Source organism: Primulina tabacum, chromosome 2 (assembly GCF_025594145.1).
Source record: "Primulina tabacum isolate GXHZ01 chromosome 2, ASM2559414v2, whole genome shotgun sequence".
Classification (NCBI taxonomy): Eukaryota; Viridiplantae; Streptophyta; class Magnoliopsida; order Lamiales; family Gesneriaceae; genus Primulina; species Primulina tabacum.
In genome coordinates, this window is record NC_134551.1 from 35360374 (window position 1) to 35432462 (window position 72089).

General features: G+C 35.7%; 4 protein-coding genes across 4 annotated transcripts; 3 read left to right on the top strand and 1 right to left on the bottom strand.

Moving 5' to 3' along the window:
• Positions 1-4700: 4700 nt before the first annotated feature.
• On the bottom strand, positions 4701-5697 carry LOC142537910 (uncharacterized). Its single transcript, XM_075643378.1, has 3 exons — positions 5362-5697; positions 5144-5287; positions 4701-5042 (listed from the first exon to the last, which is right to left on the bottom strand). Exons 1-3 carry the CDS (start codon positions 5362-5364, stop codon positions 4701-4703), a joined length of 489 nt encoding a protein of 162 aa, XP_075499493.1. The 5' UTR covers positions 5365-5697.
• A 1775-nt stretch (positions 5698-7472) lies between these two features.
• Positions 7473-8849, top strand: LOC142531714 (serine acetyltransferase 1, chloroplastic-like). Its single transcript, XM_075637941.1, has one exon. It carries the CDS (start codon positions 7519-7521, stop codon positions 8617-8619), a length of 1101 nt encoding a protein of 366 aa, XP_075494056.1. The 5' UTR covers positions 7473-7518; the 3' UTR covers positions 8620-8849.
• Positions 8850-27404: 18555 nt separating this feature from the next.
• On the top strand, positions 27405-33517 carry LOC142531723 (ABC transporter C family member 3-like). The gene is made up of 10 exons (XM_075637949.1): positions 27405-29980; positions 30057-30143; positions 30222-30848; positions 30951-31115; positions 31230-31524; positions 31612-31826; positions 31917-32222; positions 32301-32364; positions 32786-33025; positions 33095-33517. The coding sequence occupies exons 1-10, from the start codon at positions 27572-27574 to the stop codon at positions 33223-33225; spliced, it is 4539 nt and encodes a 1512-aa protein (XP_075494064.1). The 5' UTR covers positions 27405-27571; the 3' UTR covers positions 33226-33517.
• A 16656-nt stretch (positions 33518-50173) lies between these two features.
• LOC142537652 (uncharacterized) lies at positions 50174-50698 on the top strand. Its single transcript, XM_075643149.1, has 2 exons — positions 50174-50351; positions 50454-50698. The coding sequence occupies exons 1-2, from the start codon at positions 50174-50176 to the stop codon at positions 50696-50698; spliced, it is 423 nt and encodes a 140-aa protein (XP_075499264.1).
• The last annotated feature ends 21391 nt before the right edge of the window (positions 50699-72089 follow it).

Below are 72089 nucleotides of genomic sequence, written 5' to 3' on the forward strand. Positions count from 1 at the left end.
ATTCTGGTACAAATATTTCATGAAGTTGGAATTTGGATGCTCCTATAATATGTGTATATTATTGTATTCTGGACACCTACTGGTACATGTGGTTGATTGTTTGTTGTCCATTTTCTGGTTTGTATTCATTGCCACCGATTATATGACATGGGAAAAAAATGTAGCACTAAATAGGCTGAATCTAGTATCATATATATATCGATATGGCACACAGTTGGCAAAATTCTGGTACAAATATTTCATGAAGTTGGAATTTGGATGCTCCTATAATATGTGTATATTATTGTGTTCTGGACACCTACTGGTACATATGGTTGATTGTTTGTTGTCCATTTTCTGGTTTGTATTCATTGCCACCGATTATATGACATGGGAAAAAAAATGTAGCACAAAATAGGCTGAATCTAGTATCATATGTATATCGATATGGCACACAGTTGGCAAAATTCTGGTACAAATATTTCATGAAGTTGGAATTTGGATGCTCCTATAATATGTGTATATTATTGTGTTCTGGACACCTACTTGTACATGTGGTTGATTGTTGTCCATTTTCTGGTTTGTATTCATTGCCACCGATTATATGACATGGGAAAAAAAATGTAGCACTAAATAGGTTGAATCTAGTATCATATATATAGCGATATGGCACACAGTTGGCAAAATTTGGTACAAATATTTCGCAATTCACCTAGACATTAATACAAACATTATTGAAGCATGCAAAGCATAATAACACATTGTCCGTGATGACCATTTCACTTGGACATTAAAACAAACACAAGAGCTACCATGAGAAAACTTGCAATTAAAAAACATGCAACAACAAATTCCTTCCATATTGTTGGCCATGTTTTCGTTCTTATCAGAGAGAACGTTATCATCATGTGGTGGCAAACCATGTGTCGCTGAAGAGGCAGATTTCGAGTAGCTGAACGTTGTTTTCATAGGTGTACTGATGTTGGATTTTGATGTATTTTCTTCAAGTACTTGGCTGTGGTATTCATCACACCAGTAAAACCGATTAGGGTGTCGTAGCTCTCGAGGGCAAATGTAGTAATACTTTCCCGGACGGGTAGCTCGTGGCCCAGCTTCTCGTAAATTCATTTTTCCATAGCCACATTGGCATTCGGGTGCATCCTTGAACTCCATTCAGCAACAATGGAGGTCGTGTCTTCTTACAGAAGGAAGAGAAGTGAAGTGAAGATAGTTGAGAAGGGAATCGAACCGAAAATTGATGTTGTGGTCTATGTTCAAAACTTTTCAGAGTCAAATTTGTGTACAGTTGTTGTTACGGGCAAAATAGTAGAATGAAGGTGATGTTTTTGTTTTTTTCTCTAGCGTGTGTGTGTAATTAGGTCATTGTGAATGGTGCTCCATTTTTAAACTTTATTACTAGATAATAGTCACTTTAGTGCTTCATAAAGGAATTATTATCCCGTAATTCGGATATTATGTACCTTTGTTTTACAAATATAGATAAATATGGTGTACACTTAGGCATAGTTTGGTAAACATGATATGATAAACATGTGATATATATTATAAGGATAAGTCAAGGATAAATATGGATAGATATGGTGTACACTTAGCCGACAATGCTTGCATGATTTATTTATATTTAACTAATTTTTTATATTATATAATATGATAATTGAGCCTTTGATTTTTTGAGGTTAATCGAGTGATACTAATAATTTTATTGAGATTTATTATTAAAATTATTTATATAATTATCTCGAGCCCTTTATATAATTATCATATTATATAATATGATATAATAAAAGAAATATTTATTTGATTTTAATTTCTACCTACTAGCAAAGATTTATAAAAATCATTATATAATTAGCATCTAGTCATACTAACATATCGAATCATGTTATATAAATGTTTATTCATGTTATCTAACATTCATGGACAATAAACATATCGACTAACATTGATTCATGTTACTTAACATTGATTCATGTTACCTAACATTGATTAGTTATAAACATATGGAATCATGGTTCATAATAGGGATTCATGTTACACAATATTGATTCATATTAAACAAATGTATTCAATTTACATAAATGTTGATTCATGTTATCTAACATTCATTCATGTTACATACTAGTACATGCACCCATGGTCGTCGACGTGGTGCTCAATTTTAGGACAATGGTACCACGAATTGGTTAATGAGGTGCTCCTTAATAAACAAAATGTACTGTATTTCTGTTTCTTTGCGCCAATATTTTAGAAAAGGAGGACATGGGTGCACAACTAGTACATGCACCCATGGTCGTCGACGTGGTGCTCAATTTTAGGACATGGTACCACGAATTGGTTAATGAGGTGCTCCTTAATAAACAAAGTGTACTGTATTTCTGTTTCTTTGCGCCAATATTTTAGAAAAAGAGGACATGGGCGCACAACTAGTACATGCACCCATGGTCGTCGACGTGGTGCTCAATTTTAGGACAATGGTACCACGAATTGGTTAATGAGGTGCTCCTTAATAAACAAAGTGTACTGTATTTCTGTTTCTTTGCGCCAATATTTTAGAAAAGGAGGACATGGGCGCACAACTAGTACATGCACCCATGGTCGTCGACGTGGTGCTCAATTTTAGGGCAATGATACCACGAATTGGTTAATGAGGTGCTCCTTAATAAACAAAGTGTACTGTATTTCTGTTTCTTTGCGCCAATATTTTAGAAAAGGAGGACATGGGCACACAACTAGTACATGCACCCATGGTCGTCGACGTGGTGCTCAATTTTAGGACAATGGTACCACGAATTGGTTAATGAGGTGCTCCTTAATAAACAAAGTGTACTGTATTTCTATTTCTTTGCGCCAATATTTTAGAAAAGGATGACATGGTCTTTAGATTACTAATTTTTCACCATCATATGTTTGTCAACAGTACAAAAGAGGCAACAACACAAAACCTCACATTAACACAAAAGGGAGCCCAAGTTTAAACATCTTCTGTACTAAACAAATGTATTTTTCAATAGTCCATTACCATCAGAAATTATAGTGGCGGCAACACGGGCTCGATAAGTGTCCATCTTCACATCTTGTTCATATGCCCAAATTTCTTCAGTATCACAACAGAGACACTCTATCCACATGCATGTGTAAACGCCACAATCCAGAGATGTACCTTGTTGACGGCATCGTTGTCTCAAAACCTCATCACTGCCTATGGTGAATCCGGATATATGTGACACACAAGCACTCAAAAAACGTGCCTGCAATAAATAAAATTGATCGACACTGGAATCATTACTATTGTTGGAATATAATATTGTCAGACTTACCATTACTTTAGCAGTCCCAACTGAAAATGGATCGTGAAGTGAATTGAAAAGTAGGAATTTCCCTTCAGATGCTTTGAAAACTAGCAAATACCAATGAAATCTGTCATTAATTGGAAAATGATATACTTGCATCTTCTAAAAAGATCTTTGTTTAGTTCATTCAACTTCTCTCGCGTCGCGGATGTCAGCCTACCAATGAAATTTTCATACTCTGTCTTGCTTATACGTCTCCTTTTACCGTATCGTACCAAAGCTTCCAGCACTTTCTTCTACAAATTCAAAAAAAAATGTACTCATTCTCTATAATTCAATAAGTTGAACAAGAATTCAATTTCAATCGCACCTGTACCAACGTGTTCATACAGTAAGTCTCAAATCCATAATCCATACTTTTCTTTTGCATTATTCTCATGTACACATTTACCATAATGCCACTGACGAGCTCACCAAACAAGAAGTCACAAAACACTGGTCCAGTCAAACAAATATGCTCATCCATCCAAATTGTAACACTACAGGAATAGAATACAAAATTCATTACAAACATTGACAAAAAAATATTATGAACAAAAAAAAATATCAAAGATACACATACTCCAATTCTTCACTATTCAGGAATTCTGTCAACAACTTCCTCTGTTCTACAGAAATGTCTTCACTCCCAGAAAAATCGCTTCTACCTTTGAATTTCAACATGCAAGTCTTAAGAGGACTACTTCCCTCGTCAACATCTTGGACATAATTTTCCTATGTTGCAATATATTTTTAATATAAGATGCAAAAAAGATTAGCCGTGGTATAAATAAGAAAATTGACATATAATTGAGATAAAAGTAACTATTCGGGGATTAAATTGGGCAACATTGATCGGCAAACCTGTTTTTTGGAACGCCTCTTCCGTTTTGGTGTAGAGCTGGGTGGAGTCACAAAACTCGTGGGTTTTCTCTTTTTCACACGATCATCCCTAGTCCTCACGGTATCTACAATTGAAGATTGAAAAAGGGTGATCTTCGGCACTTCTGAAGTACCAATGCCACTGCCAGCATCATTCTCATCATCGTCATCTGTTCCACTCCCGCTATTTCGACCAAACATATAATTGTTTTCATCAAATGAAGCGGTTGCAAATTCAGGGCCTAATACTTTGTTGTTTTCTATCTCCAAATCAACATCAACATTATGCATCATCAAATTTGCGTTAGGTCCAATTGCAATATTATCAGCTGAAGGATTTCCAGAATCAGTTCTTTTCACTTCGTTATGCTCTTTATTACCTGAATAATTCATAGAATCAGCTGCCCTCGGTTCATGGTTTTGTTTATGCAAATCAGCAACAACATTCTTCACCATTACGTCAACAGCAACATCAAAATTATGAGCTACCTATTTTGCAGAATCAGCAACCCGTTCTTTATCAAGCTGCCTAGCCTCCTCCCACTGTTCCTCAATAATCTCATCCAATGCTTTATCACTCTGCTCAACATCCTCCAACTTTAAATCAATAATCTCATCGTTCTTCTTAGAAACCAATGATCTTGTGACTACATGTAAAATACTTTCTCGCTCTAGTTCAACACATTTCATTTTCAACATTTTCAGTTCATCCTTTTGTTTTTTTAAAATTTTTACAAATTTTCTCACTTGAGATCTACCATTTTCCAGCTCAGTTGCATGTTTTATGTCCAACAACTCCCTCTCCTCAGAAAATGGTGCAATTGGTAGAACCTGTTCAACAGTACAAAAAAAAATATTTCTGTCAGTTCATCCATCCATTATATTTACAAAGCGAGATTACTTAAAATGAACTCGGATGAAATAAGACCAACTTGGGTTGAATCTATGGAATTCAATAGTGATTCAGCTCCAACAAACTTCAATGGAATCTTGCTTTCCACCCATCGAAACAACCGAGGGAAAACATGTAAACCGGTGCACACTCCTAAGACTGGAACACTCTCATATACCCACGCCTAAAACAAATAAGAAAATCGAAAAATTATTAAGAACAAAATTGTGTTTCATAAAAATAAAACACAATACTAACCATTAAACCAACAGTGCTTCCGTCTAAATAGGTTTTACTTCCGACGTCACGTAAACCTCGGCACAAAAATCGGAAGGCAGCATCTCCCCAAGCATACTCGGAAAAAGTCGAAAGGTCATCGAGATAAGGGAAAATAAAACCAGGAGTTGAATAATTACAAGTTGGGAATATTATGCAGTTGAAAACAAACAAGATAAAAAAACGAACAAAATCATCGACTTCACTGCTATCATCACTGGCAGCAAGCGAACTTAGTTTTTTAAAAATATCTGCACGTCTGGCATTCGTCACTTTTCCTTCAAAATGACGAGACAAAAATTTGGAATCCACTTTCAGGTCCAAATCAACAGGTTATCCAACATGACGCAGCCCGAGAATAAGAGAGAAATCCGCTGAAGTAAAAGGTATTGAGATATCTTCACCAACAACTAACGAGCACGAATCAAACTGAAATCTATTGAGAACATAATCAATTCTTGAACTACTTATCGCAAGGACAGGAATATCGATCCACTTCGCAAAAGGCGTATCTTTTATCCTCCCAATTTGTTGCTCACCTAAGACAGGCTTCAGTTTTTTCATCACGAATTTAAAGAAATGGGGAGAACAACGTGAAAGTAGCTTTGAACATAATGCATTTTCATCCTTCTGCTCATCACCAGATTCAACAAGGTTCTTCTCAACAACAAACTCTACATTAAAAAATGAGAACAAGATAAGGCATCTATCTCTGATGTATATCTATATTTATATATCAGAACCTGAATTTTTTTTTTACAAAGAATCTAGGCTAAATATATACACAAATACAGAGAGTCGATGAACTATCAATCATATCACTATTACCATAAAAATAACGTGGTCATTGGGGATAATTGGTTCATAAAGCCATCACTTTTTAACATGATTTATAAACTTCATCTGTAATCTTCAGAAATAATGCAATATAATTAAATAACCAATTTCAGAACAATATGAAAAAGAGAACCCTAGAAATTAGGGATAAATGTGCCTAATCAATGGGAAAACAATTCGAGCGCTCACTGTCCTAACAAGAACCAAAATTACGAAACAAAATAAAAAAGAAATATACAGACCTGATTTCCGCGTTCTCTGCTTTCTCTCTTTCACAACTTTCTTCACTATCTTCTTTTGTGGTGATTTACTTGTCCTTCTCTCCTTTGCTTCTATACTCTTCTTCGGATTCTTGTACTCAAGTGTTTTACCCATTTTGTCTCTCTGTTGTTCGCTTTCTTTGCCAATGTTTTCCTTCGATTCACAGTGGTTTGAAGTAGATAGAGTTTGGGAGACGTTGGGATTTCTGAGGAGATGTCGGGAAGATACAAGAGGGAAGGGAAAAAAAGAAATACAAAGGCTGTTTAAGGGTTTTCAAAAAATATCAAGGGCAAAAATGTAACTTCATGCGATTTAGGTACCTGAAACATATATTAAAATGGGTCAGGGAGTTTAAAACGATTTTTTCTGACACGGGGACTGAAAAAACATTTTTGTTTGCTTTTGGGGATTTTTGAGGAGTTTGCCCATTTATTATTAAAAAAAATTATTGATTTAAGTTTCTTTGTGTGTGTTCAAAATATTGAACCATTTTTAACATCGAATAATATAATATAATATAAATTTGGATTTAGGAATAAAATATAGGGTAGTCTAGTTCGATGATAAAATGTTACAAATATTGAAATGTATTAAATTAATAAATAATAACTTATAAATTATACAATTTAATAAACAAATTTTTTTAGATGACACTCTACTTGAATATATAACATAACATAAAATGTGACAAATACCATCCCCCAATATTTTCAAAAGTTAGTGTTGAATCATTCTGATACTTTTGAAAGTCGTGATTCAAAAAATGGTTATTTATTTTATCAAACTTTTTTTGAAGTATTAACATTTGATTATATATTTTTTTACCTCAATATTCAAATTTATTTTGTGAGATTTGTTCCTCAATATAAAATTTTAAAATAAAATTGCTAAGATATGATAAAATTGGTGTCATTAAGCACTTCCACTGCGAAACAAAAATCTGCATTAATCTGCAATTGCAAGAAAGATGTCTTCTTTTTATACACTTCTCCGCCTATATAAGTCCGATTCCCATTCTATCTTCTTCAGCCTGTCGTTTCTATGTCCACGAATCCTATTCGATACCCATCTTTGCTGCATCAGCCCTTATTCAAGCCTACGAAGCTCTCCTCTCAAACCATGGCCACTTGTCTACGCTCTTCCAGAACGGAAACTCCCCAGACTAATCCCAAGATTGATGACCGTGATTTCAATAATTATGTAAAATACTGCAGACCCAATTTCCCTGATCTTGTTTCTTGCGTGCCCATTCCGGGAAAAACGTCGAATATCCTCCGCACGAGCACACACACTGTTTTGGAAGAAGCTAACGTCGACCCTGATGCAAAGATTGGTGATTTATGGCTACGGATGAAGGACGAAGCTAAGTCAGATGTTGAGCAGGAGCCCATTTTGTCAAATTGGTATTTCTGTTCAATTTTGTACCATGAATCCATGGAGAGTGCCCTAGCGAATCATCTTTCTATGAAATTGAGCGATTCTAGTTTGCCTAGCGGTACCCTTTATGATCTTTTCCTTGGGGTTCTCTTGGGGGATCAAGAAATTGTGAGAGCAGCTCATGATGATTTGAAGGCAGTTAAGCAAAGGGACCCGGCTTGTATCAGCTACGTTCATTGCTTCTTAAATTTCAAAGGATTCTTGGCATGCCAGGCTCACAGGATAGCGCATCATTTATGGTCTGAGGGGAGAAAAATCTTGGCTCTGTTGATACAAAATAGAGTGTCCGAAGTTTTTGCAGTGGATATTCATCCAGGAGCCAAGATTGGTAGAGGAATTTTACTCGATCATGCGACAGGTGTTGTGATTGGAGAAACCGCAGTAATTGGGGATAATGTATCAATCTTGCATAATGTGACATTAGGTGGCACTGGGAAGGCCTCTGGTGATCGGCACCCGAAGATTGGCGATGGTGTCTTAATTGGTGCAGGGACTTGTGTTTTGGGAAATGTTAAAATTGAAGACGGGGCTAAGATTGGTGCAGGATCAGTGGTGTTGAAGCAAGTGCCTGCTAGAACTACTGCTGTAGGAAATCCTGCTAGATTGATTGGTGGGAAGAAGAATCCGATTAAGCTAGATAAAATACCTAGCTTGACAATGGACCACACATCACATATATCTGAGTGGTCTGACTATGTTATTTAGAGCGACTACATTTGTATCTGTCTTATTTAGACTGTAGAACCGTGAGATGATTTCTTTATGCTTTAATGAGAGAACTTGAGTGCTCCTATTAACATAGATTTATCCGGGTATCTAAGCTGTTAAATTGCTCAAAATGAGCCTAAATCGGGCTTGTTAGTTCTGTATTGTGGTAACTGGAGCAATGTGTAATCATATTTTGAAGAAATAGAAACTCCGGCTATTTACAGGCTTTATGCACTTGTTATTGTCTTATCAAATATTTCTTACCATGGTTTGCTGTCGCTGAACTGTTTAGATACAACTAGAAATTAATGCTTCAGTTTTCTTTTGAGCCTGCTTCGTGAGCGAATATGTTTCGGAGAATACTAAACAAAGTACTACTGACATGACTGCGTTTGTTCAAAACCTGTTAAGATCAAATGCAAACTTGGTTTCGGATAATTTATGAATCCGTCATTTCTAAAATTGACAAGATGGGGAACAGGATTGATGAGTTGGAACAGAGCATCAATGATCTTAGAACCGAGATGGGTCAAGAAGGTTCCCCGTCTCCTTCAGCTTCACTAAAGGTTAAAGAATAACCCAAGTCGATTGATGATATTTAATAAAATTAGCCACTAGATTTCACAAGTTTTGTTGGATGTTACTTTTGCTTTGTTATGGTTTTAACCATAGGAGCTGTTGTATTTCCGTTCTCTGTATCCGTTTTCAAATCTCATAGACATATGCTATGGATGGCCTTGAGCCACTTTCTGAGCACAGATTTCTGGAGCATGTAAAATTTTGTGCTAAGTGTGTGTATCCTGCGAAACTATTTCCGGATGATACATTATTCTTATTTATGTTAGTTAAAAAAAAAAGCTTGTTTCTTGATTCTTGTTTATATTTGTTTGATAGTTTCTCCGGGTAAGGTATTGTTGATTATACATGAACAATTATTTACCCTTGATATATCTACCATCGAACCAAATTATTTATTTTTGGATCTTGGTGAAAATACAGAACAGAATTGTCAGCATTAAAAAATATCTCCACCGCCTCGGAGGTTATCACTTCATTGCGTCCTCTTCTTTGACGTTTTCAACGGCCGGGCTTGTGATTGTTTATGGGCGAACGGGACTTGGGAGCAGGGTCTGGTGTTTTGGTTGGTTTTGTGTTAGTTATTGGTTCTGTTGTGCTTGGATTATGCTTTAGGTGGATGGTCGTGATGAAGATCGATGGGTAACTTTGGTTTGTTCGGGTTGAGATGTTTTTGGCCACATATGTTTTGTTGGTCTGGTTTCATTTTTTTTTCACATACTACCTTAGTGCTGTGTAATCAATAGTTTTCCTTCACATAGATGTTTCTTAATGTCTTCTTCACATGTTGCCTGAATCTACTAAGCTAGGAATTAGTAGAATTTTTGCATCCTCTGTTCTCTGTACGTCCACTTATCGCTTCCTTTTTGCAGGGACCAGAAAATTGGATATAGCCGTAAAAAGATTGCTTGGTATAAACAACTCACTTCTTGGTCTTCAACCCCCCTCAGTTACTACAACCCAGACAATCCTCATATGGTGTATGAAAAAAAGGTCAGATTGTATGAGAAGCTTATTTGCAAAATCCAAGGGCGATAACTTAACAAGCTTGCTAAAAAAAGACTGAATTGCTTTTGAGTTATTGGCTTGTCCAACCCATCAGTGTTCATGAGTCGTTCGTTCAGCTGTCCAAAAAGTGAATAGAATGAGTAAGGCTAACTCAACTGCGGCACCTTCTCTGAGAACAGTGAAGCTCTCTTCTAGGCGTGTTTCATTAATATCTTTTGCTGATGGTTGCAGTAGTAATAATTACGAGCATCTCTCCTTTTCGACATTGGAGTTAGTGAAACTCGCAAAAAAAGCGTGCATTTCGTAGTTAGTTGTCTCATACTCTAAAATTTTTAATTCAAATCACATGTACGCGCCTATGTTACATGTGATTTGCATTAAAAAATTTAACATTTTATTATTAAAACAGATTATGATACAAAAAGTTAGTTATTTTAAAGGTCATATACTTAATAATATATTACAGAAATATAGATACTTTAAAAAAAAAACGCAACAGCGTTCTCTTTCTTTCTTTAAGAGTAACTCCAACCTTAACATCATACCGTGGTTAATTTTTTCTCCAATCCAGCAATACAATCGACCTGGATTTGATCAACTCCATATCCCACTCTACATGTGATGCAGCACTGTTGCTGCGCCACATGCATTATTTTTTTCTAATTTTTTTAAAGTTTTTATATAAATTAGTTTAATTGTTTAGTATTTCAATTAAATAATAAATTTTATAGATCTTATTTTTTATTTTTTAAATAAATATTAAATTAATTTTAAAAAAAATTTGAAATATTAATTACAAAAAATTTAATACTTTGATTTGAAATTAATTAAGTATAAAAATATAAATTTTAAAAACAAACAAATTAAATTACTAGTGCGTTAAAATTGTAGAAATTATGAACAACAAACATTACGGAACAACAAATAACAAATACAACAATTAACAAACAATAAAATTACAAAACATAAAAAAAATTACGTAAACTTATTTTTTTAGTAATAAGGTAAACCAAACATTGATAATCCAGTATCTCCAAAATAAGATCTAAAGTTGTCATTATCTCGAAGTTCAGTTTCATCAAGTATTCTTGCAAAAAAATTTGTTGTTGAGTTCTAGTGTACAATGCAGAGTTGGATCAATAATTTTGTTCATATCTTTGTATAAAATTCTTTCATCTATTTTTCTTTCCTTTTATTCAAGTCTAATTTTTTGAAGGTCGTAGTTTTGTTATCTGTCGGCAGTTTCTTGTTTCAAAACATTCAAAAGCTCGCGTTGTTGTTCTTCTATACAATGTTGACTCTGAGAAATATATTCATCTATTTTCTTCGTTAATTTGGATTTCTTCACTTCAATTGGTCTTCAAAAAGTTTGGTTTTGTTTTGTTTTATTTTTTTTATAGTTCCTTTTATTACCAATGATTTATTTATTTATTAGAAGAATATTTTTATTAAAAAAATTCTATAGATCAATTAATTTTTTTATACGAAATAATTAATTCAAATTTTAATATATAAATTATAAGATTTAATTATCATTGTATTGTCAAAGTATAAATAGTTATTAGAAAACAAAAATAGTAATGTTGAAATAAAAATAATATTATGATAATATTCTATTGTAGTGTAATGAGTTGAAGATGATTTTAGTGTAGCACTAATGTAACGCAAAATATAACGTAGAATATGGTGCAATATATTGGAAATAGTCTAAAGACATTGAACAAAACTTTTTCAAACCGTTCTCTACACTCATCCAGTCATCCTCCATTTTGGAGAGGATTTTTTTGTGGTCAATTTCATATATGTTTTTGTTCTTTTCAATCCTTTTATTTTATTTTTAGGGTGTTTTTGTCCCATTTGAGTTGGTTAGTGTTTTCTAATAATTTGATGACAAAATAAACGTAGAGTGAAATACATGTTTGATTGAGTTCTGTTTATTATTAAATTACGTAATTATTTAATTTTTTATATTTAACATGAGAAAAAAATAGAAAAATAGAGAAATTGATAACATTTAAATAATATAAATTGTAAAAAAAAAAATTGAAATAGAGAATACAAATCTGTACTTTGGAGTGTGGAGAATAGAAAAATGAAGATTTGGGTTGAGATACCTTAATGTTTCTTTTTCCCATTTTTCTGTCGAGTTAGCTTACGCATGCGGGAGGAAATCCATCCCCAACAGGCTGTTCCTAACAGATTATGTATGAATTTGGATGACAAAAATCATAATAATTGAATATATTAGCGAATATACATAGAATCTTAGAAGTTCCTCATAATTTTTGAATCATTACTTTTTGTTTTCTAGCACATTTCCTTAATTTAAAATATTATATTTCTTAAAAAAAAACAAACTAGTCAAAAATAAAATATTTTATCATTTTCTAAAAATTATAGTATCTTATACAATTAAAACAACACAAAAACTTACATGAGATCATATCACAGTTTAATTTTGTGAGGCAAATCTATTATCCAACTCGATCTATGAAAAATATTATTTTTATGTTAAAAATATGGTTTTTTATTCTTAGTATTAATCTATTCGACTCATCTTACGATTATAAATCCATGAAACTTTCTCGTAAGAAATTTCTTCAGTTGAGACTGTCAGATATAACTACAATATTTTCGACTATTTCAATTTTATTTTATTTTTGAAATTGGAATTGGGGTTTTAGGTCTTGAACTCATTTCCTTTATTGTTTACTCATAAATTCGTTGTCCCCTCCATAAGATACATCCCCAGCCCACAAGGTTATTGGATCCGATCTCTTATTATTAGTCTTACTTGTGCTCAGCACTCTTAAAAGCACCAACAACATGTCGATGTCATTCAATGACCATTCACAGGAGCCCTTTTTGACTTTTGAAGTGAACAATTTAAATTTCAGAGATTTTTTTTAAAAAAAAAAGAGGAAAAAAAAAGCTTTATTTATATAAAAAAAAAACCCAATTTTCTCCGATAATAATTTACATGATGTTTTTTTTTGTGTCTTCTCGTATGCTCGTACTATTTGTTTCATCATAGCAAATCAACTCAAGTCGTCAAATATTTACAAACTCAAATTAGATATATACTTCTCAAGTAAAATTAAATATTTTAAAATTTCAATACTTAATTGAGAATTTGTTTTTTTTTTACAAAAAAAATATATTAAATGGGGTGAATATGTCATCCAAATGCTTCTTTCATGGAGATAAACACTTGGTGAGCTTACGTTGCATATTCGATTATCCAGTATTCTATTACATATTATGAGTATCTCATGTACCAAATCTGTTAGGTGCAATAATTGTCTCTGCTTGATAGAATAATCGAACAGTGGTGCTTGAGCTGTTGTACGGTTTTAAAGATTTGAGTTGCACCATTACAACTAGCTATAGCTTTTGATAAAGCGGCAAGCGCTCGGTCTTACAATTGGCATCAGAGCTAAGGTCCCCTGTTCGATTCTCATTGATTGCAAGGAGTGTAATTATTGGGAGGGAGATTGTTGGGTGTAATAATTGTCCCTGCTTGGTAGAGCAATCGAACCGTGGTGCTTGAGCTGTTGTGCGGTTTAAAAGATTTGAGTTGCACGATTACCACTAGCTATAGCTTTTGGTAAAGCGGCAAGCGCTTGGTCTTACAAAGTCAAATATTTACAATTTCAAATTAGGTACTTCTCAAATAAAAATAAATAATTTAATATTTATATGCTTAGTTGGGAATTTGATTTTTGTGTTTTACAAAAAAATACTAAATGAGATGAATATGTCATTCAAATGCTTATTCTATGGAAATACCAATACTTGGTGAACTTACATTGTCTATTTAAATATCCAGTATTTTAATACATAATGTGAGTATCTCATTTAAAAAATCAAGTATTTTCAAACTCAAATTAGGTATTTCTCAAGGAAAACTAAGTACTTTAAAACTTTCATGTTTAGTTGAGAATTTGTTTTTTTAAAAAAAATTAAATGAGATGAATATTTCATCCAAATATATCTTACATAAAATATCAGCACTTGGTGAACTTACGTTGCTTATTCGAATATCCAATATTTTATTATATATTGTGAGTATCTCATTTACGAAATCAAATATTTGCAAATTCAAATTAAGTACTTCTCATTTAGGGAGTAAAGTTAAGTATTAGTGTAACGTCCCGAGAATTTGAAGGGTCACGTAAACCACATGCATGCAAGTTATTAAATTTTTTGGTATTTTATTAAATTGTTTTAAAGTTTTAAATGCATTTTATTTCATTTTATTGTAACGTCCCATTACAGGCCCACTGTCCCGATCGACCCTAGGCTATCTCGATCTTGGGCTCCCTCAAAGGGGTCCTTTTCCCTCACGGGCTTTCCATAGACGTCGTACGGGTTACTCATAGGATCTCTCCCTCCCTACCAAGGGGTTTCTTTCGCCTCCCCAGGACTCGATCCCAAGACCTATAGGATAAGTACATTGATATCAAGAGTCCTGGTACCAAGCTCAACTGGTACCAGGACTCTTGATATCAATGTACTTATCCTATAGGTCATGGGATCGAGTTCTGGGGAGGCGAAAGAAACCCCTTGGTAGGGAGGGGGAGATCCTATGAGTAACCCGTACGACGTCTATTGTAATGCCCAAGATTTTATACCGTGTTAAATTACGATTATCGATTTTTAATCGAGATAATTAGGAAAGGGCTAACCGAGACACGAAATGAGATCGCGTGTGAAAATTGATGTGCGAGGACAGTAGCATCGGCGCACATGCGTGACCGGATGCGCGCACATGCGCCAAACAGGCAGAATACCTCGCGCATATGCGCGGAAGATGTCGCGCATATGCGTGAAGCCTATGCGAGTAACTCCAGAGACTCTCGCGCATATGCGCGGAGATGAGTCGCGCATATGCGCGAGGCGATGTACCGAGTATGCGCGGAGACCGAGTGTCTCGTGCATATGCGCCGATTGGGGTCGCGCATATGCGCGAGACGTGTGCTACAAAGATTAAGCCACTTGCCTCCTACCTAAGGAACGTGTATATATATATATATATATACCTACATGCAAATCCATCAGAATGAAGGAAAGAAAGAGCCGAGGGAAGCACAAGAAAGAATTGAAATATTCTTACGCCTTTTGTGAGAAATCCGTCCGTCTATTTTTGAATCCGACTTCAGTACTGTGTTCCTATCGACGCAGGCTACAACTGGACGTAAGTTTTGTTACGTTTAGACATGATTTGAATTTATGATATTGTCAGAATTGAATACGAATCAGATATGATGTTTCTGCTACAGTAGACATTGTATAATTGAAGTCAGATTAAAGAATAGACTGGTTATACAATTATTATGAATTTCAGAGTTGATTTAGTTGAGATTCTATATCAGAGTGGTGTTATTATTCAGATTATGAATTGTATTGATACTGATTATGAATTCTGATATTATATCTGTGATGTTGAGATTGACGGGGTTATCAAGACTGTATTATTATGCCGTCGAAACATCAGTTGATTGATATTGATCAGATTCAGTATTGATTGAGATTGTATTGTTATGTCATTGACATTAATCAGATTGTGTTTGATTTGAGTATTGACCAGAGCATGTTTTGAACTGAGTTATATACTGATATTGTATTTATGCGATCGTCATTGTTAGATTCGGTATGGACAGATTGGAATACGAGACTTCGTCTTCATCAGATCGTGAAGAGAAAGGTATAAATGAATGTTGATTCGGGATTGCACAACTCAAGTTAGGTTTGACTTGAGTTTCCCAAAATCACATACTTTATTTTATTTCATTGATATTTGCAGATTATCAGATTGATATGTTTAGTCTATTGAATTATAGCAGAGCCAGAATTTGAGTCTAGGGCAGATCAGCCTAGCTAGGGCAAAACCGCCGAGTCTTTGTCAGAACCGCGTAGACTCTAGACTTACGGTGTATCGATGAGCTTAGATGTAGATCGACGTCTATTGTAGACATTCAATACAGCATACCTAAGTCTAAATTAGATTAGGATCCCTAGATTAGAATGAGAGATGAGTCTAGTCTTAGATATTGAGACTAGAATTCGACTTACAGATCCGTATTGATTTATGTTTCGTAGATTACGATTCATGTTTTATTTACAGACTGGTATTGATACATGTTGTTTGATTATGCGACATGTGATAAGATATAATTCATGCTTTTATGTTAATTCAGTTAACTGCATGTATACATTATTTATACTGGGATTTATTCTCACCGGAGTTATCCGGCTGTTGTCTTGTTTGTATGTGTGCATGACAACAGGTGGGGCAGGATCAGGGTCAAGAGGATGATGAGATATCGAGATTAGAGTGGTGATTCCGGACTTGGATATAGACTTGATTTAATACTAAAAATTAGTAGTTGAACCTTAGACTAGTTTGAATAATTGTTGTACATTATTATACTTTTATACGGAGATGTATATTAGTTAAATTCCATTATGTTCCGCACTTATATTTTAAAAAGAAAAATTTTTAGACCCTGTTTATCTTAATTGATAATTAAATCCCAAAGATGATTAAGAAGATGATTAGCGTCCGGGTCCTCACACCTATGGAAAGCCCGTGAGGGAAAAGACCCCTTTGAGGGAGCCCAAGATCGGGATAGCCTTGGGTTGATCGGGACAGTGGGCCGTATGGGCGATCCACTGGGCCTGTAATGGGTCGTTACAATAAAAGGCGCCTTTTATTGTAACGACCATGGGCTATCACGACCTTGGGCTCCCTCGGGGGCCTTCTCCAAGAACAACTACCCGAGCTCGATCTCTTCAACTAAACCCCCTTCGATCTGCTCCTGGACCTAGACCAGCTGTTCCAGCCCTTAACCCACCTCTCCTAGACCTTGACTGGACCCTCATGGACAGCACCTAGTTCTGGTTCAGCCCCCTTTCAGCCGAGTCTACTCTACCTTGCACCATACCTCTCGAAACCCTTACCACCCAAGAACACCATCTCTCAAAACCTTACTCTCGGCCCTTCCTTTGCAGCGTCCAACAACTGATCTAACTCACAAGGCAACTCCTTGACATCAAATACAGCCCTTAAACAACTAAAAACAGCAGCCCCTTGCACCACAGAAAACAAAATGTGAGATGTATGCAACAACATACGGTTTTCGTGTCAAACCAAGAGCATGAAAGCTTTGTCATGCCAATACCGAAAAATGCATAAACATAACACATATTACAGCACATATATGACGTGAATGATGCAGAAATAATGATACAATGCCTGCCTTAGATGAAATGGCGCGAGAAGATCGAAGACGAGTGCCGAAAATGATTTCTTTTTCAAGATCAAGGAATGACCGAGGAAACCTTCAGCTTTATGAAGTTGGAAATGGATGGAACCGATGGCTATACTGCTATAGAAGATAATGCAGAGGGGATAATCAGAAATAAAAGGGTTGTCGGTTGGTGGGAAGGGTAGTTGGTGTAGGGTAATCTTAAATAAATTTTTTAATCAACTAGATAATGGTCTTTAATTGGTTAATTAAAAGTTTAAAAGAGTTTTAAGCCCAACGAGCTTAAAAGTTGGCTTATTAAATCCAAACACACTCTCGAAAAATATTTCGTGTTGGAAATATTTTGAAAATATTAACCGAACCCTCAAAAAGTCCTCGATTCGATAAAATTTGCGTACCGGATAAAATTAAAATCATGCGGTAAAAATACACAATAAAATCTCATTTTTGAAAAATACACTTAAAAACATCTTATATTAATATTTAAAAACAAATCATGTAATTAAAATAATTTTCCTGAAAATTCTCCGGTCTCCGTTCCTCGTTCGAGCATCGAAATGAAACTTAAAAATCTTTAATGAATGAACCTTCAAAATTTCATGAATTAAATTTTACTATGCATGAATTATGCATAAAATGCATAAAAATATTTAAACACAAATTAATGAAATAAAATGCATTTAAAACTTTAAAACAATTTAATAAAATACCAAAGAAATTTAATAACTTGCATGCATGTGGTTTACGTGATCCTTCAAATTCTCGGGACGTTACAATTAGTAGACTCGAATTAGATACTTTTTGTACTAATTTAGGTATCACATTTTAACTTCACAAATTACACATCAAAAGTATTTTTTAAAATCCCAAAATAATCAAAATCGAGTCTTAAAAGGGTAAAATTAAGTACATGTGAAATCAAATTAGGTACTATTTGTACCAATTTAGGTAACACGTTTTTTATTCACAAATCTCATCATCAAAAAACACTCGATATTATCTTCAAACTATATATTTTGACATACTCAATCAAATTTGAGTATTTGAAATTTAGAATCAAGTATTTGTGAATTCGAATTATGTATTATTTTTATTAATTTAGGTATCACAATTTTTACTTCACGGATATCATCATCGGTGTCACTTAATATTGACTTCAAATTAAATTTTGGCATACTCAAATAATTGGATATGAGTATTTAAAGGGTAAATGTATTTATAGACTCTAATTAGATACTCTTTGTACTAATTTAAGTATCAAATTTTAACTTCACAAATGACACCATCAAAAGTCACTTAATATTACTTGAAACCCAAGTATTTTCTTATACATTTGAAGTGTTCAAATAGACAAATCAAATATTTGGAACCCAAGTAGGTATGTTATCGATCAAAATAAGTACTTTTTCTAATTCAACAATAAGTGACAAACTGTGTTTTTTCAAAAATTAGATGACATGAATAAGTCATCTTAATGTATTTTCCATGAAAGTACCAATAATTATTGAATTTATTGTGATAGCTCGAAGATCCAATATTTTCTTACACATTTGGGGTATTCAAAGAGTCAAATCCATTTGGAACTCCAAAATAGTTATTTTGTAAGTCAAAATAAATACTAAATCTTATTTCATGATAAGTGATGAACTTTGTTTTTTTAAAAAAAATAAAATAAAATGACATGAATAAGTCATTCTAATGCATTTTTCATGAAAGGACTAACAATGACTGAATTTATGGTGAATGCTCGAAATATAGTATTTTCTTATATATTTGTAGTATTCAAAGAGCGAAATCAAGCATTTGAAATCCCATAATATGTACTTTGTATGTCAAAATAAGTATTTACTTTTATTACATAATAATTGAGAAACAATATTTTTTTAAACTATATTTTAAATGGAGAAGACACATGTAATTTTTATGGATAAAATAATATATTTATTTAAATAATAAAGGGTAAAAATGTAATTTTGGTTTGCAAGGAGTTAAAACTAAAAGTATATAATTGTCAGGTACTGATTCCTAAAAAGTTGTGGCTATGTACTGAATCTTAATTGAAACATTGACAAAGATATTTTTCTGAAATTTACCCTTAAAACAACAAAAAGTTTTATGAAATCATATCACAGTTTAATTTTGTGAAACAAATCTATTGTCCAACCTGAAAAAATATTATTTTTATGTTACAAATATAGTTTTTTATTCAGAATATGAATCGATTCAACTATCTTATATTGTTTACTTATAAATTCGTTGTACCCTCCATAAGATACATCCCCAGCCCACAAGGTTATTGGATCCGATGACTCTTATTTCTAGTCTTACTTGCTCAGCACTCTTAAAAAGCACCAACAAAATGTTGATGTCATTCTTCTTTCCACAATGACCATTCACAGGAGCCATTTTTGACTTTTGAACAATTTAAATTTTAGAGAATTTTTTTTTTCAAAAAAAAAGAGGAAAAAAGAAGCTTTATTTATTAAAAAAAAAAACCCAATTTTCTCCGATAATAATTTACATGATGTTTTTTTTTTGTGTCTTCTCATTATGCTCATACTATTTTATTTCATCGTAGTAAATCAATTCAAGTCGTCAAAATTAAAAGTTGCTTTCTTTCATCTATTAACCATCGCAATTTAAATTATTTTGATATCGTTATTATGATTGATTCGAAATGTATGAAAGATCAGTCAAATCAATTTCAAAATTTGGAGTCCTGCTAGCAGTGTTCTAAAAAGCCCGCTTAAGCTCTCGCTTAAGCTTAAAGCTCGACAAAAACGCCTCGCTTCAGAGAAAAACGGAAAAAAACGGTTAAACTGTAGTTTGATCGAATTAAACGTAATTAAGATGTTTATTTAAGTGTGCTTAAGCACAATTAATCGCATCTATTTATTTTTTAAATTCTTTTATTTTGAAGGTATGTTTTTATTTTAAATAATAAATTAGATTTATAATTTAGATGCTTATTTTTTAATTTTAATTATGATTAAGCATATCTGATAATGATTTGATAAATATTTAGCATTTTTTAACGTGGTATAGTTGGAAAAATAAATAAAAATTGCAATTTTGTGATTTTTATGCTTTTATAAATAAGATAATTAATGCATCAGACTTAAATTTATCATATTTATGTATTATTTTATCTATTTATTGGTTTGAGATAATTACAATTACACTAAAAATAAAAAAAGCTTTTTCACGCTTAAATATGTGCTAATCTCACTTAAGTTTGAAAAACTTAGAGCCCGACGTCCGTGCTCGGGACGCTTCAACCTTTTTAAAAACTTGTCTGCGAGTGGTTTCGATTTAAATTTGGCTGAATCACCTTCCACTGTGATTTCAAATTAATTTAATTTTGAGCGACAAAATAATACTCGGAATTTGTGTAGCAGTCAATATCAACGGCAAATAAATATAAATATAAATATGCAAGGGCAATAATTTCTCGATAATGATGCATGGAATATATAAAAAATAATGGACGACTATTACAAAAGTTGCTTTGACAATGACCACTCCTCTTTCTATCAACTTTCTTTTTATTGGATTTTAGTTCATACTACACGATTATTCAATTTTAGTAATTTCGGAACAATTGATAACGGCACTAATCTTTATTTAAACGATATTCAAATAATATAAATACTTTTATATAATACTTTTGTATAATAATATTTAAAATTTAAATATATTTATTATAATATATCAATACTTCTAATAAATTTTCAAATATTTATACTTGTTAATTTTAATAATTAATTAAATAAAATAACATTTTGTGCCTCGTCCGTGTAAAATAGTAATTAATATAAAACATAGAGTTTATACCAACCTATTTAAAAACACATCAACTTTTGCCTGTTTTTTCCTTGTACGTTTTATTTGCTGTTTAAAGTAATTAAATGAGATATTTTTTAAAATTATAAATATGTGAAAGATATATAATTGAGTTATATTCCAAATTCTAAGCTATCTCAGGAAATTTTTTTTTTAAAGCTGATCGTCGAGTGCTATCCTTATTTTTTATTTATTTTTTTGAAATTTTCGAGCCACAAAAAATAAAAGGCAAAATACCAAAATTAGTGTTATGTGAAGATGGAGTTGATATCCAATTTTTAAAAAAAATTGGTTTGAGTATATTTGAGAATTTTGTTTAATGAATTAGATAAATAATATGCATACATTATATCAATTTAATTAAATTTTTTAAATCTGTTATTTAGTCGTGAAATAGAAGTTTAAAATCGAACTATTAAGTCATTATTATTGTTGGTTTGAGTGACATAATTATCTTTCCATTTTAGGAAAGGTCGTACGTCAAATTCTATTGACAACAAACTATTTTCCACCCCTAATATATATTTTTTTTAAATCGAGCTTTGTACCAGTCGCAATATTTATCTTCTCTTTCTGGATATAATTTTTCATCCCCAAAATAAATATCATAGATTTGGTCATAGATAAAAAATTATAGATGAATATCGAGATAAAATTATTTTTTCATATTATTAACTATTCAAACTCTGTAAATGTGTTATATAAATAGAGATCTCAAATGATAAATAAACCATTTCAATTCATTATCTCATCTTTATATTTTCACTATTCATAACACGTTATCAGCACGAGTGCTGTTCAAGGTAAAATTCATAAATAATTTTTCTTAGTATTGTATTGATGTTCTCGAAGTAGCACAAATTATATATTTATATTGATGCTCCTGAAGAAGCACAACTTTTAATTTTATGTTGAAGCTCCTGAAGTAGCACAACACGACTTTATGTTGATAATATTGACAGGTCTATAAATAAAATATAAAAAAGTTTTCATTTTTCTCGAAGAATATTGATCTAAGATCATAAAGATCAACTATCAATATCTATGAATAATATTGATATAAAATATAACATTATCACATTTCTGACGAATTTTGATAAATGTTATATGTTTCAAAAATATTCTTGAAGAATATTAATTCAATATAAATATATTCTTGTTTTGATTTAAGTTTTTTTTTCATATCATGGCTTGCTTGTTTAGTATTATTTTAATTTTGATGACTTAACTAGTCGCTAAAATATTTCGTACCAATACAAGTATTTGATAGATTTATGACGAGTTTTGAGTCGATCACAATGCTATAATTGATATTAATTGGAAAAAATGTTCTTTTTTTATTACTATTTTCTGATATGTCTTTTCTTCACCTTGAAATTGATTGGTTCCCATGTTAGTAGCTTACTTGGAGAACAAGGTAAATTATTTGTCGATTTTCGAAATTTGATTTAGTCGTAAATGGATACATAAATTATTTATTGAACATATCTCCAAGTACACCAAATTCGATAGCCTACATGATACCATGTTTATTTATATTTTCTATGCATAAATGAAGATTAGATAATAGTTAGATAAAACAATTCATCATTTACGTTCATTGATGCTAGTTTAACAAATAGAATAACGAAATTTCAAAATTGCATACTAAAAGTGATAACATGTGTTATCTTTGCATAATTTGTTATACTATTTATTTTCAAGAATAGTAATACAATATTACTCAATAAATGTTATCATTCTAATATGTTTTTGTTATAATTCTAATTATATATATTTTTTCAAGTTGCAATAACGAACATCACCAAATTTGAACTTGAAGCACTTGTCTTGACTGGAAAAAATTATTTATAATGGGTTTTGGATATCGAGGTCCACCTTATCTCTATGAATTTAGTCGACAATCAAAGAAGGAAATGAAATGTCTCAGAAGGACCATGCAAAGACACTCATTTTCTTTCGTCATCACTTCAATGATGGGTTCAAAGTCGGGGCTGATAGCGATGCCGCGCCGACGCCGGGCGCCTAGGCGCTCACCAAGCGCCGCAGAACCAAAGTGTCAGCGCTTAGGCGCAGTGGTTTTAGCGCTTATGACTCGTTTGGACTCGAGTTTATGTCTAGGAAATAATTATAATTATGTTTTGAGGTGTTATAATTAGTTGGTTGACTTCGGGTCGAAATTTTGATGTCCAGGGGTAAATTGGTCAATTAGGTTTCCAAGGGCAAAATGGTCATTTTGCACGCGGGTCAAGTTAGCAGTCTTGACAGCGCCCTGATCACAAATTTACATGTTTTAAATGTATATGTAATCACGAAAATGACTTTTTATGGAAATACAAAAAATACATTGCATGCTTGATTTTAAGGAAATTTACGTACATGTATGATTTTTATAAATGATGAATACGATGATATGTTTTGAAGGATTAGAGTTGGTTGTGACTAATACGAACACGACCATGAACACCGTGGGGACCCGGACGCTAATTCATCTTCTTAATCAGTATTAGGATCAAATGTAACAATTAAGTAAACTGGGTCATATATTTTTTTTTAAATACAAGAGTGCGCAACATATGAATTAAATCTTATTTCATTTACAAGATCAAAATCTAGATCAAAAGTACGAGTCTTGTACAAAGTACAAATCATAACAAACTAGGGTTTATCCACTACATATCAAGTAATGAAACAGATCTACTTTTGGGTCCGAATCTCCACGCTAATCTCAATCTCTCATCCTCTTCTCGACTCTGATCCTGTCCCACCTGTTGTCATGCACACATACAAACACAACAACAGCCGGATAACTCCGGTGAGAAATATATTTCCAGTATAAACAACGTATACATGCAATCATATAAACAGATATAAAAGCATGGAACAGTTATCAATAACATGTATCATAATCTGAAAGACATGAATCGATATAAAACTGTAAATCAAACTCTTGACTCATAATCTCTGACTCGACAAGATATGTTTATGGATGTTCGGAGACTTCAACTGCTCCTACATCACCCCTTCAACCTCCTCGGGTAGGATACACTCGAAGACTTTGATTTATACAACACCTTGTACAAACCCACTCAGATTAGGACTTACGCTACTGCCTAACTGAAATCCTAGCCTAGACTGAATGCAACACATTCCAGCCAATACTTGTTTAACGTCGTGTGTCAAAGACTATTCATCACACACTCTTGTTGTTCTGGTACTTGTTATATTCTTCACTGATATTCATCTTCTATTTATAGGCGCGAAAATTTATCGTACAATGAGACTCAATTATTGTATCTGTTGCATTTTGAATATGTCCTCGAAATATGTATGTACTTTCCGACAGCTATTCTGGAATGTTTTGGCTTTAAACATTGATGCAACGTCTATTATTTTCATTTGACTGAACAATAGTTTTTCCTCAGTGCGCACAGCTGGAATCCATTTAGATAAGCTTGTCGTGTTCTTCAAACTAGTTTGCTCCTAACTGATGTTCTGAATTGGTCAGTCCAGAACTAGTCTTGTTCTGATGAGGTGAAATCAGTTGGCTCATCAGCTGAACTGATTTCATTGATTCAGTTGAACTGGTCAGCTGGGCTCTTCATCAGTTGAACTATTCATCAGCTGGCCGGGCTTCTGAAGGTCTTCTGCTGAACCACTTATCGGCTGGACAATCAGTTGAACTGGTTTACGATTCATCAGTTGAACTGGTTCAGTTTGATTAATCAATTGATACTTTCAGTTTGCATTCTTCGATAGCTTCAGTTATCTTCAGCTAACTGCACACTTAGGTAAGTTCATTAGTAACAAAATAACAAGTTTTGTTTAACATCAAAATCAAGTAAGATTGCGAACATGAAATATTACAATGCATAATATCAATGGCTACATTATCCAGGTTAGCTTTCTTTTTATCTTCGCTGGTCTACTCACTTTTGTGTTTTTCCAGCATTTGTGGAGCTCCTTCTGTTATAACCACTACTGTATTGACTTTCATAATCTTAATGAGACCATCAATGATGACATACTACATGTCATTGTCTTGTGCTGCAAGATAAGCTTTCATCCTGATTTTTTAGTCGTCGAAGTCTTCTTTAGAGAACATGAGAATCTTTATGAAAGATGCCATAGCTTTTGAAGTAGATGTTTCAGAACTAGATAAACCTTGCTCTTGATATCACTTGTTAGGATCCGTTGAGTGTTTAGAAGGGGGTGAGTTGAATGAACACTCCAAAATTTTTCTTTCTTTTGCTTCTAAAATATGTGTCAAACCTTCTTATGAGTCAGAAGTTGATCTCGCTATTTGAAAGTGCAGTGGACTAGTTAAAAGTGCAAAAACAGTCAACAACACTTGATGAAACTTAAAGACATTAGAAGGTAAAATAACATGAGTTTTTTTTTTGAAGTTCGAAGGACAAAACCCTTCTACTTTCCATTTCTTCTGTTTCCAGAAGGTATCACTAAAGAACTCTGATCAACACACACTTGTACAAAACCACTTCGGTAGGACTTACCTTTGCCTACTAAAACTCTTAGGATTACATTTAACACTTAATTTTAATTTTGGCAAAGACTCTTTCCACATATTAAAAATCATTCACACTTTTCAGTAAGTAAATACAATGAAAAAGTATGTGAACAATGATATCACAGATGATATTCTGAATCTGATAGAACTTTATCGCATATGCTGGTTTTTTAATATACTTTCAATATGATAAGCTAGAAGGTGTGAGTGATTTCGTAATTTCGCAAAAAGGTCGGTGTTTGGGAACACCTCATGAAACTTTTTTATAAATCATCTTCAACGTTCAAATGTGAACAATGTTCTTTTATTACGAGTACATGAATCCAGAAATACTTGCTATATGTTTTTGTACCCAAAATAATAGTGATCAATTAAGGATTTTTACGATTCATTTAATGAATTTAAATAAAGTGTACTATTGTACATAACGACTATAATAAATAAGGACATTATCTGATAGATAATACAAACAAAACGGATGTCACTAGTATAGTCTGACAGATTATGGTAAAAGATTAACTTTCCGACCACTGCTTTTGGTTCCGTATTAGATCATTCTGAGTTCAGTCCTACTGATATTTCTTCTTAAGGTGTACTCTGATTTTTCCTTAAATATCTCAATACAAAAAACTATGATTATAATTTTCTTTAAAATGAATACGAATTCAGATTTTCCTTTAAGTAGCACATAACCACAATTTAAAAATATTTTTATCAAGAATATATTTTCAATAGTATCTTAATAGAATGCTAAACAATATAGATATAATATATTTTTAAATTTATGGAAACTTAGTTAAAGACAATAAATACATTGAAATAATTCTAAATAGACAATCGAACATTTTCGATACTATTGTTTTTAGGTCGATAACCTAGTTTTGGGTTGGGAATCTATGGGTTTACATAAATTTTTTTTAAATAATTATTACGATTATGATATCTGTATATTCATATTCAGATATGCATTTTAAAATTTGATACGATAGTAACATAGTAATTTATTGATCATAATAAATTAATTCATATAATACTGGTTTCATACAGTAAAAGGAGAAATCTAAAAAAAAAAAATCTATAAATTTAAAATCTTGATCCGATTTGCCACATTATGATTTTTTTAATGGAAAAAATGTGATACGGTCTCACATATCATATTTTATGAGACATATTTTTTGTTTGGGTCATGCATGAAAAAATATTACTCTTTATGCTAAGAGTATTACTTTTTATTATGAATATTGATAGGATTAACCCGTCTTACAAATAAAAATTCGTAAAATCATATCACAAGAGAAATATTCTTTTATAATATATAAGTTGTATATGTAATAAGGTTATTTAACAAATATTTGAGAGACGAGCGTCTTTATGTTGATTGCCATGTGTCTATATGGTCTTTGCTATCTCCGTCTCCCAAGCCTTGCCAACCACGTTACCTAGCACCCAAGGAACTCTGACCCTTCACGCCCCTTTTCCCGTCAAAGTACAGAGAAGCAATTATGTTTGGATGGATACACTTTTTGGGAATAATAAATACCCTATCAATCAAGAATACGGGAAATATGAGCGTGCATACCCTTTTGACTTCGGAGTGCTAAAATACAACACATCCACTTCCTGCTGTTTTGCGCGCTCGATATTGGCACATTACGGCGGCAGACTAAATAAACCTTGTGTTGCACCATAAACCCTATTGCCGGGCTCTGGAAGCCTTAGTGTGATGGGTTTTCTACAAACATCATCATCCTCCTTGACGGATATTCATGTTTTTCTTTCTCAGGCACGCCCGTTTACGTTTGCTGACATGGGGGGTTCTTCTCTCCTCAATCCCGTTTTCCTGCGTGTCTTCACCGGCTCTTTGCACCTAATATTATTTGTGCTCGTATCAGTCTCATGGGTTTGTAAGAAATCAAGGAGCGGTGATGGTGGTGAAAGGCAGAAACAAAATGTTAAACATGCCGGTCCCTTGTATTACAAAGCGACCCTGTTTTTTTGTTTGTGTCTTTCGTTGTTTAACCTTGTTTTATGCATATTGAACCATTTTTATTGGTATACAAATGGTTGGTCTGAAGAAAAGATTGTGACATTATTGGATTTGGGGGTTAAAACTCTTGCTTGGATATCACTGTCTCTTTTCTTCGGCACCCGCATCTTGGACAGTGAGACCAAGTACCCACTTGTTTTCAGGCTTTGGTGGGGGGTTAACTTCTCTGTGTCTTGTTATTGCCTCGTGATAGACGTTCTTTATTACAAAAGGCAACATTTTCTGTCAAGTCTGTTTTGGGTCTCTGACGTTGTTTCCTTTGTAACGAGTGTGTACTTCTGTTACTTAGGATTTTTTGGTGAAAAAAGGAATGAAGGAACAACCCTTCATGAACCCCTTCTGAATGGTAGTGCTAGTCGCGGTATAGAGTCTAAAAAGCCTTCCAGAGGGGATGAAACTGTGACCCCCTACGCCAAAGCTGGAACTTTTAGTCTTTTTACTTTCTCATGGATGGGTCCTTTGATTGCTCTTGGCTATAAGAAAACTCTGGACCTTGAGGATGTTCCTCAACTTTCCCCTTTGGATACTGTTAAAGGAGCGTTTCCTATCTTTAACAGTAAGTTGGAGACAGAGAGCGGAGGAAGTACTAAAGTCACCACATTTATGCTAGTAAAGGGATTGGTTTTTACCACCCGACAGGAAATTGCAGTATCTGCTGTTTATGTTCTTGTCTACACATTGTCTTCATATGTTGGTCCATATCTAATTGATAATCTAGTTCAGTACTTAAATGGCCATAGAGATTCCAAAAACGAGGGCTATTTGTTAGTCTCTGCCTTTTTTATTGCAAAGGTATTCGAGTGTGTGTCACAGAGACATTGGTTCTTTACCGTGCAGCGGGCAGGATACAGGGCCAGGGCAGCATTAGTTGCAAAGGTATATAATAAGGGATTGATTCTTTCTTGCCAATCAAAGCAGGGGCATACCACCGGGGAGATCATAAATATTATGTCAGTTGATGCTGAGAGAATTGGTGACTTTGGTTGGTATATGCATGATCCCTGGATGGTTATTATACAAGTTGTTTTGGCTTTGGCAATCTTGTATAGAAATGTTGGCCTTGCTTCAATAGCGGCACTTGTTGCGACTGTTTTGGTGATGCTAGCAAATGTCCCATTGGGGAAATTGCAAGAGAAATTTCAGGATAAATTGATGAAATCTAAAGATGCCAGGATGAAGTCGACTTCTGAGGTATTGAGGAACATGAGAATTCTCAAACTTCAGGCCTGGGAGATGAAGTTCCTGTCTAGAATTCTTGATCTTAGGAACATTGAAGCGGGGTGGTTGAGAAAATATCTTTATACTTCAGCTGTTACAACATTTGTATTCTGGGGTGCGCCTACGTTTGTGTCTGTGATAACTTTTGGTGCTTGCATAGTGATGGGGATCCCACTTGAGTCAGGGAAGATACTATCTGCGCTCGCAACCTTCAGAATACTTCAAGAACCTATTTACAATCTTCCTGATACAATATCCATGATTGTTCAGACCAAGGTTTCGCTTGATCGAATTGCATCATTTCTTTCCCTCGACGACTTGCAGCATGAAGTTATTGAGAAGCTTCCATTTAGTAGTTCGAAGATGGCAATAGAGATAATTGATGGGAACTTTGCCTGGGATGTATCATCTTCTACCCTGACATTGAAAGATATTAATTTAAGTGTGTCCCGTGGAATGAGGGTAGCCATTTGTGGCACTGTTGGTTCCGGCAAGTCGAGCTTACTTTCCTGTGTTTTAGGTGAAATGCCAAAAATATCTGGGATAGTTAGGCTAGCAGGAAAAAAGGCCTATGTTGCTCAGTCGCCTTGGATACAGAGTGGAAAGATTGAAGAGAACATACTGTTTGGCAAGGACATGGACAGACAACTTTATGATAAGGTCCTGGAAGCGTGTTCATTGAAGAAAGACCTGGAAATTCTTCCATTTGGCGATCAAACTGTTATTGGGGAGAGGGGAATCAACTTGAGTGGCGGACAGAAGCAGAGGATACAGATTGCTCGGGCTCTATACCAGGATGCCGACATCTATTTGTTTGATGACCCGTTCAGTGCTGTTGATGCACACACAGGAACTCATCTGTTCAATGTAAGAACCACATTTCCTTGTTTCTAGTATTTATGTGACCAATAGTTCTAATCTTTTTTGCTATTTGTAATTATAGGAATGTATACTGGGACTTTTGAGTTTGAAAACAGTTATCTATGTTACACATCAAGTTGAGTTCTTGCCTGCTGCGGACATCATTGTGGTAAGATGTTCATCTGTTATTTATTGCATTTTACTCTCCATCTGCATCACATGAAAGCCGAATTTATTTTATCATTAGGTTATGAAAGATGGAAAAATTAAACAAGCTGGGAAGTACAATGATATTCTCTTATCGGGAAGTGACTTCATGGAACTTGTTGGCGCGCATGAAGAAGCTTTATCAGCCATTGATTCCTGGGCGACATCCAAGGGTGAAGAAGGTATCTCTGACAATGCCAAGAAAGTTTTGCAGAAACAAGAATCTCAGAATAATAGAAATGATAAAGTCAATGGTAGCGATGAGATTAGGGGACAGCTTGTGGAAGAAGAGGAAAGAGAGAAAGGAAGAGTTGGACTAGCTGTTTACTGGAAATATATTACAACCGCATATGGTGGACTTCTTGTACCCTTTATATTACTGGCACAGATTCTGTTTCAGGCTCTTCAAATTGGAAGTAATTACTGGATGGCTTGGGCAACCCCAGTTTCCAAGGATGTGGTCTCTCCCGTTGGGAGTTCCACACTCATCCTTGTCTATGTTGCTTTGTCGATTGGAAGCTCTTTCTGTGTTTTTGCAAGAGCCGTGCTCCTTGTGACGGCCGGTTACAAAACAGCAACGATACTATTTAACACTATGCATCAATGCATATTTCGCGCCCCCATGTCTTTCTTTGATTCCACCCCCAGTGGGAGAATTCTAAACCGAGTAGGAATTAATATATTTGAATTAGTTTTGTTTTGATCTTTTTGAGATTGATGAGTTTACTAGCATCGATAAATTTATCAACCTAGCTTTGTTCTCTCACAGGCATCAACAGACCAAAGTACGGTGGATTTGAACATGGCATCTCTGGTTGGACTCTTTGCTTTCGCTATAATACAGCTTCTTGGAATTATCTTTGTCATGTCTCAAGTCGCGTGGCAGGTCTTCATCATTTTTATTCCTATGATCGCTATTTGCCTATGGTTACAGGTAATTTGTCGAGCCTTCAAGTTTCATGTTGCAATCAAATGTAATTTATGCTATCATATATGTAAATGCAATTTGTAAAAATGCTTATATTACCAAATTTTTGTCCTTCGGTAGAAATATTACATAGCTTCAGCACGGGAACTGGCTCGTTTATGTGGGGTGTGCAAGGCTCCAGTTATACAGCACTTTTCAGAGACACTCTCAGGATCAAGCACGATCAGAAGCTTCGAGCAGGAGCCCAGATTTCGGGACACTAGCATGAAACTGATAGATGGATATTCTAGGCCAAAGTTTCACACTGCTGGTGCAATGGAGTGGCTATGCATCCGATTGGATGTATTGTCTCTAGTTACTTTTGCTTTTTCGTTGGTTTTCTTGATTTCTATTCCCAAGGGAGCAATTGATCCTAGTGAGTGTTTACAAATTTATCAAATGGAAAATTTAGCATATGCATACACAGCTAACTCTTCTTCTTCTTCTTCTTCTTCTTCTCCAGGTGTTGCTGGTTTGGCAATAACATATGGACTTAATTTAAATATGTTACAATCATGGGTAGTTTGGAATTTTTGCACTTTGGAGAATAGGATCATATCAGTTGAAAGAATACTTCAGTACATTTCCATCCCAAGTGAGCCCCCGCTTGTCATAGAATCAAATAGGCCACTGAGTCAATGGCCAACAAATGGAGAAGTTAATATCCAAGATCTTCAGGTCAATTTCCTTTGTTCTTCCGTAGAAAGTTCATTATCTCGATTATCCTGAAGTTATATTGACCAAAAATAACCTTATTATTATTTGTAGGTTCGATATGCTCCACACCTGCCTCTTGTTTTGAGAGGCCTTACATGTACTTTCATTGGGAGAAAGAGGACTGGCATAGTTGGGAGGACCGGAAGTGGTAAATCGACTCTTATTCAGACCCTCTTCCGCATTGTTGATCCTACCGGTGGGCAAATACTGATTGATGGTATTGATATATCATCCATTGGATTGCACGACTTACGATCAAGATTAAGCATAATACCACAAGATCCTACAATGTTTGAGGGAACAATTCGAAGTAACTTAGACCCCCTTGAAGAATACACTGATGAACAGATTTGGGAGGTGCGTTGGTGTATACAGAAAAGTTGAAATATTTCTCCGTGGATTGATTATGCTAAGTAATTGTCTTCCTCTCTATAGGCTTTAGACAAGTGCCAGCTTGGAGATGATGTCCGGAGAAAGGAAGGGAAGCTCGATTCCTCAGGTTTACATATTTAACCGTTACTTGCAAATTTTTCTATTCTGTTTAAAAAATCATTTTCATCAAAAGTTCGATTTTATGGGAGGTAGGCAAAAAAACAATAGATTTGTATATAACACATCTCTCATGAATAAGCTGAAGGTCAAGGAATGGAAGCACAAAATTAATAATATTCAGCCATACGTGTGTGTATCGGGTATTGAGCTGCAAAGTTCCTGCGATAGAAATCCAATGCTTGTGATATAAAGGGTATTGTGTAGTAGGTGTCTTTAAATTTTGACCACCTGATTCTAAAAGATGTTATCTGAAAAACTTGAGCTCAGAAAATATGAAGTGTTCGTAAGACAGTTTTGTTGTGGCTAAAATCCTCTATGGTGTTTACTCATAAATTGTATGTTTCTTGAATTGTGATCACCATTTTCAGTATCCGAAAACGGAGAGAACTGGAGTGTTGGCCAAAGGCAACTAGTTTGTCTGGGGCGTGTTCTGCTGAAGAAAAGCCAGGTCCTCGTGCTCGACGAGGCCACAGCATCTGTCGACACAGCAACCGATAATCTGATTCAGCAAACCCTCAAGCAGCACTTTACTAACTCAACTGTGATAACCATCGCTCATAGGATAACATCCGTTCTCGACAGTGATCGTGTTGCATTATTAGATCATGGTAGGCTACTATTGCTTCAAACTTTTGTCAGCAGCCTCTTGGTGTTTTCTCACTAATTTTCTGTTGCAGGACTCTTAAAGGAATATGATACTCCCGGAAAGTTGCTCGAGGACAAGTCATCTTTATTTTCGAAGCTCGTAGCAGAATATAGCATGAGATCAGCTTCCAGTCATGAAGATCTTACAAATGTTCAGGAATAAGGTGTGGCATTCTTTAGCCTTGGAAGTGAATGATGATGGTGAAAACTGGCATCTCTCAGATATTTTTGCAAGAATTCAAGTTTGTTGCTGCTGGTGTGACATTATCATGGGAAAAATCCTTTGCAGATCTATATATATTGTTACTGAAATTCGGTTTTACTTTCGAAGTGTAGATTTGGCAATTCAAGAAAGGGGCAATGCAGTGTACCCTGTAGACTCTGCAGTGCATCTAATTATGCAGAAGCATCAGAACCAAATTCTATAAATAATTAAATCTTCTTTTCTCGATTAAGTTTTTTTATTTATTATTATTATAAGTTTATTTCTATTTCTTTATAATTTCTATTTATATATGCTAGTGACCAAAGTTCGTTAGAAAGAGAACCCAAACAAGAGTTGAATATATGCTTCTATCAAATATTTTTGTTATTAAAATAAAATTAAGGGAAATTAAAATATTTTTTTTGTATTTTTAAATTGCAAATTCCAAAAGGGTCAAACACAAAACACACACCACCTTCAGCTCAACAACAGCTAGCTACTCTCGGACACGATGATGGCCTTCTCATCTGCTACATTTCACCTCCTCAAACCTCGTACAGAACCCCAGATAGATGTACTTATTTAATCCTAAACTGTTCGAATCTTTGTATGTTCGGTGTTTACATGGAGTCAGCTGCGGCCGTGTCGGGAACCATACCCGTAAAAACTGTTGGAGTGACGTTTTATCGCACTCAAGGCGCAACGGAAGTTAAAAATTTTCTTTTGAGATTCAAAACTTTTCTTGAACGTAATATGATTTAAAACATTCATAGAGTGTTCATATCAGTTTATCTTTACATATTTAACGCTGGACACCAAACCAGTCCGAGATTAATGTAGTTGGTCATTCTTATAGATCCTTACAAACAGATCTCCTTATTTTGATAGTCTAATCAAATTTACGATCAGAGACTGGGTTCCTCGTTTAGAACGCACTAGAGATCTAAACGATTTGACGTCGAGACTAGATCGCCGGAATTTTACAAGTCCTTCAGGGTTGTGGCGGTGTCAGGGCTGCGCACGGTGGGAGGGGTGTTGGCCGAAAAATCCTTGTGAAATAAAGGGGTGATCGAGGGAGGAGAGAAGAAGAAAAATTTTAGTGGACAAAATTTTTTGTGCAAAAGTTGTCCTATTTCATATAGCTCTTAATTAAATATTTATAGACTTTGATTACCGATAACATGAAAATTTCACTTGAATCAGGATTCTTTGTTTCTATTATTTAAAATTCTTATGTAGTATTTTCTTCTTGAAAATACCATGTCAAATCAAATATTGATAATGCATATATATTTATATATCTCCATATACGTACACATATATATTAATATATCTATATATACACATGTATACATACATGAGTAGGTCTCTTGTGAGACGCTCTCACAGATCTTTATCTGTGAGACAGATCAATCCTAACGATATTCACAATAAAAAGTAATACTCTTGGCATAAAAAGTAATATTTTTTCATGGATGATCCAAATAGGAGATCCGTCTCAAGAAATTGATTCGTGAGAGCGTCTCATGAGAGTTTTTGTGTATATACATATACATAGGCGTATATAAAATTAAATAACTTATTTATTTTTTATTAATTAATAGTTAATTAATTAATTCTAGATTCATATAGATTATTTCATGAGAATCTTGCACATACAATAGTCATTATTATTATTTAATTATTAAATTCTAAATTTACTAAATAAATAATTTTGAACTCATTATAACATTGATCGGCGATCAGACAGAATCGATGTGTCGATTAGAATATATGATACACTTGCTAATAAATTTCACGATCTTGCGTTGCGAGACATAACTCGTAGTACCTATTGTATATACAAGGGCTTTATATATGCAACTTGTAATTGTATACAGATAAAGTAAATACCACAATTGGATAAAACCATAAAATATTATTAAAATAAAGATTGTTTTTACATAAAAATTAATAAAGTCCAATCCACAAGTTGGCTCGTTAGGCACGTACTCTAACAATCTCTCACTTGTTATATAGTCAACTACCTATAGATTACAAACCCATTGTTTCACGATGCTTATCAGACAATGGTCTTGGCAGGAGTTTCGTTAGTGGATCAGCAACGTTATCTGCAGAGGCGACTCTCTTCACTTATATTTCTTCTCTTCCCACGATCTTCCGGATTATGTGGAACTTCCTCAGTATATGTTTGGATAACTGATGAGACCTCGGTTCCTTTGCTCGCACAACGACGCCAGTTTTGTCGCAGTAGACCGGGAGTAGATCAACTTTTTGATGAATGACACCCAACTTTTGAACGAAGTTCCTCATTCAAACAGCCACTTTTGTTGTAGCTGATGTAGTTATGTATTCGGACTCAGTGGTTGAATCTGATGCTGTGTCTTGCTTGGAACTTTTCCAAGAGATAGCACCATCATTGAGCTTGAAGACAAATCCAGAGGTTGATTTTGAATCATCCATATCTGATTGGAAGTTAGAATAAGTAAGCCTTCCGATTTTAATTCTCCACTCTCATAAACCAATAACAAATTAATAGTTCTTCTTAAGCACATAAAATTGTTCTTCACGATTTTTTAATGCTATGGATCAAGATTCAACTGATATCTTCTTGCAACACTCAATGCAAATGCAATATCAGGTCAAGTAAATATCATACCATACATTATATTGTCTACTAGCAGACGCATATAGAATGCGTGATAAAGATAAAAAATTTTATATTAATTAAATGTTTTATAATATAAATTTATATATTTTGTTTTATTAAATGTTTAAATATTATATGTTTTATAATAAATTGTATAAAATATAAATTTCTGTGTAATTATAAGTTTTTACTATTTTTACATGTTCGATAAATCAAGAATAACCTTGGCGTTGCAAATAGGATTAACATGATTCTTGAACCTGTAGAAAATTGATGTTAATATCTACAATATTGGTGGCAAGCATGAGATAAAAATCTTCTCACAAGAGGGATCAAATTAAGCAACAAATAAAGTTATCAAAGAAGTGACAGTTTTACCATGCTCTAGCATTTTGACCATATCTCTCAAATTACTTGGTCAAATGGTAAATAAAAAATACCACAATTCAAACAACTCAGATATCTACATGTTTTGTTTTATGTGGAAAAGAAAATTCGGATGGGAAGATTTTCAAAAGTGATGTGTATTAAAATATAATTTCTTGAACACCAATGAAGACCTATGTGTAAAAAAAATAATATTTTATTTGTGGCTGTCTCCTCAAATTTGGCTATAAATAGGGGTGCATTGTAACGTATTGAGATATCCCCCATTCTATGAACAAATCTTTGAGTTCATAATATTTATCTCTTTATTTTTCTTTTATTTCTTCATTTAAATATAATTAGCATGTTAATTTCATATTCAAAGTTTTATACTTTGAATAATGAGTAGCTAACTTCCCAAGGTTGAGATAAAAAGGTGAAGCTCTTGGTATGATAATAAGGTTATTAAAAGGTAATAATTTATGTTTTAAATTATTTAATCATTATTTATTGTTTATGTTATATTTATTTCTTTAAGTATTATTATACCCTACTTATAAGTGGGAGTTTTGATTTATTGTTGCTATAGTTACACTAAATTATTGGAACCATTTAAATGTTAGTTTGGTATTACCAATCATTTAAAGTGGATGCCTTGATTTATTATATATGAATATATTATAATATTAATTTCTTGGTACCATTTAAAAGTTTGTTTGGTTTTACCAACCATTTAAAGTGGGAACCTTGATTTAGTGTTTACAAATATATATAGCACAATAAATACTCGACAACATTTATAAGTTTTGGTATATATTATATACTTATAAGATAATAATATATAATATAATATAAATATGATTGTTTAATATATTGGAACCATTTTATTAAGTGGATCTCAATAATGTTCATTAATGTTAACTTTATTAAAATACCAAGAGTGGATCCTTTAATCTCAACTACTTAAATTAAAATTTGAACAATTAAAAATTACTAGTTAAAGATTCAAACAATTAAAAGAAAAACAAAAACAAAAAGACATTGTAATGGACTTGTAATTACCTTAGCTTCCCTGTGGATACGATATCGGACTCACCGAATTATACTACTTGTTGACAACCTGCTCTTGGGAGTGCAACAATCAAAGTCGCAACAATGCGGTTCATGGTTTTGGACATTTAATGATGATATTTCCCGTCACTATTGATAAATTTTCTTGTAGTGTCACACCATGACGCATTAGTAAATATCCTTTCTTGGACTCCTCATAAAGAATCTCCTCAGTATGATATCGATATAAATGGATTGAGTGGACCCTAGTTTTTTTTGATATATCCCTATAGATCTGTATACCTAGTATATAGGCTGACTCACTCATATCCTTCGTGGATAATTTATTAGCTAACTATAGTTTAATTAACTAAAACATCTCTACATAATTTCTAATGAGTAGTGTGTCATCAATATAGAGTACTAGGAATGTCACTATACTCCCACTAGCCTTCTTGTATACACATGGCTCCTCATTGTTCTTAACAAAAATTAAACTCTTTGATAGTGTTGTCAAATCTGAGCTTCATGCTCCTCAATGCCTGTTTGAGTCCATAGATTGATCTCTGAAATTTGTATACTTTATGCTCACTTCATACTAATGTGAACCTTCAGGTTGAGAAATGTAACCCTCTTCCTTAATGTCTCAATGAAGAAATGTTGTCTTCACATCTATCTGTCATATTCATAGTCATATCATGCTGCTACGACTAGCAATATCCTAATGGACTTAAACATTGCGACTAAAGAAAATGTTTCCTCATAGTCAATACCTTGACTTTGAGTATATAATTTTGCTAACAATCTTGCTTTGAATGTCATTACATTCTCATTTGCCCCAAGTTTCCTTTTAGAAATCTATTTGCTTCCTTTGGAACAATTCCCTCAGATGGATCTACTAGGGTCCATAGTTGGCTTGAATACATGGAGACCATCTCAGATTGCATGGCTTCAAGCCATTTAGATGAATCGGCATTAGACAATACTTCTTTGAAGCTTCTTGGATCACATCTAGGAATAAACTCATCTTGGACTTCTTCTAGAAGTAGACTTATCCTCTTAGGTGTCCAGGAGATTCTTTCGGATATCCTAGGAGCTTGTGTTTCTTCAACTGGCTGTAGAGTGTGGGTTATACTAATTCATAAGTAGGTGGTTTCCGAATTTTTCCAAGTTTTATCTGTAACGATAAAAGGGGACATTTTTGTAAAGATCATGGGCCATGAGGCTGAACCAACATGAGCCTCGACCTATACCCATGAAACCACTACTGATCATGGGTCGTTAGGATGGTCCAGTATGAGCCGTAGCCCATGTCCATGCACCGTCACTCATATAATTTCTCACCCCTGGAAAGTGGTTTCTTTCGCCTCCCCCAACACTTGAACCCAAGACCTTCACGCTGCCCAACTGGTACCAACACTGTAGGAATCTATGTACTTAAGCCTGGAAGTTCTAGGTTCAAGTGTTGGGGGAGGCGAAAGAAACCACTTTTCAGGGGTGAGATATTCTATGAGTGACAATCATGGGCCATTAGGCTGAACCAACATGGGCCTCAGCCCATACCCATGCACCACTAATGGTCATGGGTCGTTATGATGGTCCAGAATGAGCCGTAGCCTACGTCCATGCACCGTCACTCATAGAATATCCCACATCTGGAAAGTGGTTTCTTTCGTCTCCCCTAACACTTGAACGCATGACCTCCTAAGTACCAAGATTATGAAAGTGGTGGTACCAGTTGGGCTAACGATCATGGGCCATTAGACGGAACCAACATGAGCCTCGGCCCATACCCATGCACCACTACTAGTCGTGGGTCGTTAGGATGATCCAGCATGAGCACTGTCACTCATAGAATATCTCACCCCTAGAAAATGGTTTCTTTAGCCTTCCCCAACACTTGAACATAGGACCTCCATGCTTAAGTACCTAGATTCTTAAATTGTTAGTACCAGTTGGGCTAGTGGCTCAATTAGTATCAACACTTTAAGAATCTAGGTACTTAAGCTTGGAGGTCATAGGTTCAAGTGTTGGGGAAGGCGAAAAAAAAACCACTTTCCAGGGTTAGGATATTCTATGAGTGACGGTGCATGGACATGTGCTACGGCTCATGCTGGACCATCCTAACGACCCATGACCATTAGTGGTGCATGGGTTTGGCCCGAGACTCATGTTGGTTCAACCTAATGGCCCATGATCATTACAAAAAAGACGTTTTTTTTTAAATTTTTAATCAACTTAATTAAATGGCTAAACTAATAATTAGGTTAAATAATTAAGCCCACAAAATTTATAAAATAATAAACCATAAGTTAAAGAATTAACTCCTAGTTTATGAAAATTGCAAATAAAATGCTTAAAAAATATTTTAATTCATCAAATAAATTAAATTTGACCTTAAAATGCTATATTTCATAAATAATTAAAATTAAATATTTTCTTGATTTTAAGTTTTTTCATGTGAATATTTGATGCTTGGCCGGGGATAAGAGACCGAAGACGATTAAGGAGATAAAAATTAGCCAAACTGGTACCAATACTTTAAGAATCTATGTACTTAAGTCTGGAGGTCCTGAGTTCAAGTGTTGGGAGAGGCGAAAGAAACCAATTTCCAGGGGTGGGATATTCTATAAGTAACTGTGCATGAGCATGTGTTACGGCACATGCTGGACCATCCTAACGACCCATAATCAGTAGTGGTGCATGGGTATAGGCCGAGGCCCATGTTGGTTCAGCCTAATGGCCCATGATTGTTACATTATCATTCCGCCATTTCTATCCAATAGAAACTTCTTCTCCAAGAAGGTGACATTTCTTAAAACAAACATATTTGTTTAATTGGTATCATATAAATAATATCAAAATGAATTCTTTGGATATCTCACAAAGTAGCACACATTGACTCTACTATCAAATTTGTCTCTCACTGAATGTTTCACATAAGAATGACATTCCCATTTTCTTAAGAAAGAATATTTGGGATGACTTTCCCAACTATATCTCATATGGAGTTTTATTCAATGTCTTTGTATGGATTTGGTTCAAAAACATTTCCACGGCTTATTGCTTAAATATAGAAGATGAGCATGATGGGAGACCGTGGTATCATGACATTAAGCAGTATTTCAAGACTCAGAAAAACCCAACAGGGGCAAAGAAAAGGAGAACAATTTGGAGGCTACCGTTTCAAGCGTAAATCCCTAATAGGATAATGACAATTTAGTGAATATCATCATAGATCGAACCATGTCCATCAATAATTGATTATATCGTTCTAACACACCATTCAACCTCGGTATAGTATGTGAGGATCACTATGAGAGAATCTCATTCTCTTTAAGCTAGTTTTGAAATTCAGTACTTAAGTATTCTCCATCTCGATTAGATCGAAGTTTTTTAATACTCTTTCCTAATTGTTTATCTGCTTCAGCTCTGAATTCTTTGAACTTTTTAAAGGCTTCAACTTGTATTTTATTAACTACACTATTGGAACATTTCATGTTCGAAATCTTGATTTTGATGTTAACAAAACTTGTTATTGTGTTTCTAACATATTTACTCAAGTGTGAAGTTGCAAACACAATAAGCAAGCTAAAACTGAATTCTGCACAAACTGAATTTCTGGCGAGCTTCGGTGTTTTGATGATATCTCCCAACTGAATAATCCAAATGACAATCCCCGCCAACTAGACTGATCTGAAAACTCAATTTGGAACAAGTTGTATTTCATGTCAGTTGGGCAAAATCGGATGTTATCATGGTCTAACTGATCGCTCAATTACCGAACTGATCACACGAAAACAACAATCAGTTGGGTTTGAGCAGTTGCGGTATTTTGGTCATATCTCCCAGCTCGGTTATCGAAATGAAGCGATTCAGTATGAGTTGGAAAGATAAGACGAAGATCTACAAATCATCTTCAGAAGTCAAAGTCTGAATCGAAGCGTAAGATGTTGATAAATGACGATGAAGTTACTGGTTATGCACAAACTAAAATCAGCTAGGCTGATTTCAGCACACCAACTGAACCAGCTGCTGACCAACTGAACCAGACCAGCTGAACTGAACGACCAGTTGAGTTGACCAGAGTTGACCAGTCGGGAAAATGCCCAGCAAGCTGTATTTGACCGTTGCAATTCCAGAAACAGTACAGAAACTTTTCAAACGGTCATATTCTTCTGGCTAACGTATATATCAGTGTTGGGGCTTATAAATACAACTTCTTGAAGATCAAACAAGAGCTTTTGAAGAGGATTCAAAACATGAGCACTTAGCATGAATATATCAGCTAGTTGAGAGCACAAGCCCTCGTGTGAGGATACATTTGAGATGTACACTGTAAAGGATAAATTTCTTACACACAATCACTCACACTTATACAAGAGAGTTGAACTTCAAAGATTAGTTGAGTGAGTCTTGCACAAAGACAATAAACTTGTGTATGTAGTCTTTGCATATGAGACATTAAACAATATGCTGATTGTGAGGTGCTGCCTACAATCGTGAGTGCTAAGAGTTCAGTTTAGGCAGTGGTTAAGTCCTAGCTGAATGTGTTTGTACAAAGAGTTGTATAAATCAAAGTCTTCTAGTAAATCCTTCTCAAGGGGAAGAAGGGGTGACGTATGAGTGTTTGAAATCTCCGAACATCCATAAACAAATTCGTGTCTATTTGTTTATTGCATTTACTTATCTTTTTCATAGTTTTAAAGAAGCATTGTTAAAGCATTTTATGTGTTCTTCAAATACCAAAATATTGTATACCAAGTGTTTGATAAAATACTTCAACTAAAATATTTTTACTCATTCAACTTGCATATATTTTAAATGGTTTACAAAATATTTATTTAGTTTCTACGAAGGATTATTTCGAGTGTTTTCCGCTTGATTTCATATCAAACTTGATTTAATTCATCGGTGTTCAATATTTCAAGAACCGAACTATTGTAGTTCAACGGTGATCCCCCTAACCGATCCTATCATACACATACTCATACCTCAAGAATTCATCAATAAAGATAATGAAGTAGGATTGAACATATTCTATGCTTATACTTAGCAGACCATATCAAATCCAAAATTTTTTGTGTCTGTTCCACTTTACCTTGGAAAAGGGCTTCAGTCATATTTCCTTTCTTATATGACTCACATGTTTCAAGAGAGTTAATCTCTGGCATATCGAACATGTTTTTTTTTCCACAAGCTTGTGTATTATTATTTTGGAAATATATTTTAATATAGCATGCCACAAGTGTGCTCGATTTAGACTATCTTGTTTTATTGTGTTAATTGTTGATATCGTGTTTACTTGGACATCACTAATTTGAATATCTTTAATTTATAAGTTATTGAGATCATTTTGTAATTCGCATGTTCTAATTAAACATTCATTCTTATAAATATTGCAAACACATTTAGCAAATAACAAGAAAATCCATCTGTATAAATAATAGAAATGAAAACAATGTTTTTAACTAAGTTAGGAACATATAAAACATATCTTAAAAGTAACCTGAAATTATTGTTTAATGCTAAGCAAATGTCTCCTACATCCTTGCAACAACTTTTGCTCCATTGTCCATCCTCAACAAGGTCTCACCATTCCTTAACCTTATACTTCTTCTCATCACCTGCAAATCATTACATAAATGAGATCCACATCCAGTATCTAATACCCAAGAAGTTGAATTAATTAAGACATTTACTTCAATATAAAACATACTCTTGTTACTACTCTTCTGCGCTAGATATTCCGTGCAATTTCATTTCCAATGTCTGGGGTTCTTGCAGTGAAATAAAAAATCTTCTACCTTATTGGGTTTTATGGGTCCTTTAAAAGTGTTTGGAGCTTGCATTTTTCTTGTTTTTATTGGAAGAACAAAATGTTTCTTTCCCATTCTTTTTGGGCATTTCTTTGTCTCAGGTGGAGGGTCCACTAGGAAAACATATTTTTCCCTTTTGATGGTGGCTTCATAGCTAATAAGCATGTTGACAGCTCTTCAAGGCTGTTCTCCAGATTGTTCATTTTGAAGTTCACCACAAACTCATCAAATGACGGAGGTAGTGACAACAGTAGAATGTTCATGGACAATTTCATTTGAAATAACAAGGTTCAGGCTCACTGGTTTCTCGATGAGCCCAATCATCCTTACACCATGCTCATGGACCGAGGTCTCTCTCACAGGCGTGACATCATGAGCTCCTTGATAGTATTATGCCTTAGTTGTCATGTTTGTTCACCATACAGCTCTTGCAGGAGACCGTAAATTTCAGCAATATTTACATCTTCTTCAAACCGCCTTTGTAACTCGTTTGACATAGAAGACAACATATAGCTCTTTGCTAGCAAATTATGGTCCCATAATTTCTCAAGCTCAGCCAATTCCTCAGAAGGGGCATTGGCATCCGTTGTTTTCGGATACACTTTTGTGAGCACATATGCTATTTTCTAATAATTTAAAACAATTTTTAAATTCTTCAGCAAGTCTGTAATTTGGTCCGTGTTGGAACATTTCATGTTTGCAATCTTGATTTTGATGTTAACAAAACTTGTTATTTTGTTTTACCCAAGTGCGAGAAAGCTGAAACTGATCAAGCTTCGAACTGATCAGTTACCGAGCCAAAAAATGAAGCTATCGAGACGAAACCTGTAAGTGCCAAATGATTGCCCAAACTGAACCAGTCCAACTGAAATATCAAAGACCAGTTCAGTTGATAGGTGATTCAGCAGAAAACCTTCAGAAGCCCGGCCACCTGATGAAGAATTCAACTGATGAAGAGCCCAAATGACCAGCTTAATTGAATCAGTGAAATCAGTTCAGCTGACGAGCTAACTGATTTCATGATAAGTGCAATTTATGGACTTAAATTATCCTTATAATTCGTATAGATTGTTAGTTTTCTCGGGCAAAATTATGCGTCTTTTGTTGTTTTTGGTGTGATTTCAGGAATCTAGTTAAGGCGTATTAGGTGGGCGCGAAAAGGAATGAAAATGGCGCTTGGAATCAAATAGTGAGTTTAACACACAGAGAGACCCGCACATATGCGCGCATATGCGCGAAACACAGCAAAACACAAAGCGAGACAAAGTGCTTGTCGCACATGCGCGATGTATGACGCGCATATGCGCGAGAGATGCCCATTGAAGACAACAAAACAGAAGCTATCACGCACATGCGATAGACGAGGGGCGCATATGCGTGAATGAAGGTTTTCCAGATGCACAAAACAGAGGACTCCACACATATGAGCGGAGCTAGTGCGCGCACGTGCGTGCGAGAAAAATTTCCCAACACACAGACAGCGACTTCCGCGCATATGCGCGCGGCACAGATGCCAGAATTATTAGGTTTCGTCGTGGGCTTTATAAAAGGGGAATTAATTTTTCAGCAGCCGACATGAGGATTGAGGAGCAGAAAGTAAGAGCCAAAGGAGAACAGAACGCGAAGAACGGAGAGAGAAGACGCTCAGTCCGTATACAGAGACGTATTTTCATCTCTCTTAAACACGTTTCTAATTCGGTTCTTTACTTTTACGCTTTTAATGATTACAAACAGGTTTTGTTGTGATCCAGATTCGAGTATGAACTAATTTTATTTCCTAGAGATCGATGTAGTCTTGGTCGAACCTATGTTATTGTAGTTTTGAATTTTCATTGAATTAATTCATCATGTTTATGTATGATTTATTGTCTTTAATGCTTTTGGATTACTGGCCATAATTCAACTGATTAAATAATTAAGATCTAGCACTCGAGGGAGGGGATTGAAATTAGGACTAGGGAAATCACATCGTCAGATGTTTATAACGTGCAAAAGACGTATAACCTCGGTGAATCCATTAAAAGAACCTTGTTTGCATATATTATTTGTTATGTGATTTTGAATAGATATATTAAAATCAATAATAGATAATACAATTCTATTTATCACTTGAAAAAGGGAATAGAAAAATTGTGAATTCTTGGTTAATAAACATGATGCGATTTAATGACATGTTAGTCGATTTTAATTTAGCATAGGGGAGACCAGGAGAAATCGTATCTCTAGATTGATTTATTCACTGAATTTCAACTGTATTCATTATTTTCTTTGAATTGATTATAAACTATTTCATTGATTTCTCTAAATAAAGTTGAACTAAGTCAATTATGGTACTTAATATACAGTCTTAAATAATTACTCCTCGTTGGAATGATATTTGTACTTATACCAGTACTAAAACTTGACACCGTACACTTGTGGTAGTGAAAATTCGCAACAAGTTTTTGGCACCGTTGTCGGGGAGTCAATTATTTAATTGCATATTAATATCGTTACTAAGTAGTCTTGACTTTTTTAGATTTTATTTTATTTATTTATTTTGTTAATTTGTAATCTTTTCTGTTTTGCAGTGCATACGAAGATATCAAAATCCCGACTTGCTAATTTTTGATCCGGAAATCGAAAGAACTGCCAGGAGATTAAGGAAAGCAAGAAGAGAGGAAATTAAAACAATGGCTGAAAACAGAGATAATCAGAATGAGCCCCCAAGAGAAGTGCCAATCCGAGAGCATTTCCACCCAGTCGTCAACGCTCACTACTCTGGAATAGCTTGCGGAACCATTGCTGCTAATAACTTCGAGCTAAAGCCCGCACTCATCAACATGGTTCAACAGAACCAATTTGGAGGAGCAGCCACTGCAGATCCCCATCTTCACCTAAGAATTTTTCTCGAGATCACGTATACGGTAAAAATTAACGGTGTTTCTGATGAAATTATTCGATTGCACCTGTTTCCGTTTTCTCTCAGGGATCAAGCAAGGAGTTGGCTCCAATCTCTACCTCTGGGGAGTATTACTACATGGGAAGATTTGGTTATGAAGTTTCTGTCTTAGTATTTTCCTCCTGCCAAGTCTGCTCAGCTGAAAATAGATATCACCAACTTCAGGCAGAAGGAATTCGAGGCGTTATATGAGGCTTGGAATAGATACAAAGAAATACTCAGGAGGTGTCCGAATCATGGATATGCAGATTGGGTGCAGATTGTGTTATTTTACAATGGTTTGGATGGACCAACTAGAGGAAATGTGGATGCAGCCGCCAGAGGTACTATTTTCTCCAAAACACCTAATGAGGCTTATGAATTACTTGAATAGATGACCATTAACACTTACCAGTGGCCTAGTGAGACATCTGGATCAAAGAAACCTGCGGAAGTGTATGTCGTAGACTCGATCACATCAATTACTGCACAGGTTTCGACGTTGACCATACAGATTGCAGCGATGAACAAGGCAGGCCAATCTACGTCTGATGTAGCACTGGTGACTGCTGAAGAAGAGCCTGTTGTGGAGGAAGCTCAGTACATCAACAACAATCGTGGCTATGGAGGATATCGAGGTAATCTCTCTCTAATACTTATCATCCAGGTTTGAGGAATCACGAGAATTTCTCTTATGCGAACAACAAGAACATGTTGAATCCTCCACCGGGGTTCAATACTCAGAAGGGTGATGGAAATCCGTCTTTTGAGGATCTAGTTGGGACGTTGGTGGCTGAGTCTGGGAAAAGAATGACTAGAACTGAGTCTCGTCTTGATAGCATGGAGACACACATGGGGAATATGGGTGCCACGATGAAATCTTTCGAAACACATATTGGGAAACTAGCCAACGCTTTGAAAGATCAGAATAGAGGACAATTCCCAAGCAATACAGATGTGAGTCCTAGGGAGCAATGGAAAGCCGTCACACTGAGGAGTGGCAAGGAAATTGGAATCCCAGAGCCTACTGAAGAGAATGTAGATATTCGTGTTGAGGAAGATGATGGAAATGGTGTAAGTGTTGGAAAGAGAAGGTAGAGGAACCCAAGAAAGTGCTTGAACAGCAGCCTTTACCGAAGGTGAATCTTCCATATCCACAGAGGTTCAAGAAGAAAGGGTTAGACGATCAGTTTGCAAAGTTCCTGGAAATTTTCAAGAAAATACACATTAACATCCCATTTGCCGATGCATTGGAGCAATTACGCTGAGTTCATCAAGGATGTGATGTCTAAGAAGAGGAAGCATTGGAGCAATTACGCTAAGTTCATCAAGGATGTGATGTCTAAGAAGAGGAAACTTCAAGAATTTGAGACAGTGAAGCTAACCGAAGAGTGAAGTGCCATACTCCAAAGGAAACTACCACAAATACTCAAAGATCCAGAGAGTTTTACTATTCATTGTGTTATTGGTGGTTCTAGAGTAAATAGGGCTTTATGTGATTTAGGTGCCATTATTAATTTAATGCTTTTTTTCTATTTACAGGACCTTGGAGCTTGGCGAGGTGAAGCCTAGCACTATTACTTTGCAGCTGGCGGACAGATCACTTACATATCCACGAGGGATAGTAGAGGATGTGCTGGTAAAGGTAGAAAAATTCATATTTCATGCTGACTTTGTCATTTTAGATGTGGAGGAAGACCAGGAGACTCCACTTATCTTTGGAAGGCCATTCTTGGCCACCGGAAAATCCTTGATTGATGTGCACAAGGGCGAGCTCACACTGAGAGTAGGTGGAGAGGAAGTTGTGTTCAACATCTACAACACCATCAGAGGACCAAATGAGGTAAGTACTTGTAATAGTATTGATATAATTGATTCATGTGTATCTCATGTTGGTGCATGTAGGTTGACGAAAGACTCCTTGGAGAGATGCTTATCGGAATAAGCGTCTACAGTAGATGAAGAGGACTGAGACGTGAGAGGGGAGTTACTTGTTCTCAATATGTTGCCTAAAGAAAAGATTGATGCCCAGCATGAAGATTTACTCGAAGATGCGAGTAAAGAGGTACCAAAATCATATCCTGAATTGAAGGAATTGCCGAGTCACTTGTGTTATGCATTCTTAGACGAGAGTTCGTCCTACCCTGTAATTTTATCTTCTGCTCTTACTATTGATGAGAAAGATAGATTGTTGAGAGTGTTGCGAGAGTTTAAAATGCTTTGGGACGAACAATTTTTGATATAAAGGGGATTATCCCTACTGTTTGTATGTACAAAATCTTGATGCAGGAATCCTATTCCCCCTATGTTGATCATCAGAGGAAGCTTAATCAGGCCATGAAAGAAGTGGTGAGAGCTGAGGTATTAAAATTGTTAAATACTGGTGTTATTTATGCTATATCTGACAGTTCTTGGGTTTCACCAGTGCAAGTAGTGCCTAAGAAGAGAGGTGTGACTGTGGTGAGGAATGAGAGGAATGAATTGATTTCAACTCGTCCAGTGACTGGTTGGCGAGTGTGTATAGATTACAAGAAATTGAATGATGCCACTAGGAAAGATCACTTCCCCCTTCCATTTATTGACCAGATGCTTGATAGATTAGGTGGTTATCATTATTATTGCTTTGTAGATGATTATTCAGGTTATAATCAAATTGTCGTAGCATCGGAGGATCAAGAGAAGACTACCTTCACTTGTCCCTACGGTACATTTGCTTTCAGGAGAATGTCATTTGGACTTTGCAATGCACCGGCTACGTTTCAGCGGTGTATATATGATGGCCATATATTCTGAGATGGTGGAGGAAACCATGGAAGTTTTCATGGATGATATATCTATCTTTGGTTCATCATTTGATCATTGTTTACAGAATCTGACACTTGTTTTACAGAGATGTCAGGCGAAGAATTTAGTTTTGAATTGGGAGAAATGTCACTTCATGGTTCAAGAAGGTATTGTGCTTGGGCACAAGATTTCGGCCAGAGGAATGGAAGTGGACAAAGCCAAAGTCGTGGCAATTGAAAATCTTCCACCGCCGAAAAATGTGAAATCGATCAGAAGTTGATTGGGACATACCGGGTTTTATCGTTGCTGTATTAAAGATTTCTCTAAAATTACTAGAACTTTATGTAATTTGTTAGAGAAAGGTTCTACATTTATTTTTAACAATGATTGTTTGCTGGCAATTAACAGGATCAAGACAGCGCTGATTTCTGCACCCATCATGATAGTGCCTGACTAGAAAGAGCCCTTTGAGCTCATGTGCGATACTAGCGACTATGCCGTGGGAGCAGTATTGGGACAAAGGCGAGACAAGATGTTCAAGGCCATCTACTACGTAAGTCGCACACTTAATGCAGCCCAACAGAATTACACAACCACTGAAAAAGATATGCTAGCAATGGTGTTTGCATTCGACAAGTTCAGAACATATCTCATTGGCACCAAGGCAACTGTTTTTACTTACCATGCAGCTATTCGTTACTTGTTTGCCAAAAAGGAGGCAAATCCCAGGTTGATACGATGGATACTCCTACTTCAAGAATTTGACTTTGAAGTCAATGACAAGAAAGGCTGCGAGAACAAGGCGATCACTTTTCACGCCTAGAGTTGGAAGAAAGAACTGAAGGCGGAACTATCAATGAGTTGTTCCCAGACGAACAACTCTTCAAGGTAAATGTTACACATCATTAGTTTGCAGATATAGCTAATTTTCTTGCTGCAGGTGAATTACCACCAGATTTAACTAATCACCTAAAGAATAAATTTCTTCATGATGCCAAGTTTTATATGTGGGACGTTCCCTTCATGTTCAAGAGATGCCGCTGATCAGATAATTAGATGGTGTGTAACAGAGGAAGAAGCATGTACAATTCTAGAGCAGTGTCATTCCTCACCCTATGGTGGACACTTTGGAGCATCTAGAACAGTATCTAAGGTATTGCAGTCAGGTTTCTATTGGTCTAATCTATTTAAAGACAGTTATACTTTAGTAAAGTCATGTGATAAATGCCAAAGAGTTGGCAATATTTCTAGACGCCACGAGTTACCACTAAAAAATATTTTGGAGGTGAAATTTTTGATGTCTGAGGTATTGACTTCATGGGTCCATTCCAATCCTCTTTTGGTCAATCTTATATTTTACTTGCTGTTGACTATGTATCCAAATGGGTGGAAGCAATTGCCATCAGTACTAATGATGCTCGAGTTGTTGTTAAGTTTGTCCACAGGAACATCTTTACAAGATTTGGAACTCCTAGAGCCATAATCAGTGATGAGGGTACACATTTCTGTAACAAAGTTTTTAACTCACTGTTGGCTAAGTATGATGTGAAGCACATGGTGACACTGGCATAACACCCACAAGCTAATGGGCAAGCAGAAATATCCAACCGGGAGATCGAGCAGATATTAGAAAAAACAGTGAAGACAAACCGGAAGGATTGGGCGATTAAGCTAGATGGTGCCTTATGGGCGTACAGGTCTGCATACAAGACACGTATCGGGATGTCACCTTATAGGTTGGTCTTTGGGAAAGCTTGCCATCTACATCTGAAACTGGATCACAAAGCCTTCTGGGCTGTGAAAAAGTTGAATTTTGATATGGGGGCATCTGGCAAGCAATGACTGTTGCAGTTTAATGAGATGGAAGAATTTAGGAATGATGCATACGAGAATGCAAAGATATACAAAGAAAAGACCAAGAGATGGCATGACAGATAGATTCTTCGACGAGACTTCGAACCAGGACAACAAGTGTTATTGTTCAATTCTCGACTGAGTTTGTTTCCTGGTAAGTTAAAATCACGATGGTCTGGACCATTCACAGTGGAAACAGTGTACCACATGTGGCAATTGAGCTGAAGTGCAACAACGGTGAGACATTCAAAGTGAATGGTCAGAGGGTCGAGCATTACTTTGGAAGTGAAGTGAAAAACATGGACAACATTCCACTTGGAGAACCAAAGTAGCAAGGAGAAAGTCAGGCTGATGAATATAAACCAAGCGCTGTGTGGGAGGTAGCCAACAATTATCTTTAGAAATCGTTTGGTTTAGATTATTTTATTTTAATCCTGTATTTGTTCATTTTAATTTTCTCCATTCGAGTATTAATCTGAATTATTTTATTTTTGCAGGTGTGAAAAAAAAATTTTGACAGAGTGCATCGCGCACATGCGCAATTTATTTTCGCGCACATGTGCATGCCACAGCTCGGAAGGCAGAGGACCTTGCACATATGCGCCATACAGAGGCGCGCATGTGCGCGATATGACAAGGCAGATAATATTCGACAGTAACTTCTGCGCATATGCGCTGGTTTAGGACACACATTTGTGTGTGATCTGATATATATATATAAAAAAGGGGAAGCGAACCCTGCCTTCAGAAAAGAAAAAAACAGCCACTCCCTGCTCTGCAAAACGCCGCTCCTTCCTCTAAAAAAAACCGACCGCCGCTGCACTCCTCTGAAAGTGAACGCTGAAACTTCGCTCACCACCGTGACTTCCGACCACACTCCGATTACAGGTCGCTTTCTGGTGCAAGTAAGAGTTATACTCAGATTTTGTTCAAATCTTGAGATTAGTTAGAATTTCTATATGGGGAATTTTTGATTTTGTGAATTGTGTATTTCTCACTGCTCTAAAACACTTTGCGACTGGGTTTGTACGTTGCATTGATAAATATATTGGTTGGTGTGGTGAGTTGATTATATTTGCTCTGACGCACGTTGGGGTGCGATTATCAGTGACCTTGGCTCCTCGATTGTTTGAATTTGGTGTATGAGTGTGAGCTTTGAATTACTAAATTACATGGCTCCGAAAAAGAAATCCAAAAAGGGTGTTTCTTCCTCCGCAAGTTTTGATTCTCATAGGTTTTGGAATGAGGAGGCTTAACAAGTCTACGAGAGTTCTATGACAAGATCCATCATCCTGGAACGAGGATTTAACTTGTCAATTCCACGTGGTTTTATTGTAGAGGAACTAGAACGACGGGGATGGGTTGAATTTTCTCAACCCCCTTTGGATGCCGTTATTTCGGTTGTGCGAGAGTTCTACGCAAACCTTTGGATACGTCATTATGAGTCTAAAGTTTTGGTGAGGGGTAAATTGGTGTCGTTTGATTCTCGAACGATTAATATGATCTATCAGATGCCCAACTTCGACCGTGACGAGTACAATGTATTTCTCGAAGAGGGGGTCATTTATACAGAAGTCATTCACACCATATGTCAAGCAGGCGCTTCTTGGAAAATGAGCTTGAGTGCTCCTATCTCTCTAAAGAAATCCGACATGGGACCAAATGCAAATGCTTGAACCTCCTTCGTATTGGCCCGGATTCTCCCGTCCTCGCACTATTATGATGTGACCAAAGACAAGGTTGCACTTGTCTTTGCTATTATGAGGGGAAAATCTATTGATTTGGGTAAAATCATTCATGGATCAATTATGAGAGCCGGCGCAGGGTTAGCCACGGTTGCTATTCCATGTCCTCATATTGTTACTGAGCTGTGCCGACAGGCCGGCGTGTCATGGACACCTGATGAACAAGTTCTAAAGCCAAAGGCCCCTATTGTTGCCTACCTTGGAGCCGTTTCTTATATACCCCATGAGTATCCGGACGGCGAGGAGAGGCAACAACAATAGATTCCGCCACCACCACCACCTGCAACAGCTAGACCAAGCAAGGGAGACAGATTTCTGAGATTAGAGACCGAGATGCAAGACCAGAGGAGGTTAATGGTTGAGCAGCGTCAGGTGTTGGATTCGCTTCAGTTCCGCACCGACCATTTCATGGGTTATATGATGGATTTCACTTCCGTGCTTGCTCAGCAATTTCCGCCTATAGGTCCAGATGATCCGATGTTTCCCCAGCCACTTGTATGGCCACCCCAGTACCCGGGACCTTCTTCACAGGCACCAACCTAGCACATGGATGAGGGTGCCGACGATGGTGATAGCGAGCACTGACGCTCATTATGGGAGGTTTGATTGTTCCGTTCTTTCCACTTTATATATTGAGGACAATGCATACTTTAAGTTTGGGGGGGTGAGTTGACATTTTGATGCTTTATTGTGAGTTGATCTCTTTTTGTTTACTGAGTTGGTATCGATTAAAAAAAAGTAACTTATATGTTCATTTTTAGTGTCTAAATTGTCATAGCTGTGGAATTTAGGTAATAGCCAACCAATGATGAGATTTGACCCGAAATAGATGCTGCTCCATGATTACGAATCTAAATACATGCTACCTTTACTTAAACATTTACACCTTATTTCATGATTACCATGATTGTTGATATATCCGAGGTCAAGAGAGTGTTCATGTGATTTGTGATTTGGAATTTATGAATGGACTCCAAAACCCGCATGTTGATTACTTGTTGTTGAGTTACATGTTCACTAACACAAAGATGATATAGGCTGTCTTTGAATTATATTGGGCCTGTTTTCCTTGAATAATTGTCAATTGTCAGCCCATTGAGCCTAAATGAGAATGAGATATGTGATTTGTTCTGTTTGAGTATACCCGAAAACATGATCTATCTGTGTTTGTTGATTGGTAGATTGACATTAGTCTAGAACTTGGTTTGGCACTCTTCGAGGTGAGATACGAGTATTGTGTGACTTCGGGATGATTTAGGCAATTTTTGGAACGTTTGAGCCTTTCAAGCCTACCCATAACATCGTATTAGATGCTAGTGTCCCATGTTTGAGCTTAATAAAAATTGAATGGTGTGTGCCAAGGCACACTAGAGCCCCCATTCGTATCAATCCTAAATCCACACGTCAACTACGGAACTTTGAGCATATACACTAGTACCGACCAAAAACTGAGAGAAAATGAATCTTTTTATCACCACAAAAGTTTTTTTCCCTTGTGCGCGGATACGAATATCAGCCGGAAAAAAAAAAGAAAATAATAAAGGAGTATGATGTGTTGATATGAAGAAAAGGAAGAAACAATGGTAAATATGTTGTGACAATGCAATTGGAAGTGACATATGATAAGGCGGGGAGAAGTGTGTTGAAAAATAAATTGGTTTGTCTCTCTGACTTTTGATTCCCTATCTTTATTTGTAGCGATTAGCCGTAGCCTAACGTTATAAGCATAAAAGACCTATTAACCGAGTCACATATACCCAATATACTAGTGGAAAAGAATTGCCAAAGTTAAGCCTATGGACACTTGAAAAATGCCGTCGATAGACATGGAATTTGATTGTGTACATGTGCACATCTCATGATAGTGAACTATGTTTGGTTAATTATTTCCTTTTGATTGCCGTCCTGTTTAGTCAAATGATACTATATAAGTCCTGTTTATTTGTGAAGGTAAATGTGTATCTCAATGATTTAGTTAATTACATGTGTGTCAAGGAGCCCAGAATTTTATGAGATAAAAAGATATGAACTTATTTTGGCATTTGGAGTGGGTAAACGAGAATAGCAAAACACACACGCACGTGAACTGTGAATAATGTGGCATGTGTTTGATTCAATATGATGGGACTGTAAACTCTAAGGCTAATGGTTATCCTTTTATTCCACAACTCTTATTCGTTCAGTTACATTCTTTAGGATGTGTTGAGTCTAGTCTAGCTAATGTTTTCCTTATTTTATTTTGCTCGGGACTAGCAAAAGTTCAAGTTTGGGGGGATTTGATAAGTGCAATTTATGCACTTAAATTATCCTTATAATTCGTATAGATTGTTAGTTTTCTCGGGCGGAATTAAGCATCTTTTGTTGTTTTTGGTGTGATTTCAAGAATCTAGGTAAGGCGTATTACGTGGGCGTGAAAAGGAATAAAAATGAAGCTTGGAAGAAAATAGTGAGTTTAACACACAGAGAGACCCACGCATATGCGCGAGTCAGATGCAGGCATATGCACGAAGCACAAAGCAAAACACAAAGCGAGACAGAGAGCTTGACGCACATGCGCGATGTACGACGTGCATATGCGCGAGAGATGCCCATTGAAGACAACAAAATAGAAGTGATAAGTGCAATTTATTGTACTTTTATTACTTGTTTTTAACTTGGAATTTTGTGATTTTTGAGCAGGTTTTATGTGATTTGTTGTTGTTTTTGTTGTTGTAGTTTGGAAGCTTAGAATGAGAGTTTGGAGTAGTAAAATGTTGAATTGGAAAGTGAAAAAGGTAAAAAATGGCCGAAGCTCCAGCGCACCCGCGGTCTACATTACAGCGCACCCGCGGTTATGAAGATCAATTTCAGAAATTTATGCCGAAAGCACACCGCACCCGCGGTAACATTTCAAGCGCACCCGCGGTCTTCGTAGTTCGAAAATGAAAGTTTCCCCGAAACAACACCGCACCCGCGGTCTGTGTTGTAGCGCACCCGCGGTCCTTCGCAAAACAGAGTCCGAAAAATCTGTAACTTTGTGGACTTCGAATAAAAGTCTATGAAAATGGTGTGCTGCGTGGGGAAGCTTGTCTGGACTATAAAAAGGCATCTTTTACTTACCATCTAGGGTATTGGAGAGCTAAGGAAGGAGTGGAGGCTGCTGAAGAAAGATTGAAGATCAAGTTCATCAAGTTCTTGAGAATTCTTTTGCACAAATCCGGGGACGGAATCAGCACTTCAACATCTTGTTCTAAGTCTTCTTTCTTTTATTTTTCATTTGATATGTCTTGTTTTAAAACCATGTTTTGTTGTATTGTTTTTATTATTATGAACTAATTTTTATTTCTAGAGGAATGATGGAACAAAACTAGAAACCATGTGTTGGGATTTATGAATTATGCTATATAAGTTTTCCTTATTGTTCATTTGTATTTTTCCAATCTTAATGCTTTCATTTTACTGGCCATATTAGAAGCTATCGCGTACATGCGTTAGACAAGGCATGCATATGTGCGAATGAAGGATTTCCAGATGCACGAAACAAAGGACACCATGCATATGCGCGGAGCTAGTGCGCGCACGTGCGTGCGAGAAAAATTGCCCAACACACAGACAGCGATTTCCGCGCATATGCATGAGGCTTGGGCGCGCATATTCGTGCGGCGCAGATGCAAGAATTATTAGGTTTCATTGTGGGCTTTATAAAATGGGAATTAATTTTTCAGCAGCTGACATCACGATCGAGGATCAGAAAGTAAGAGCCAACGGAGAACGGAATGCGAAGAACAGAGAGAGAAGACGCTCAATCCGGATATGGAGACGCATTTTCATCTCTTTTCAACACGTTTCTAATTCGGTTCTTTACTTTTACGCTTTTAATGATTACAAACAGGTTTTGTTGTGATCCAGATTCGAGTATGAACTAATTTTATTTCCTAGAGATCGATGTAGTCTTGGTCGAACCTATGTTATTGGAGTTTTGAATTTTCATTGAATTAATTCATCATGTTTATGTGTGATTTCTTGTCTTTAATGCTTTTGGATTACTGGCCACAATTCGATTGATTAAATAATTAAGATCTAGCACTCGAGAGAGGGGATTGAAATTAGGACTGGAGAAATCATATCGTCAGATGTTTATAACGTGCAAAAGACGTATAACTTTGGTGAATCCGTAAAAAGAACCTTGTTTGCATATATTATTTGTTACGTGATTTTGAATAGATATATTAAAATCTGTAATAGATAATACAGTTCTATTTATCACTTGAAAAAGGGAATAGAAAAATGGTGAGTTCTTGGTTAATAAACATGGTGCGATTTAATGATATGTTAGTCAATTTTAATTTAGCATAGGGGAGACCAGGCGAAATCGTATCTCTAGATTGATTTATTCACTGAATTTCATCTGTGTGTGAAGAATTACATGATTCATTATTTTCTTTGAATTGATTATAAACTATCTTATTGATTTCTCTAAATAAAGTTGAACTAAGTCAATTATGGTACTTAATATACAGTTTTAAATAATTACTCCTCGTGGAAACGATATCTGTACTTATACCAGTACTAAAATTTGACACCGTACACTTGCGGTAGTGAAAATTCGCAACATTTCACAACACCTGTTCATGACCAGTTCAACTAACCAGTTTAGAGCATCAGTTAGGAGCCGACCAGTTTGCAAAGCACGTCAAGCTTATCTAAGTGGAATCCATCTGTGCACAACAGTAGAAAGGAAATTGTCCGATCAAAGGACAATAATGAACATTACAGCAGAGCTTAAAGTCAATACGTTCCAAAATGGCTGTCATAGTACAAGACACAAATTTCGAGGAAAAAATTCAAACTACAACAAATCTATTTGATGAGTATTGATGTACGGTCACATTGCCTCTATAAATACAAGATCAAGATCATCTACAACAATAAGGAATTGTGTGGAAATAAAAGGGTGTGGAAAAATAAGTGTTCATATCAGCTTACAAGAAGCAACCAGCCCAGATTTGAGGGAACACTTCAACGTGTTACGAGCTTATATTAGAAACGCAATTCCATCAGTGTGTGAGAACACTTTCGTGTTGTATTCATATGTCAGTTCTCACAAACGCACACACCATCACTCACATATACACAGAGAATTGAGCGTATTGAAAAGCTGAGTGAGTCTTCCACAAAGACATTAAACTTGTGTATGTAGTCTTTGACACATAGAAGTTAAACAAGTGTTGACTGGAAAGGTGCTGCTTTCAGCCTAGATTAGGAGTTCAGTTAGGCAGTAGTTTAAGTCCTAAGCTGAGTGGGTTGGTACAAGGTGTTGTATAAACCAAATTCTTCTAGTGGATCCTAACCTAGGTAGTAGAAGGGGTGACATAAAAGCTGTTGAACATTTCATGTTCGCAATCTTGATTTTGATAACAAAACTTGTTATTGTATTTCTAACATATTTACTCACGTTTGAAGTTGCAAACACAAGAAGCAAACTGAAACTGAATTATGTATAAACTGAATTTTTGGCAAGTTTCGGTATTTTGATGATATCTCTCAACTGGATGATTCAAATGACAATCCGCCAACTTGAATAATAAAAAATATCAATTTCTAACAAGTCGTACTTCAGGTCAGTTGGGCAAATTCGGATGGTATCAAGGTCTAACTGATCGCTGAATCACCGAACTGATTGCACGAAAACAACAATCAGTTGGGTATAAGCAGTTGTGGTGTTTTGGTCATATCTCTCACCTCGTTATTGGAATGAAACGATTCAGTATGCGTTGGAAATATAAGACAATGATCTACAAATCATCTTCAGAAGTCAAAGTCTGAATCGAAGTTTAAGATGCTGATAAATGACGATAAAGCTACTAGTTCTGTACAAACTGAAATCAGCTAGGCTGATTTCAGCACACCAGCTGAACTGAACTGAACAAGTAGTCGACAAACTGAACTGAACCAGCAGCTGACCAACTGAACTGAACTAAACCACAGTAGCTGAAACTGAACCGAACCAGTTGAACTGAACTAGTTGACCAGAGTTGACCACTCGGGAAATTGTCCAGCAAGACGAATTTGACCGTTGCAATTTTAGAAACAGTACAAAAACTTTCCAAACGGTCATATTCTTGTGTCTAACATATACATAATTGTTGGAGCTTATAAAAACAACATCTTGAAGATCAAACAAGAGTTTTTGAAGAGGATTCAAAGCAACCAGTTAGCATGAAGAAATCAGCTAGTTGAGAGCACAAGCCCTTGTGTGAGGATACATTTGAAATGTACACTGTAAAGGATAAATTCCTCACACACAATAACTCACACATATACAAGAGAGTTGAAATTCAAAGATTAGTTGAGTGAGTCTTTACACAAAGACGTAAAACAATGTGTTTTTAGTCTTTGCATATGAGACATTAAACAATATGTTGATTGTGAGGTGTTGCTTACAATCTTAAGTGCTAGGAGTTCAGTTAGGCAGTAGTGTAAGTTCTAAGCTGAGTGGGTTTGTACAAAGAGTTGTATAAATCAAAGTCTTTTAGGGAATCCTTCCCAAGTGGAAGAAGGGGTGACGTAGGAGAATTTGAAGTCTCCGAATATCCATAAAAAAATTTGTATCTATTTGTTTATTGCATTACTATTCATTTTCACTGTTTTTAAAGCAGCATTGTTGAAGCATTTTAGATATTCTTCTAATACCAAAATATTTAATACCAAGTGTTTGATAAAATGTTTCAACCAAAATATTTTTACTCATTCAACTTGCATATATTTTAAATGCTTTACAAAATATTTAATCAATTTCTACGAATGATTATTTCGAGTGTCTTCCGCTTAGTTTGAAAACCAAACTCAATTTAATTAATCAGTGTTCAATATTTCAAGAACTGAGCTATTGTTGCTCAACGATGATCTCCTTAATCGATCTTAATTGGTATCAGAGCGGGTTGTTCTTGTAAGAACATTGAAACTGATTTTAAAATTTAAATTCGAAAATTTCAGATTTTTTAAACATATATATGCAAAACTGAATTTTCGTGCAGTTTGCAGCGACCATAGGAAAAATGTCATATCTCCTTGCTCGAGTGTCCAAATGACAAAACATTTTTTATATTGCAAACTAGACTCGTAGAGGATTACAGCGGTATAAAATTTGCAGCCTATTTATGCTCGAGAAAAAAGCAATTTATTCGTTGAAGGCAGAGCATATGTGCTGTAGCAGAAAATGAATCATGAAGAAAATTGGTTAGTCACTCCTTTAGTTTTATAAAGTTCAAAATTTCAGAAATACAGGGGGAGAACTCATTATAATTTTAATAGAGAGATTATTTTTAAATATTGAGGGGAGAAAATTTTGTGCTTAAAATGTTTTGAAAATATGATTTTTTTGTTTCACCCAAAAAGGGGGAGAAATATGTTAGCTGAATCGATTGTTTATCCAAGTTTCATAATCATAAAAAAGGGGGAGATTGTTGAACATTTCATGTTGGAAATCTTGATTTTGATGTTAAAAAAACTTGTTTGTGTATTTCTAACATATTTACTCACATGTTAAGTTGAAAACACAAGAAGCAAACTGAAACTGAATTCTGCACAAACTGAATGTCTGGTATGATTCGATGTTTTGATGATATCTCTCAACTGGATGATTCAAATGACAATCCGCAAGCTTGAATGATCAGAAAATAAATTTCTAACAAGTCGTATTTCACGTCATTTGGGCAAATTCGGATGTTATCAATGTCTTACTGATCGCTGAATTACCGAACTGATTGCACGAAAACAACAATCAGTTTGGTATAAGCAGTGGCAGTATTTTAGTCATATCTCTCAGCTTGGTTATTGGAATGAAGCAATTCAGTATGCATTGGAAAGATAAGACGATGATCTACAAATCATCTTCAGAAGTTAAAGTTTGAATCAAAGTTTAAGATGCTTATAAATGACGATGAAGCTACTGGTTCTGTACAAATTGAAATCAGCTAGGCTGATTTGAGCACACAAGCTGAACTGAACTGAACTGAACCGGCTGCTGACCAACTGAACTGAACTGAACTGAACTGAACTGAACCAGCAGCTGACCAACTGAAACTAAACCATACCAGCTGAAACTAAACCGAACCAGTTGAACTGAACCAGCTGAAACTGAACCAGACCAGTTGAACTGAACCAGTTGACCAGAGTTGACCACTCGGGAAAATGTCCAACAAGGCAAATTTGACCGTTGCAATTTTAGAAACAGTACAAAAACTTTCCAAACGGTCATATTCTTGTGTCTAACGTATATATCGTTGTTGGAGCTTATAAATACAACATCCTAAAGATCAAACAAGAGTTTTTGAAGAGAATTCAAAGCATTGGCAGTTAGCATGAAGAAATCAGCTAGTTGAGAGCACAAGCTCTTGTGCGAGGATACATTTGAGATGTACACTATAAAAAATAAATTTCCCACACACAATCACTCACACATATACAAGAGAGCTGAAATTCAAAGATTAGTTGAGTGAGTCTTTACACAAAGACGTAAAACACTGTGTTTGTAGTCTTTGCATATGAAACATTAAACAATATGCTGATTGTGAGGTGCTGCCTACAATCTTGAGTGCTAGGAGTTTAGTTAGGCAATAGTGTAAATCCTAAGCTGAGTGGGTTTGTACAAAGAGTTTTATAAATCAAAATCTTCTAGTGAATCCTTCCCAAGTGGAAGAAAGGGTGACATATGAGCATTTGAAGTCTCCGAACATCCATTAACAAATTCGTGTTTATTTGTTTATTGCATTACTGTTCATTTACACTATCTTTAAAGAAGTATTGTTGAAGTATTTTATGTGTTCTTCAAATATCAAAATATTGTATACCAAGTACTTCAACAAAAATATTTTTACTCATTCAACTTGCATATATTTTAAATGCTTTACAAAATGTTTAATCGGTTTTTACAAAGAATTATTTCGAGTGTTTTCTGGTTGGTTTGAAAGCCAAACTCGAATTAATTCATCGGTGTTAAATATTTCAAGAACCGAGCAATTGTAGCTCAACGATGATCCCCCTTAATCGATCCTGTCAGAAGCAGATGAAGTTTTCGAACATCCATAAACATATCTTGTGTATTTAACTGTTTAAATTTTGTTTTTAAACTGATTTGATCAGTTCGAGCTGATAACAGTTCAGTTTTTACCATAATTTGAATTGATACAAGCAAAAACTAATCTCCCTTTTTTTCAATTAATCAGTTTACATAAGCTAAAATTTTTAAACTGATCAGATTTCTTAACGAAGGATTACTTTGAGTATTTTCATCTTGGTTTAAAACCAAACTCGATTTAATTAATCGGCGTTTACATTCTTAGAACACGAGCTATTGAAGCTCATTGAGAATATTGTGTTTGAAGTACCATCGCAAGTGCCTAAAACCGATCCCATCAATTGGCATCAGAGCTAGATGTTCTAAGAAGAACATCTGAAAATTGATATTTTAAAATTTGTTTCAAAATTATATTTAAAATGACATTCAAAATCATTTTAAAAATTTTATATGTGTTTGTCGTAGGAAGAGAGAAGATTTTTGGATCTGCAACTAACATTGTAGCCACTTCTCTCGACTCGATAATTTTTGTTGTTTTAGCAGCTTGCAGGGTTTTGAGTTCAGATTGACAGTAGAATAGCTAAATTGTTCAACGGATCAGATTTCAGTTGCCAGTCTACTAGTTCAACTGATCAACAGACGAAAGCCAACTACCAGCTGAAATGTTGGATGATTAGGAGCTTAATAATCAGCAGTATACCACCGCTTCATTGCCATATCAAATTAAAGTAGATGATCAATGCGGTTCAGCATCAGTTGAGTCCAGTTTGCATCAGCTAGACCAGTTAGCCAGCACATAGATCAAGTCCAAAGGCAATTAGCTGTTCTTCTGGCAAAGAAACTCAAGATCGATGTAGCATTCCAAATATTCAAGGCGATCAGTTATTGGTATATTTAGTTCTTTTATGTATAAACTAACTGATATTTGATGTTGTTTAAAATTTGCTATTGTAGTAGCAATTTTCCTTACACAAGTTTTTGTGCTTAAATATATCCAGTTAGTTTCTATGTGACTAAACTGCTATCTCAGGATTTGTTGCCTAAACTGCTTGAATGTTAAATAATGCTAAAACTTCTTTTCAAAATGCCTAAATGATTATATTTTTAAGGGGGAGTTTTTAATTAAGTTCTTGAGGGAGCTTTTCTTTAAAAAAATAATTTTAAATATGCTATCCCTCGAACTGAAAAATGTCTTGAGTTTTTAATTCAGTTATTGAGGGGGTGTTTTTAACTGTTTTTAAATATGCTATCCCTCGAACTGAAAATTTCTTTTTATTTGCTTAAATGTGTTTAAATGTTTTTAATTCTCACAAAGGGGGAGAATTATTAAATTTTTAAAGTTTTTATTTTTAAAACGCTTTATTTGATCAAATTTTATGATCATCAAAAAGGGAGAGATTTTTAGAACATTTCATGTTCGTAATCTTGATTTTGATGTTAACAAAACTTGTTATTTTGTTTCTAATGATTTGACCTAAGTGCGCAGAAAGCTGAAACTGATAAGGATTCAAACTGATCAGTTTCCGAGCCAAAACTGAAGTTATCGAGACGCAAACTGTAAGTGCCAACTTATTGCCCAAACTGAACTAGTCCAACTAAAATATCAAAGACCAGTTCAGTTGATAGGTGATTCAGCATAAGACCTTTAGAAACCCGACCAGCTGATGAAGAGTTCGATTGATAAGATCTCAACTTACCAGCTCAACTGAATCAGTGAAATCAGTTCAACTGACGAGCCAACTGATTTCACCACACTAGTTCAAGACCAGTTCAACTAACCAGTTCAGAGCATCAGTTAGGACCCGACCAGTTTGCAGAACACGACAAGCTTATCTAAGTGGAATCCATCTGTGCACAATGGTATAAAAGCAATTATCCAATCAAAGGACAATAATTAACGTTGCATCAGAGCTTAAATTTAATACGTTTCAAAATGGCAGTCAGATAGTACAAAACACAAATTTCGAGGAAACGAATTCAAATTGCAACGAACATATTTGATGAATCTTGATGTACAGTCACATTGCCTCTATAAATAAAAGATCAAGACCATTACCAACAATAAGGAAATGTGTTGAAATAAAAGGGTGTGGAAAAACAAGTGTGCATATCAGCTTACAAGAAGCAACAACCCAAATTTGAGGGAATACTTCAACGTGTTATCAGCTTAGATTTGAAGCACAATTCCCTCAGTGTGTGAGAACATTTTCGCGTTGTATTCATAGATCAGTTCTCACACATGCACACACCATCACTCACATATACACAGAGAATTGAGCGTATTGAAAAGCTTAGTGAGTCTTCCACAAAGGTATGTAGCTTTTGACACATATACGTTAAACAAGTGTTGGCTGGAAAGGTTTTGCCTTTAGTCTAGACTAGGAGTTCAGTTAGGCAGTAGCGTAAGTCCTAAGCTATGTGGGTTTGTACAAGGTGTTGTATAAACCAAAGTCTTCTAGTGGATCCTACCCGAGGTGGTAGAAAGGGTGACGTAGGAGCAGTGGAAGTCTCCGAACATCCATAAATATATCTTGTGTATTTAACTGTTTAAATTTTGTTTTTAAATTGATTTGATTAGTTCGAGCATATAACAGGTCAATTTTTACCATAATTGAATTGATACAAGCAACAACTAATCCCCCTTATTTCAGTTAATCAGTTTACACCAGCTAAAAGCTTTAAATTGATCAGCTTTCTTAATGAAGGATTACTTCGAGTATTTTCGCTTGGTTTAAAACCAAACTCGATTTAATTCATCGGTGTTTACATTCTTAGAACATGAGTTATTACAGCTAATTGAGAATATTGTGTTTGAAACACCCTCGCAGGTGACTAGAACCGATCCCATCAGTCCGGTTAGCTTTTGGACTTTTGTTTAAATGAATTTTTTTCCCGCTATTTTGAAATTTTCACCACCCTCTGATGAAAACATGAAATCTAATTTCCTCGGTGAGTACGCAATTCCCAATTGTTAAATTATGATCCTTATTATCTTGGCAAATCATTATTTTCAAATTATAGATCCCAATTGCAACACTTTGCAACCTTTACGTAGTTTTGCCTCACGTTTGATAAGGGCTCACTAATATGGTGTTTTTTACCTTTACGTGTTGAGCTCGGCCCATAAATATTGAATCTTAGTGGACGATAGCCATGAGATCCCCAATTATGTAGGCTAAAATAATGAGAGTTCCACGTAATTCACATCAAGCATGTCAGTGGAAGTCATCGGTTTCTAGCGTCCAGGCCTCCCCAATTATCTAAGCGGAGGTCTAACTGCAAGTAGCGTTCATCATGAAACCACTGTTGATGGAAGGCAATGAAATATTAAACTTTTTTTTTATTTCTTTTAATATGCATGATTTAAATTTTGAATCTTATCTTAAACTAGGGATTTTAATTTTAAAAAATTGTTTCATCATTAGTTTTAAAATCTCGTGTCTTGTTTTTTGAATATTGGCCGGATTCATGCAATTCTTGTTATTATATTTGTAAGGTCTATAAATTAGAACGACGTAACCTGACTAATGTGTGTCATTTTTACGTATTTTATTGAATTAGTTTCGTGTGTATTTGCATTGTGTGTGCATGCATTTCATGTACATTTTGTTCGTTTTAGAATTAGAGTATGCATATGATCGTGTATCACTCTTACGTGATGAATTTGCAAGTGAAATGGCCAGAGAGCTGAAATCGGGAGAAAAATACACAAACCAGGTGAGAAAGAGAGGAACGAGGCAGAAAAGTTGGTGCCCGAGTGGTAGAAGTTGGATTTCCAGGTAGAATAATTGGCGCCCAGGTGGTAGAATCTTACCGCTCGGGCACGAGATGTGCCTTTCGAATACTGGATTATAGAGGACTCGTTGCTCGGGCGGTATAATCTTACCGCTCGGTACTCAATTTGGAAAAGTTTTTGAGGATGATTTCTTGCGTTCCGCGGGATGTTGCCAAGTGGAGGCTGCACAAAGGAACCCTAAGAGACGAAAATTAACACGCTTTTCAGCAGCCACAAAGGTGGAAGAGAGAAAAGGCTTGGAGAAAAGCTTGGAGTTGAAGATTTCAAGATTTCCGAGCAACATTCTTCGCGTTTTCGTCACGTCTAGTATTTCTAATTTAATTCTTCTTGTTTAAATATTGTTTTGCTTAGTTTGATCATGAATTCTAGCAGCTAATTTTCATTATTTGTTGGGATATAAAGGGATCCTACCCCGAAACCGAGTTTAGTTAATTCATTTATCGATTTTGATTTATTATTGATTGTGCTATTATTTTCATTGAGTTGTTGAAGCGTAACTATAGAACCCAAATTCAGTACACGTATAACCCATGCATTTATTTAATTGTTAAATCATTTATTTAAGTTTAAAATGATTTATAGCAATGCACGACCTATATGAATTGCATTATTTTAGTTATTATGTTTACGTGATGCACGTTAAAATTTTTCTCGAGTTTCATGTTTCAGGTGATTATTCGATGCGGGATCGAGGAAAAGAGACCGGCGACGAGTTTGACAATTTTAAAACGTGGTATTTTATTTTAAGTAGACTTTGTTTAGTAGTGAGAATTAACATTTATAATTAGCATTTTGTTAGCATTTTGTTTAGCATTTTGATTCCAAATTAAGCAATCTTTCCCCTTAATTATTTTAAAACACACGCGCACACACTTCTTCACTCACACCTACACATGAAACATACACACACAATTCTCGATGTGAGAACCCGAGATTTTACGATCCCAAGTAAATAAGATTTTCAGCTAGTAACTCGTGGAAGTAACTTCAAAGCTCGGGAATGAGCTCAACCGGAAGCCGAGCTGCAAATAACCATATCCATCGAAGAATTTTCACGAGAGGAGTGAAACCCCAGCTCAAGAACGCGAACCTTCAGCTCGAAGAAGCTCAATCAAGCTTGTCCTAACAAGGCCAAAAAGGGAGCTAAAAGTTAAGCTAAAGGTTTGAACAAATTAAATATGCAAGAAAAGACTTTTAAGTAAACCCATAAATGAGCTAAGGGATTAAGCTAAGGGTTAGGACACATTATTGATGCAAGGAATGACCCTTTAGAAAATCAAGATGACAATTAAGGGTGCATGAGATTTTGGACCACAATTATGGATAGCCTTGGACTTGAGGATTGCATGGAGAATTGAAACACAATTAAACCTTTTCTTGGAGCCCAAGTGGTCGACCAAGGGCTAGATGAAAGGGCTAGCATTTCCCTATAAATAGTACCACAATCCTCATGCCAAATGCACTTCAAATAATCCCTCAAAAAGCTACAAAATTTCGGCCCTCTCCTCACCTTCAAGCCTTCGGCCGATTCAAACAAGGAAAAAGAAGAAAGGAAAGCTCGTATAGTCCAGAGCGGAATTCCTACGTCGAGGTGCTGTGTGATTGAAGACTGCATTTTCCAAAGTTGCGCCGAAGTGCTGCCCGATTTTTGAGAAGACGTGTTGTATCAAAATCTGCAAATACGGTAAGTGGGCTTTTGTTATATATCCGTTTGTATTTTTAAACTTGAATATATATTATGACATGCATGATTGTGTGTCTCCGTTTTCGAAAATATGAAGTCTGTCCGTTTAAAATTTCGATCGATTATGTGCTCTGTTTGTTGTTCAAAATTCTTTGGTTCCGCTGAATCCGTCTGAAACTCTGATATCTGAAAACTCTGATACGTTCTGTCTGGTAAATCTGAATTTCGTGTTGCACTGTTACAAATTGATTTGAAATGGGACGAGAATTGTGATTCTGTCTGGCCCCCAATGGTGGGTATAAAATCATTTCTGTTTGGCCCCCATCGGTGGGTATAAAACCGTGTTCTGGCCTCACCCCTTAGAGGACTAACATATTGGGGACAATTTGACCATGGAAATGAGATGAGTAACAGTGTTCTGTCTGTTCTGATATGTTCTGTTCTGAATTGAGTTAATCGGTTTCTGAATTGTTCTGAATCATCTGATGAATTCTGTCATTTATTCGATTTGTCTCTGTCCTGATAAGTTAAGAATATTAAGTTTTGAAAGTCTGTTAAAAGAACGTTTTAAGAAAAACTAAGTTCTATATGTATCTTTGGAATCGATCGACCCCCAATTGCTGAGTGTTTTCCCAAAACACTCACCCCTTACAATTTCAGATAAAAATGAAGAGCAAGTAAACGAGGAGGAGCAAGAAGCGTTCTGGGGATGGTGATCAGATTTCGAGATCAGGAAATCGAGAATTGTACTCCTTTTCTTTTGTTTAGCTTCTGCAACTCTGATGTAAATGTTTATTCTTTTGTCATTGTAAGACAATACTCTATTTATGAAAAAGACTGGTTTGATTTGATACGAGGCTTTATTGTTTTTCAATGTAATTGTTAAACAATGCCGGATGTCACCGACGCTTCGGACTCGGGGCGTGACATTTAAGTGGTATCAGAGCCGCCAGGTTCATAATCCCGCTGGGATTTTGATATACAAAATTTGGCGAAGTCAAATTTTGGCAAAAGCCTAGTGCATCCCAATTTGAGTCAAACATTCATCTGTTCTTGAAAATCAACTTTCATCAGTTTCCTAAATTTCGAACAGATTTCAAAAATCTATCCCTTCAATCGCTTCGCAATTCTTAGAATCAAAAATTTTTCCACGACCACTTTAATTGTGCCCTTTATTTGTGTCTTTCTATCCTTTATACGATTTTGACGCTTTACTTCCATTTTATCCTATGAAATGGCTGCTCCACGTACTCGCGCTCAGGCTGCTCTTCGTATGCGTAAGCTTACCATAGATAATCAAGCTAGGGAGATTGCAACCTTGAGGGCGCAACTGGCTAGGGAGAAGCTGGAAAAACCGGAGCTTAGTGAGATTAGGCACATATTGGAGACCGACGTACATCGACTTGCTCATCATCTGGACTTGGCTGAGAGACAACTTCTTCAGATACCCACCGATTCAGCTCGCATTGCGCGTCTGGCTTCGCTGAACAGAGAATTGCTAGAGAGAGTAGAAACAAAAAGAGGACGTGCTGCTCAGGCCCGTCAGCGCCAGGAGGAGTACAACGCCAGGCAGGATCGGTACATTTCGAAGCTCCACAGCGCTATGGACAGAAAAGACTTCAGGATCAGAATAACTACCTACATTTGGTGATAGAGAACATGGAGGAAGAGGAGGTAGCACCGATGGAGGTGGCCGAAGACGACAGTGCCAGCGACAGCGACGACGGAGAGATATTCGATTAGATTAGCATTATAATAAAGTATCTGGAATGTAGTAAACTTGTGACTAAGAAAATAATATGTGTACCAAACTATTTTAAACTTTCTATTATCTTATTGCATATTTAAGAATGGATGAGTATCTTATTTAAATGTTTTTATAGGAAACCAACATGGACTTTCAAAGCATTATAAATGAACTTCAGAAACAACTTCAGGAAAATGAGTCAGAAATTAAAACACTGAAAGAAAAGAATGATAAACTTGAGAGAGATAACTATCAGTTAGACGGAAATAACGTGTGCATGGTGGAGGATCTTCGTGAGGCCAGAGTGGAAGAGAAGAAACTACGCGAAGACGTTAGACGTTACGCGGCTTATAATCTAGAGTCAGAGCGTCAGCATGAGATCACCAAGCAAGAGTTGAAGAAAGCGCAAGATAGGATTTTTACGCTCGAAATTCGGGAAAATAGTCTTCTCAAAACCCAACGTCGTCTTCAGGAGCGGATTGAAGAGCAAGAAATCAATGAAAAAGTGAGCCAATCAACAATACAAGAACTACATGATCAACTAAACAATCTTGATCACCACAACACACAACTGCAGAATTACATTGAGCACCTACAAAATGAGATGGTCAATATGGAAGAACTCATGGAACAACTGGAAGAGAACCCTGTGGAGGAAGAAATTAATGAAGCAGTAGGGGACGGAGAAGTTATAAACGAATAGGGAGAGAGAGTTCTAGAATAGGCTTCGATTGTATCTAGAAATATTTGATTAATCATTTGTTTTGAAAAATATTTGGTTGTACGAAAATTTTTACAATTTAATGAAATTATTCCTTTGATTAAATATTGTGGCAAACGAATTAATAAAATACCTGTTTATAAGAAATGACAGGTAGACCACCCCGAAACAACCGTAACCCTCGTGGCGCCAACCAAGATGAAAACCCACCACCACCACCACCACCAAGAGTGAATCTTAGTCAAGAGGATATGATGGCAATAGCCACTATCGTAGCTGCGACGTTGCAAGGATTCGTGAACCCATTGGCTAACGCCATCCAACCACCACCTGAACCGCAACCGCGTGGGATTAAGTATCATTACAAATCTCTCAGAAGGAATCGAGTTCCAACTTTCGATGGGAACCCAGACCCAGAGGTCAGCCACAACTGGCTCAAGAACGTCGAAACACAACTACATTTACTGGAGATACCTGAAGAACTGAGAGTGTAGGATGTAACACCGTTTTTGGAAGACCGAGCTAGGAAATGGTGGGAAACTGTGTCGCCATCTTTGGCAGAAGTGGAAGAGATCACATGGCAGATTTTTAAAAGAGAATTTTTGAAACAATACTATCCCGCTGAATTTTGACTACAGAAGTTGGGTGATTTCGAAAACTTCAAACAGGCTCCGGATATGTCAGTGATGGAATACACTTCACGGTTCAACGATCTGGGAACCTATGTCCCAACGATCATGTCGGATGAAACGTTAAAAATGCATCGATTCAAGAAGGGACTCAACAGTCGAATTCAGTCGGCATTGGCAGTATTCAAGCCAAACAACTTTGCGGATTTGATGGGCGCTGCAATGAGCGCAGAAACTGATATAAAGCGACGTGAGGAAGAGAACAAGAACAAAAGACCAATGGTCAATCAATCTACTCAGAATGGTCCCAAGTTTAAGAAACCAAATTATTCAGGTGGTTCTTTCAAAGGAAATTCTGGCAGTGCTGGTAACACCGAAAGAAAGTGGTGTGATACATGTCGACAGAAACATGTTGGAGAATGTTATCGGAAGACGGACGCTTGTTTTAAGTGCGGAAAGGTGGGACAGAGAATTAAAGATTGTCTTGACAACAAGGACAAAGGAACGGGGTCCAACAAGAAAAATGAAAACAAGACCAATGCACGGGTATATGCAATCACCCAAGAGGAAGCTGATGATACCAATGAAGTGGTGGCAGGTACTATCTTACTCAATGAAATGCCTGCTTATACCTTATTTGATTGTGGTGCTACACACTCATTCGTGTCTAGAAGATTTGCTAAGAAGTTTAAACTTGAACATGATATTCTTAGTGAACCGTTAAGAGTAGCAACATCAGCCAGCAAAACAATTGAAACACACAAAGTGTATCGAAACTGTAAATTTGTATCAGCAAACAAATTTTTGAAGCAGAATTGATTCAACTCAATATGGTTGAGTTTGACATCATTCTTGGAATGGACTGGTTAGCTAAATACCATGCCATTGTGGACTGCCAAAAGAAAAATGTTAGACTCCAGACTCCTCATGAAGAAGAGATTTTATTCCATGGAAAATCAAAAGAAAGAAAATCTCTGTTATCTGCCTCACAAGCCTGGAAAGCCATAAGAGGAGGAGAAGAAATTTATCTGGCAGTGATCAATGAAATCAAAGAAGAAGAAGTCCCAAGGTTGGAGTATATTTCAATTGTTCAAGAATTTCCAGATGTTTTCCCCGAGGAACGACCGGGAGAGATACCAGATAGGGAAGTAGAATTTGAAATCAATTTGGTCCCTGGTGCTGCACCAATATCAAAGGCACCATACCGAATGACTCTAGCTGAATTAAAGGAGCTAAAGGAGCAACTGCAGGAATTATTAGACAAGTAGCAGATTCGTCCCAGTGCATCCCCATGGGGAGCCCCAATGCTTTTTGTAAAGAAAAGGACGGAAGCATGAGGCTATGTATTGACTACCGGGAGTTGAACAAGATCACCATAAAGAATAAGCACCCACTCCCAAGAATAGATGATCTTTTCGATCAGTTAAAGGGAGCCAAGGTTTTCTCAAAACTAGATCTGAGATCTGGTTATCATCAGTTGAAGGTCAAAGCGGAAGACATCCCTAAAACTGCTTTTAGGACAAGATATGGACATTACGAATTCACGGTAATGCCTTTTGGCCTAACAAATGCTCCTGCAGCATTCATGGACCTTATGAATCGGGTATTCAAACCATATCTCGATAAGTTTGTAGTTGTCCTCATAGATGATATCCTTGTGTACTCACCAAGTGAAGAAGAACACAAAGAGCATATGCGTCTCACTTTGCAGACACTTCGAGAAAAGGAACTATACGCCAAATTTAAGAAATGTGAATTTTGGTTAAAAAGTGTGGCGTTATTAGGGCATATAATTTCTGAATTAGGAGTGTCAGTAGATCCTAAGAAGGTAGAGGCAATCAAGGATTGGCCACAACTAAAGACAATGACTGAAGTAAGAAGTTTTCTGGGATTAGCAGGCTACTATAGAAAATTTGTGGAAGGATTTTCTTCAATAGCCATTCCACTCACCAAACTTACTCAGAAAAATTCGAAATTCATTTGGAATGAAGCTTGTGAA

Excerpts from the sequence above, each read along its gene's own strand:
- LOC142531723 (XM_075637949.1), top strand. The coding sequence starts at position 27,572 with ATGGGTTTTCTACAAACATCATCATCCTCCTTGACGGATATTCATGTT. Across the intron at positions 30,144-30,221 it reads CTGCTGCGGACATCATTGTG|GTTATGAAAGATGGAAAAAT; the intron begins GTAAGATGTTCA and ends TTTTATCATTAG. Across the intron at positions 32,365-32,785 it reads AGGGAAGCTCGATTCCTCAG|TATCCGAAAACGGAGAGAAC; the intron begins GTTTACATATTT and ends CACCATTTTCAG.
- LOC142531714 (XM_075637941.1), top strand. The coding sequence starts at position 7,519 with ATGTCCACGAATCCTATTCGATACCCATCTTTGCTGCATCAGCCCTTA.
- LOC142537910 (XM_075643378.1), bottom strand. Across the intron at positions 5,043-5,143 it reads ATTCCATAGATTCAACCCAA|GTTCTACCAATTGCACCATT; the intron begins GTTGGTCTTATT and ends ACTGTTGAACAG.
- LOC142537652 (XM_075643149.1), top strand. The coding sequence starts at position 50,174 with ATGGGTCCATTCCAATCCTCTTTTGGTCAATCTTATATTTTACTTGCT. Across the intron at positions 50,352-50,453 it reads AGCCATAATCAGTGATGAGG|AAATATCCAACCGGGAGATC; the intron begins GTACACATTTCT and ends ATGGGCAAGCAG.